Source organism: Selaginella moellendorffii, unplaced genomic scaffold (genome assembly GCF_000143415.4).
Source record: "Selaginella moellendorffii unplaced genomic scaffold, v1.0 SELMOscaffold_150, whole genome shotgun sequence".
Taxonomy (NCBI): Eukaryota; Viridiplantae; Streptophyta; class Lycopodiopsida; order Selaginellales; family Selaginellaceae; genus Selaginella; species Selaginella moellendorffii.
In genome coordinates, this window is record NW_003314411.1 from 187,759 (window position 1) to 257,956 (window position 70,198).

At 43.3% G+C, this 70,198-nt stretch overlaps 4 protein-coding genes, 1 long non-coding RNA gene and 1 pseudogene across 6 annotated transcripts; 3 read left to right on the top strand and 3 right to left on the bottom strand.

Moving 5' to 3' along the window:
- Positions 1–19,297: 19,297 nt before the first annotated feature.
- Positions 19,298–21,485, bottom strand: LOC9652876 (L-type lectin-domain containing receptor kinase IV.2). The gene has a single exon (XM_024666880.1). The coding sequence runs from the start codon at positions 21,399–21,401 to the stop codon at positions 19,398–19,400; it is 2,004 nt and encodes a 667-aa protein (XP_024522648.1). The 5' UTR covers positions 21,402–21,485; the 3' UTR covers positions 19,298–19,397.
- A 973-nt stretch (positions 21,486–22,458) lies between these two features.
- LOC112343439 lies at positions 22,459–22,906 on the bottom strand. Its single transcript, XR_002991274.1, has 2 exons — positions 22,824–22,906; positions 22,459–22,761 (listed from the first exon to the last, which is right to left on the bottom strand). It is a non-coding gene; the product is annotated as an uncharacterized LOC112343439 (long non-coding RNA).
- A 2,061-nt stretch (positions 22,907–24,967) lies between these two features.
- On the top strand, positions 24,968–27,662 carry LOC9652857 (DUF21 domain-containing protein At4g14240). The gene is made up of 14 exons (XM_002993162.2): positions 24,968–25,366; positions 25,427–25,503; positions 25,567–25,650; positions 25,703–25,816; positions 25,866–25,949; positions 26,028–26,099; positions 26,155–26,222; positions 26,278–26,365; positions 26,425–26,498; positions 26,548–26,890; positions 26,950–26,996; positions 27,047–27,122; positions 27,182–27,355; positions 27,414–27,662. Exons 1-13 carry the CDS (start codon positions 25,132–25,134, stop codon positions 27,350–27,352), a joined length of 1,533 nt encoding a protein of 510 aa, XP_002993208.2. The 5' UTR covers positions 24,968–25,131; the 3' UTR covers positions 27,353–27,355; positions 27,414–27,662.
- On the bottom strand, positions 27,405–28,597 carry LOC9652858 (clavaminate synthase-like protein At3g21360). Its single transcript, XM_024666924.1, has 3 exons — positions 28,229–28,597; positions 27,847–28,073; positions 27,405–27,766 (listed from the first exon to the last, which is right to left on the bottom strand). Exons 1-3 carry the CDS (start codon positions 28,595–28,597, stop codon positions 27,415–27,417), a joined length of 948 nt encoding a protein of 315 aa, XP_024522692.1. The 3' UTR covers positions 27,405–27,414.
- On the top strand, positions 28,377–31,044 carry LOC9652878 (protein HESO1). 2 transcript variants are annotated; one of them, XM_002993163.2, is made up of 10 exons: positions 28,377–28,969; positions 29,028–29,219; positions 29,324–29,485; positions 29,550–29,728; positions 29,778–29,873; positions 29,929–29,974; positions 30,133–30,257; positions 30,307–30,408; positions 30,469–30,766; positions 30,825–31,044. In XM_002993163.2, coding segments are annotated over exons 1-10 (1,257 nt in total). In that variant the 5' UTR covers positions 28,377–28,914; the 3' UTR covers positions 30,827–31,044. The 2 variants fall into 2 exon arrangements, with proteins under 2 accessions (XP_002993209.2, XP_024522649.1); XM_024666881.1 differs by having other exon boundaries at positions 28,377–29,219.
- An 11,921-nt stretch (positions 31,045–42,965) lies between these two features.
- Positions 42,966–57,940, top strand: LOC9652879 (annotated as a pseudogene).
- The last annotated feature ends 12,258 nt before the right edge of the window (positions 57,941–70,198 follow it).

Below are 70,198 nucleotides of genomic sequence, written 5' to 3' on the forward strand. Positions count from 1 at the left end.
TTGTTAATATTAGGTTTTGGAATCAATATGTAATGAGCATTCTTTCATTAGTTTGAGTGGAGTCTACTAAACATTTAGGCCATATACAAATGGGATAACAACATTGTTGGGATAATAACATTGCAACCCTTATCATCATCCAATTATGGAGTACAAAATGGATGATTTGATATTGGTTTATTTTCCTAATCCTACAGTATATAATTTGGTCCTTGCCTAGTTGAAGGGATTATATCAAATGTTGTGGCATATTAGATTGTAAATTTATGATATATACTTTTAGAGGCAATAACCTCTGGAGGAGGTGGTGGAATACGAGTGAAATCAAAATAAGTAAGAAACATAAAATATCAAAAGTAAGCCGATGAATAGAGGAAAATTGAGTCAATAAATAACCTCAAAGGCGTGAGAAAGCACAAAGAAACACTTAGATGTTGTTAATCTAACTTATTACAAGGGTGTATTGTCTTCTAATGACGACAAAGAAGACAAACCTTTGATCCAATTAAAAAAGAAGGATTACATTGATGAGAATAATTAGCAATATAGCAATAAAAATCTTAAGAATAAAAAAGGATGATGAACTTCCTCATAAAGAGAATCCTGTAATAAAAATTATAAAACTATATGTTATAAGAAATGAATATAACCAATGAGGATGAAAGCCATAATTAAAAACTTAAGAACTTAAGAAGAATAAAGACTGATGTATTGAAGAATGTTGAGAATTTATAAGCAAACTCAGTAAATGAAAAAAGATCAACTTAATCATCTTATTGATAGAAAATAAAGCATCAAAGATATTACTCAACAGTTTAAATAGTATGTTTTGATTATGCATTAGTTTAAAGAGAAGTTGACGATTTACTTTTGATGCAAAGAGAAAAAAAGAAACTAGTGCCAAATAGTAGAAAGAAACTACAGCCATTGATTATTAATAATATCATCCAAAATTCTTGAATATGGAAAGTCTTCTTGTAAACAAGCTTAATTAGCTACTCTTTATCAATTATTTTTTGATAAAGCAAAAAATGTGTCATTTTGAAAAAATAGTTAACCATAATAAAGTTTCTATCAAATCCTTGAAAAGGTGGAAGATTAGTAAAGAAACCATAGTGATAAAAAAAGTTTGATATTGGTCAAATACAAAATCTCTAAGTGAGGGTGTGAAATAATTGTGTTGAGTAAGAGCATTATATTTCCCATTTGCTTTCTTTGAGTGATATCATATATTTACTATATTTTTATATTTATTAAGGAGTAACTATTAGTCACAGTAAAAATCAAACCCTAAACCTCTACTAATAGGACTTAAACTTAAGATTTACTATGCACTATAGGATTAATAAGATTAAGTTTCTGGAAGTTTTTGGTAAAACTTTACTTATAAGTTTATTAAGTAGGGTTATAACTTTATCAAAGTCACAATTCCCAATTGATATTCAGTTCTATTGATCTTTGAAATATTAAGCTTCTAAATTTAGGTTTCAATTGGAAAAGGGGGTGCATGTAAGCCACAAATTTTTCCATTCCAATTTGCCAACTTACCTCGTCTACCTGTCCAACACTGCCTTGGCGTTTGCTAAGTTCCCTCACTAAGGTTCCCGCCTATGGTACCAGCTCCTACTTGGTCCTACTTGGTTTCAGCTACTCACTACACGAGCAACGGAGCGTTAGCCATCCATCCAATTTCCCAATCCCCCTCCCCGGGTTAGACTGGACTTAAAGTTCGGCTACACTCCCCGCAAGCACAAGCAGCCAAGCACACCAAGCCTCCAGGTTCTTAACACCTCTTGGTACCACAAGACTTGATCATGGGACCCTCTAAATCCTAAGTCTTGGGTGCAACACTTGCTTCGGGACGCCGGGGCGAAACACCGTGGCCTAACAACCCGGTATGGGTACCTCTACCCCCCCACTTCCATCCCAAAGGAAGGCCCAAGCCCCTAGGGAGGGCGAGGACCAATAAGCCGCATGGTACTCAAGTGGGGCACCACTCCACATGAGCTAGGAGCACCGCAATCAGTTTCCCTTTCGGGAGTGGGAGCTGCTCTTGAGCACTTCTTTGGATGGCCCCTCCGGCACCAACCAAGTCCATGCTCACTCCCACCCAAGGCCCCTCGGTCCTAGTCTCAACCTCAAGTCGGTTTGGAAGCCCCACTAAAGAGTCCCTTCAAAACTGGTTCCTGGACCTCACTATCCCTACTATACTTTTGGAACCCCCTGCAGCCCCCCCCCCCCGGGAGACGCACGCTTTAGGCTTTCACCCCTTGACCCGTATTAGTATTTGGACTTAGTCTCTGGCTCGACCTCATACTCGATTTCGGATCCGACTTCGGATTCGGTCTTGGACTCGATCTTGGACTCGATCTCGGACCCGATCTCGGACCCGACCTCGGACTTGACCTTGAACTCGGTCTCGGACCCGATTTCAGATCTCGGACTTCGTCTCGAACTCGGTCCCCGAGTCGGCCTCGGACTCGATTCCGGACTTTATCTCGAACTCGGTCTCCGAGTTGGTCTTGGACTCGATCTTCGACTTAGTCCCATCCGATGAACTCTTTGTCATTTTGGTCATGCTTTCGGGGTTCCTTTAGCCTACGACACCTCGGCGAGTTCGTTCCTTACAACTCCACCACCCATAAAAGAAGTTCGATGCCCAAATCAAATGTCTCTCTTTTTAATCCTACAACTTGTTGACCATGTCTCCGGGGGCATCCCCCCACTTAGCGGTGTGCTTAAGTTAGCCTCCCTGGCCAAGAGCCCATGACAACGGAATATAGGTGTCCCTATACTCCTCACCTCACCACGCCCTAGTATGGGGTCGGGACTTGAACCCAGCTTTGCTTTACTAGGGGGTTGGGACTCGAACCCAACCTTCGTAGAATACGTCTACGGATTTGACATCCCCGCAGGGAGTCGGGCGTAGCTCCCTACGCCTGGTCGACCTAGCTAACCCATGCTAATTAGCTTACCTTCGGCGCGCCATCGGGTCCCAACATATGCCATTGCTCAACTTCTCAAATTGATACTTTTAATTGAACTTTGCATAAGTATATAGAGTTCTGCCTTGCAGAAATTCCTCCACTAGATCTCGCGCGTTCACTAGGTTCTCCTCCGGTTCCCATATTGCTTCGCAGTGTGGAAATCTTTTCCACTTCACATGGAACTCTCTCACCTCGCATCCTTGTCGCTTGCTTTTGCGCGCATTGAGGATGGCTTCGACTTCGTATTCCTCTTCCCCTTGGATAACTTCAGGTAAAGGTTTTACTTAGTCTTTGCGAAGCGGATCCTCAAAATACGGCTTGAGTAAGTTCACGTGGAACACGGGATGCATCTTCCCCATCTCTCGAGGAAGTCGGAGTCGGTAAGCCACTTTACCGATTCGAGCCTCAATCTCATAAGGCCCTGCGCACCTGCTTAAGGAACTCAAGATCAATTCATTTACAGGAATACATGTATTTTTACCTTTGGGTCAACTTCTGGCTGATCCCACTTGGTAGCCTGAGGTTCTTGGTGTTCAGCCACACCTTCTCCCCAGCTTGGAACTCTACATCCCGGCGCTTCTGGTTCGTGTACTTAGTTTGCTTTTGTTGAGCTCGTTCCAAGGAATCCCTCACTAGATTCCAAATGTTGAGTCTTTCTGCCGTGAATGCCTCCACTGCAGGTAACTCTCCATGATACTCGGCCACGCCGAGTTCCATAGGACCTTCAATAGCTCGCCCATTGATGACTTCCCATGGACTCACCCCGATGCTCGAATGTGGTGAGTTGTTATAACACATTTCCACAAGTCCTAAATGACTTACCCAATCGGTCTGGTCTCCCGAGACATAGCATCGCAAATAATCCTCCAGCTGCCTATTCACCCTTTCCGTTTGTCCGTCTGTCAAGAAGTGTTAGTGCCACCAAACTTGACTTAATACCCCATACCTATCTGTGGGTGATAGGTTGTGCTGAATTTCAACTTAGTGCAATACTGTTCCAGGAGAGTCCTCCAGAACCTACTAGTGAAGATCTTATCTCGATCTGAGATGATCTCTTCCGGCCTTCCCCGCACTCGAACTAGTTGTTCAAAGAACAACTTCGCCACACCTTCCGCATCCACTTCCATTATGGTGGGTATAAAATGTGCCATTTTCGAAAATCGGTCCACCACCACGAATATCGCATCAAACCCCTCGCTTGGGGGGAGTCCCGTGATGAAGTCCATCGTAAGACATTTCCACGGACGATCTGGAATTGGGATGCTTTGCAACAAGCCCCCACTAGCCTTAGTCACGACTTTGACCTGTTGACATGTTAGACATGTCTTTACATAGTCTTTGACGTCCTTAGCCATATCTGGCCAATGGTACTTCCTCTTGAGTAAGCCCATCGTCTTGGGCACTTTGCCGTGTCCCGCAAGAGGTCCATCATGACACTCTTCTAAGGCTACCCTCCTTAGTTCCCCTTCTGGAACATACACCCCCGTTTGCTTATAATATATAAGTCCATTGTGTTTCGCATAGCCTGTTTTCTCTTCCGTTGGCAACTCACCTCTCTAGTGAGCTTCCTGTGCCTCTAGATTCCTCAGCAACACTTCTTGTGCTAGACCATCGTTCTCGTATGCGGTCCGCACATCATCCCAAAAGGTTGCTGTTGCGTTGGATATCGCCAACTTCAAGCTCGCTTTTCAACTTAGCGCATCTGCCACAATGTTGCTCTTCCCAGGCTTGTACAGAATCTCGCAATCAAACTCGGCCAAAGCATTGGCCCACCAACCTTGTTTTCCCCTCAGGTCGGGCTGTGACAAGAAGTGTTTCGTTGCCACATTGTCCGTGTAAACCTTGAAGTGTCTCCCAAGGTAGTGTCGCCACTCCTTGAGTGCCTTGACCATCGCAAACAATTCCTTCTCATGAGCAGGCCACTTCCGTTGAGCCTTGTCCAACTTCTTCGAGAAGAACACTACTGGATGGTTGTCTTGCTTCAAAACTGCGCCCAACGCAAAGTCTAAAACATCCATTTCTACCTCAAAGTCTTTACCAAAGTCTGGTAAAGCCAACACGGGAGCCTTCCTCAACTTCCCCTTGAGGTGGGCGAATGCCGCCTCATATTCTGCTGTTTATACCATCTTCCCTTTTCCTGTTTGGTCCGTTAAGGGCAGGGCTATTCTCGAATAGTGTCTGATAAACTTTCGATAGTAGTTGCATAGCCCCAAGACTGCCCTTAACTCGTGTACATTTGATGGTCGCTCCCAATCCTGGATCGCTTGGACCTTCTCAGGGTCCACCTTAAGCCCGTCCTTGCCCACCACATGCCTGAGAAACTTTACCTCTTGCTGAGCAAAGTCACATTTGCTCTCTTTAGCATACAGCTGGTGTTCCCTTAGTTTCTCAAACACCTTCGTCAAGTGTTTGGCATGCTCCTCTAGCATTTCGCTATAGATCAGGATGTCGTCAATATAGACGACCACAAAGTGATCCAAATAGGGTACAAAGATATGGTTCATCAACGCCGAAAACGTTGCCGGCGCATTGCATAGCCCGAAGGGCATCACTAGAAACTCGAAGCTCCCATACCTCGTTTGACAGGTGGTCTTCTCGACATCATCCTCTGCTACCCTGATCTGGTAGTATCCTAACCTTAGGTCAATCCTTAAGAAGTATTTTGCCTTTCCCAACGTATCAAACAGGTCCTCAATCCTTGGCAAAGGGTACTTGTTCTTCTTTGTATACTTGTTGAGCAACCGGTAGTCTATGCACATGCGCATAGATCTATCTTTCTTTTTCACAAATAGCACCAGCGCCCCATATGGCAACTTGCTCAACCTAACATACCCTTTGTCCACCAACTCCTCTAGTTGGCGCTTGAGCTCTGCGAGTTCTTTTTCGTTCAAACGATAGGGGATAGGGGGGGGGGGGCGGGGGGGCGAACCACTGCTTCAGCACCCTCGACCAGCTCAATCTTATGTTCTATCGGTCGTGCGGGGGGCACTTCCGTTCCAGTCTTTTTGTCACTTCTCACCGAGAGTAAGCACAAAAATGCAGCCTTGGTCCCTTTAGTGAGTTGTCCTCTTGTGGACACCAGGTTCAGGCACGAATCTTTGGCCTTGCATTGCCCTACCTTTAGATCCTGGGCCTCCACCCTAGATCTTCTCCCTTAGGCATTCGCCAGTACCACAAGGTTCCTACCTTGTCCATGTAGGGCTACCACGAATCGATTGAACCAGTCCATCCCGAAGATCACATCAAATCCCGCCATATCCAACACGGTGAAGTCCATGTCTACTTTCCAAGTCCCTACTTTGACTCTCGCTTGTCGAAGTACCTCATCGGTGCTTTGACTACCTTGAACAAACTCTATAGTCCTTGGTTCACCTAGCCGCTGCACCGTTAATCCAGCCTGCCGGACTATGTCTGTAGCCACAAAATTATCCGAATCACCCGTGTTAATAAGGATCTTAACAAAGCTACCTCCGAGCTTCCCTCGGAGGGTTAGTAGATGTCGCAAACAACTCTCTACCAAAGTTGCTCGTGTAATGAGTAACTTTGAGTTAGGGGCTGGATCACATACCTCTGTTTGGACTTCACCCGACTTGATGGCCATATTGGCTCTGGCCTTCTTCGGGTAGGGACATTCCCTCGAAAAGTGTCCCGCTTCACCGCAGTTGTAGCATATGTTATTTCCCACACTGCTATATGACTTGACCTTCTTATCCGTGGGTTTATCTCTTTTCGCTTGACTCCCCCATGTACTTGCTCGCTGGCCACCGGATTTGCCTTTCCGGAACCCCGAGAACTCATTCTTAGAGAAACTCTTCTTGAATTTCCCCCTGCTATACGTTCCCCTTGGTTTGGCCCCTTTGCTAAACGTGGATCCCGACCCCGTCGTGTTCCCCTTTCGCAGGTTATCGTTGAAATGCACCTTGATGGCCGCATCCAACGCTTCCTTGTAGTTGGTCGGGTTCCAACGCATCACCTCACCGCGAGCCCAGGTTTGCAAACCCGATATGAAGGCATGTCTGTGACAAGTATCCTCTTTGCCATGAACCCATTCACATATTCTTGGATGGTTCCAGTCTGCTTCAGCCTACTCAGCTCATCTCTCAGATGCAGAGTGGCATTCGGAGGAATGTATGTTGCGCGGATCCTCGCCTTCATCATGTCCCAAGTGGCCACTGGTCCTTCGTTGGCCTCCGTCGTTCTCCACCAAGACTTGGCATTATCTGCCAAGTATGGTTTTGCACATGGGACCTTCTCCGAGCTCGGTAACCGCAACGCTCGGAAGTAGTCCTCCATATCGTAAAACCAATCCTCCACCACCTTATAGTCGTTCACTTTCTTGAAGACTGGTGGAGGCTTTGGTTTGTACTTGGGAACTGCCTGAGGGACTTATTCCACTTCGGTTTGTTCGACCTTGTCTGGTTTTGCCTCAGTCCCTGCCGAAGGGTCCGCACCTTCTACACTGCCAGCATCCGCAGTCTTTCGCTTTTTCTTCCACTTCTCGTCACGCTTTAGTTTGCGTATGAGAGTCTCTAGCAAGGCATTGGTCTGCGCCAATTGTCCTTCTAAAACATCCAATCGAGCCTTGGACGACCGAACCTCGCCACCGGACTCCTGTTTGGAAGTTTCCTCACTAGAGTCCTCCTCATGCAAGGATTCCTCATCCATAGCCTCTTGTTCGACCGGAGGCTCTAGCTCTGGCGGAGGTTCCATTTCCACCTGGGTTTACACCCTACCTTTGCCATCTCCCAGCAATCCGCCTCTATCCTTCGCTAGAACTGAGGAAAAGGCTCCGATACCAAATTGTAAGCCACAATTTTTTCCATTCCAATTTGCCAACTTACCTTGTCTACCCGTCCAACACTGCCTTGGCGTTTGCTAAGTTCCCTCGCCAAGGTTCCCGCCTATGGTACAACCTCCTACTTGGTCCTACTTGGTTTCAGCTACTCACTACACGAGCAACGGAGCGTTAGCCATCCATCCACGGATTCCCAAATCTCTCCCAATCCCCCTCCCCGGGTTAGACTGGACTTAAGGTTCGGCTACACTCCCCGCAAGCACAAGCAGCCAAGCACACCAAGCCTCCAGATTCCTAACACCTCTTGGTACCACAAGACTTGATCATGGGACCCTCTAAATCCTAAGTCTTGGGTGCAACACTTGCTTCGGGACGCTGGGGCGAAACACCGTGGCCTAACGACCCGATATGGGTACCTCTACCCCCCCACTTCCATCCTAAAGGAAGGCCCAAGCCCTTAGGGAGGGCGAAGACCAATGAGCCGCATGGTACTCAAGTGGGGCACCACTCCACATGAGCTGGGAGCACCGCAATCATTTTCCCTTTCGGGAGTGGGAGCTGCTCTTATGTCGCGAATGTGACTTCGGGTATCGAAAGATACTTGTCGACCGGTCCTTACGGACACTCTCTCCTTACTGCCATGACGGCAGGAGGTCGGTGCTGTTGGTTCCCTTTATTGGCCCCTCTTGTCCAAGTGTTAGTTTACTAGGCTTAGCATCTGTACTTAGCCAGATGGACATAAGGTAGGAACTCCTATGTGTTTCTAGCTGAGCATTCTCGGCCTGGCTCTTAGTTCTCTTTTGCTCTGTCTTGCACTGGCTTGGCAAGAACCCTCACATATTGAGACTAGTCCCTCAATATCGCTGGATGATAGCTTACCGTGTCTGCCAAACACTCTCGCTATCACGCCCTTTGTGTTGGTCTCATTTCGGTCCCAAATGCTATTTATGGAAAGTGTCTAGATTAGCTCATTTGGCATATCTACGGAATGTAGAGATCGGCCTGAACACAATGGTGTTCGTCCCGTGTCCAAATTCGCAATCTAAGGACATTCCATATTTAGTAAGTTTCGGACTTGTCCCAGAGACTAACTCCTGGTACTAAGGGAGGCTTGGGGTGAAAGCCCAAAGCGTGTGTCCCTCAAGGGGGGGGGGGCTGTGGGGGGTTCCAAATGTATAGTAGGGATAGTGGTTGGAATGCATGTCCGACCACCTGAGACATTAGTTTGGCTCCCGCTGGGTTGTGTCGCTCCTTGTTCTGCGTCCGGCTTGGGTCTAAGCCCAAGCTCCACGCTGCTCTAGTCAGTGGAGTACCTTCCTCCTTGCGTTAGGCCACCAGTATGCCAAAATTGTGCAAGACTCCGTCTGACACCATTTTGCGTGCAGGTGCTGGATACGGGGAGCTGGTGCTCGTGGAATTGCACCGGACCCTCGTTTCGTAGCGCAACGGGCTTGGAGTTCGGCTCCAAATTCAGGTGCGCTACATTTGGTATCAGAGGATTGTCTCAGCGATTTCTATCCAACTTTTGTCGGATTTTCTGACTCAAGTTGCATACGCAGAGACTTTTCTAGTAGATCCGAAGTGACCTGTGTAGGATTAGTTGGATTGCACCATTCGGTAAGAACGTTGTATGCATGTTCAGTTACTGATAGAGGCATGCATGCAGCTAGCGGGATGGTGAAACAGAACCGTGCTGATGACGCTGAAACCTCTAGACGGGCGAATCGAGAGGAGGAAACTCCTGCTAGAGATGCTGCGGAAGAGGCAGAGGCTGAGTCGGAAGAGGAAGAGCCAAATGCTGCGGCGTTGTAGCGTACGGCTCAGGAAGTCAAGATTGAGAATTTGCGAAAGGAGATTCGCAAATTAAAGAAGGAGAACAAGAAGAGGAAGAAAGAAGCTGAGGCAGCTAAACCAGCAAAGCCTAAGCAACCGGACTCCTCTTCAAGTTCTGAGGACGATGAAGTTCTGCAGCCGCCCCCGGTTGCACGAGTTTCAAAGTTCAAGCCCCCAAAACCACCCAACTTCAGAGGCATGTGGGACTATCAGGTTTTGGAAGACTGGGTCTACGATATGGAGAACTACTTCATAGCGGCAGACGTCGATGATCGTACGAAAGTTGCGTGCGCGCAATCCTTTCTCACCGATCATGCCAAAACTTGGTGGCGCCAAGTGTGTGCTGAAAAAGGGCAGACTAGAAGTTGGACCAAGATGCGGTCTCGTATCCGTAAGGAATACTTGCCGGATGATCTTGGTCTAAGACTTCGCGCGGAGCTGCGGCGGTTAAAGCAGCGAGGGGATCTCATGCATTACGTTAATGCGTTTGCTCAGAAGCGCATTATGATTGCAAATATGAGTGACGAAGATGCTCGGAGTTATTTTCTGGAGGGTTTAAGTTCACTTTCTCGCAATGAGATTTTGAAGTTTAAGCCGAAGACTTATCTGGAGTGTAAGGAGGCAGCGCAGCAAGTTGCCTTTAGTCACTCGCTCATGGAACAATATCAGCAACCGTATGCTGGTAACTCGGACAAGAATAGGAATTCTGGGAATAAACAAGGTGATCGGAAACAGAGGGTGGAAAGTAGGTTCCGCCCTGGAGGCTCACAAGCAATGGTTAACAAAGGTGGTGGTGGTTGGAGACCACCAGCAGCTTCTTCTGGTCCTAGGCCCTCTGTTCCTCCTCCTGGTGGGTACAAGCAGCAGCAACCTGCAAAACCTACTCCTAGCGGAACGGGTAGTGTGGGTCATTGCTTCCATTGTGGAGAGTCAGGACATAGGTCCTCGGATTATCCCAACAAGCATAAGACAAGGTCTCGAGTTAATGTCATGAGGGAAGACGGTGGTGATGAAGCTGAAGGGGTTGACGAGTTGGTCAATGCAGACTATGAGGAAGAAGAGGTGAGTAACTTTCGTTGCTTTCCTCAAGCTTTTCTTGCAGTCAATGCAAACACTGATCTGTTGATGTATCTGGTAGGCTTTGTCTGTGGACACCGAATCCGAGTGATGATTGACACGGGAGCTACGCACAGCGTGATATCCGAAGACTTAGTTAAGTTGTTAGGATTGAATGCTGAGCAAATGTCGCCTATGCACTTCCGGTTTGCGGAAGGTGGGCAAGTAGCCAGAAAGTTTGTGAGTGATGTTCCAATAAAGATATCCAAGTGGAAAGAAAGAGTGGACTTGGTAGTGTTGAAGATACCAGATTTTCAGATGGTGTTTGGTATGGATTTCTTCAACAAGTATATAAAAGGGATTTATGGTGCTGGACAAAGTCGTATCACGTTGAAGTCCGAAGGACAACCCGATGTGTCCTTCCAGTTGCAAAAGCGTTCCTCAAAGGATTGGGATGGAAAGTTCCTGACTGCGAGGGCCGCTCAAAAAGCAGCTAAGAGGGGATGTCGGACCTTTTGGGTTCAAGTGATGGAAGCGGAGAGTGTGGGTGACTCTGTTCGAATTGGCGATGGGGTTGATCCTGTACCAAAGAAGATATTGGAGTTGTTGGCACAGAATCAGGATATCTTCCCGAAGGATTTGCCACCAGGGCTACCCCCTAGCCGTGAGGTTGATCATCGGATTGAGGTTATTCCGGGTTCTAAACCACCTACAAAAGCTCCATATCGGTTGAACATCAAGGAGATGGCTGAACTCAAGAAGCAACTCACGGAGCTTCTTGACAAAGGTCATATCCGACCCAGCAAGTCACCTTATGGAGCACCAATCCTTTTTGTTATGAAAAAGGATGGAACCATGAGGATGTGTATTGACTATCGGGCACTCAATAAGATCATGGTCAAGAACAGTTATCCTTTGCCTCGCATTGATGACTTGTTTGACCAACTCTTAAAGGCTAAGTATTTTACGCGACTTGATTTGTGGTCCGGGTATCATCAGATACGGGTGGCGGATCAGGATGTGGAGAAGACAGCCTTTAAGACTCGGTACGGATCTTATGAGTTCCTTGTCATGCCATTCGGGTTATGCAATGCTCTGGCAACGTTCAGCACTATGATGGATAGAATATTCGGAGATTATTTGGACGCATTTGTTGTCCTATACATCGACGATGTTCTAGTCTTCAGCGAAACGTTGGAGGATCATTTGAAACACTTGGAGCTGGTGTTTCAAAAGTTGCGCGAACACAAACTGTATGCTAAGGAAAGTAAATGTGCTTTTGGTCAATTGCGTGTAAACTTTCTCGGACATATAGTTGGTGGTGGCGTGATTGAAGTCGATCCAAAGAAAGTGGAAGCGGTGAAGTCTTGGGAAATCCCGACCACTGTATCAGATGTTCGTTCCTTTCTCGGTTTGGCGGGATACTATCGCAAGTTTGTCCGCAATTTTGCAAGGATTGCTCTTCCGTTAACTGAGTTGACGAAGAGTAGTATTCCGTTTCATTGGACACCAGCTTGTCAGCGTGCTTTTGTACGGTTGAAGGAGATCTTGACTACGGTTCCTGTTCTCAGGATCCCAGATCTTGATAAACCCTTTGAAGTGCATTGTGATGCGTCTGGCTATGCTATTGGTGCCGTGTTGCAGCAAGATTGTGACAAAGCGGTTGGTGTTACGCTAAGGCGACATAGTTGTCCCGTTGCGTTCTATTCCAAGAAATTGGATGAAACCCAACGAAGATGGCCAACGCATGAGAAAGAGATGTTTGCTATAGTGTCGGCCCTGGAACACTGGAGACACTACTTGGGTGGACACACCAAGGTTTATACAGATAGCAACACACTAAGCTACTTTGCTACGCAGCCTAAGCTTACGCCGAAGCAGGCTCGTTGGCAAGAGAAGCTTGCTAGATATGATATTGAAATCATATATAAACCTGGTAAAGACAATATTGTTCCGGATGCATTGAGTCGTCAAGCTCAATTCCGGGCAATATCGGCAATCAGTTCGGACTGGTTGGAAGACGTTCGGGCTTCATATGGAAGTGATCCATTGGCGAAGGCAATCTTATGCCGTGCGGGGTTGTTGAAGCAGAGCCCTGGTAGCGAAGCAGCAAAAGTTGCTAGTCGCACTAATGCAAAACTTCACTTCTCAGTTCGGGATGGGCTTATATTCTATAAGCAAGGAAGATTGTATCTTCCCTCTAAGGATCTTCAGCAGTTATTTCTGCGGGAACATCATGATGTTCCAGCAGCGGGACATGGTGGACAGCGAAAAACGCTAGCTTCGTTGAAAAAGGGATTTTTCTGGTCTAGTATGGAAGGTGATGTAGCGGACTATGTCCGTTCCTGCCCTATATGCCAGCAATGTAAGCGCAAAGCTGAGAAGCAGGCTGGAAAGTTGCAGTGCATTCCAGCACCGGCATGGCCATTTCAAAGTGTGACACTTGATTTCGTCACTTGCTTGCCGAAGTCTAAGGGTTATGATACTTTGATGGTGGTTGTGGATCGGTTGTCGAAGATTGCACATTTCATTCCAACTGTGGGAACAGTGAACGCGAAACAAGCAGCAAAGCTCTTTTTCCATGAAGTAGTGTGAGTTCGTGGTCTTCCTGAAGAGATGATCTCGGATAGGGATTCGAGGTTTACAGGGAATTTTTGGGGCAGACTGTTCCAGTTATTTGGTACCAAGTTAAAGTTTAGTACGGCTTATCATCCTCAGACTGATGGGCAGACCGAACGTGTGAATGCTCAAGTTGAGGATTATCTGCGATACTATGTCGCGGCGGACCAACGCGACTGGGTCGAGCATTTGGATACAGCAGAAATATGTTATAACAACACATTTCACAGCGCTATAGGCTGTTCTCCATGGGAGATGCTGCAAGGGAATGCTCGTGGGGTTCCTCAACAGATTGTTGTACCGAAACCAATGTCCGAGGTGTTGGTCCCGGCCGTTGAGACTTATGCGGAGCAGCTACGTCAAGGTTGGTCTAGAGCAACTGAGGCGATGAGCAAAGCTCAAGATAGGTATCGACGTGATAAGGATCAGCATCGTCGGGATGTATCCTATCAAGTGGGAGATCAGGTGTGGCTATCTTCCCGGAACTTGAACATTAAGGGATCTTTGTCTCGGAAGCTGTTACCGCGATATGTTGGACCTTATCGGGTGTTGAAACGCATTGGTGATATATCCTATAAGTTGGATCTTCCGGATGAGTTATCTCAGCTACATGATGTGTTTCATGTCAGTTTACTGGCACCATATCATGCTGCTGTGGAACGCTCTATGGATTTGCGTCCTCCGCCAGTAATCGTGGATGGTGAACCAGAGTATGAAGCTGAATCTATCTTAGATTCTCGATTTCGGAGACGGGCTCATGCGAAGGAATATCTCGTTAAGTGGAAAGGTTACCCGACTTGTGAATCAACTTGGGAACCTCTTGGGAATCTTACACATGCTCGTGAGCTTGTCACGGAGTATGAGAATCGTAATAAAAACTAGCTTTTGTAAATCTTGTAATAAATCTTGCAAATTAATAAAATACTATATTTTTATAATCAAAGTGTCGTTTCTCTCGTTCATTAGTACTTGGGTTAGTTTTGGCAGGCTGACTTCGGCACTTCGGTGCATGGGTCCAATCCATAACCATGGGGATAACTATTATAGACTGATCACAAGTCCCCGCCTCTCTCTCGATGTCTCATTTTCGAAAAGGGGCGTGGTCGTGTAAACAACTTAATCTGCCAGTTTATAGTAGTTATCTAAATCTTCCCGACGGGGTTGATTTCTTGCTCAGGGAAAGTTGGGCCTCTGGCCCTCTTCCTATGTCCCTGCGGGCAGGGATGTATCATTCCTTTGTAAGCCGAGTGGTACTCGGAGCAGCAAGGGTGGCTAACTTTGCTAGTCATTTCCTTGTTGGTGACGGCCGGAGGGTGTCTGAGTTTTAACGTCTTTGGACGTAGAGGAGAGGTCGTTCCATAACTCATTTAAGTCGGTGCGTTTCCCACATAGTGTGCTTTCCGTTAACTTTCGGAGTTGTTTCCTTGACGGTTTGCTAGACTCGGGTATGCATCGACGAGGACGTCGATCTTCCCCAAGGGGGGGAGAGTGTCACGAATGTGACTTCGGGTATCGAAAGATATTTGTCGACCGGTCCTTACGGACACTCTCTCCTTACTGCCATTACGGCAGGAGGTCGGTGCTGCTGGTTCCCTTTATTGGCCCCTCTTGTCCAAGTGTTAGTTTACTAGGCTTAGCATCTGTACTTAGCCAGATGGACATAAGGTAGGAACTCCTATGTGTTTCTAGCTGAGCATTCTCGGCCTGGCTCTTAGTTCTCTTTTGCTCTGTCTTGCACTGGCTTGGCAAGAACCCTCACATATTGAGACTAGTCCCTCAATATCGCTGGATGATAGCTTACCGTGTCTGCCAAACACTCTCGCTATCACGCCCTTTGTGTTGGTCTCATTTCGGTCCCAAATGCTATTTATGGAAAGTGTCTAGATTAGCTCATTTGGCATATCTACGGAATGTAGAGATCGGCCTGAACACAATGGTGTTCGTCCCGTGTCCAAATTCGCAATCTAAGGACATTCCATATTTAGTAAGTTTCGGACTTGTCCCAGAGACTAACTCCTGGTACTAAGGGAGGCTTGGGGTGAAAGCCCAAAGCGTGTGTCCCTCAAGGGGGGGGGGGCTGTGGGGGGTTCCAAATGTATAGTAGGGATAGTGGTTGGAATGCATGTCCGACCACCTGAGACATTAGTTTGGCTCCCGCTGGGTTGTGTCGCTCCTTGTTCTGCGTCCGGCTTGGGTCTAAGCCCAAGCTCCACGCTGCTCTAGTCAGTGGAGTACCTTCCTCCTTGCGTTAGGCCACCGGTATGCCAAAATTGTGCCAGACTCCGTCTGACACCATTTTGCGTGCAGGTGCTGGATACGGGGAGCTGGTGCTCGTGGAATTGCACCGGACCCTCGTTTCGTAGCGCAACAGGCTTGGAGTTCGGCTCCAAATTCAGGTGCGCTACATCTTGAGCACTTCTTTGGATGGCCCCTCCGGCACCAACCAAGTCCATGCTCACTCCCACCCAAGGCCCCTCGGTCCCAGTCTCAACCTCAAGTCGGTTTGGAAGCCCCACTGAAGAGTCCCTTCAAAACTGGTTCCTGGACCTCACTATCCCTACTATACTTTTGGAACCCCCCACAGCCCCCCCCCCCTTGAGGGACACACGCTTTGGGCTTTCACCCCAAGCCTCCCTTAGTACCCGTATTAGTATTTGGACTTAGTCTCTGGCTCAATCTCGGACTTGATTTCGGATTCGACTTTGGATTCGGTCTCAGACTCGATCTCGGACTCGATCTCGGACCTGATCTTGGACTTGATCTCGGACCCGATCTCGGACCCGACCTCGGACTCGACCTCGGACTCGGTCTCGGACCCGATTTCGGATCTCGGACTCCGTTTCGAACTCGGTCTCGAACTCGGTCCCCGAGTCAGCCTCGGACTCGATTCTGGACTCTATCTCGAACTCGGTCTCCTAGTTGGTCTTGGACTCGATCTTCGACTTGGTCCTATCCGATGAACTCTTTGTCATTTTGGTCATGCTTTCGGGGTTCTTTTAGCCTACGACACCTCGGCGAGTTCGTTCCTTACAGTGCACTCTTACCTTTCTCTCTATATTTGAGCCTTTATAGATCATCAATAGAGTCAGACTTGAGACCTTTTTAATACTAAATATAAACTCCTGAATTTGGACTTCCCGAGAGGTCACCCAACCCAATATTATTAAAATCCAAGGACGCTTAACCCTAAGTATCTTAAAACCTTTAACTAATTAAAAAAAGGGGTACACTTTTGTCCATAAGCCCTTTCCTTCTATATTTTGTCTTTCAAGTCATTCCTTTTGGTTACTTATAGGGATGACTTGAAATTTGAATTTATATAATGCTTCCAACCCTTTATGAAATTAAGGAATGTTCTATACTAGGTACGTTATTAATAAACTTGTAAGTTATCACAAGTTGAAAGTTGGAAGCACTATATAAGTATTGATACTTTAATTAAATTTTGTATAAATACATAAAGTTTTACCTTGTAAAAATTCCTTTATTAGATCTCATGTATTCACTAGGTTCTTTTTTGGTTCCTATATTACTTTATAAAATACACATGGAAGTCTTTCACTTCATATATTTTTTGCTTGTTCCTACATATATTGAGGATAACTTTAACTTCATATTCCTCTTCCCCTTGAATAACTTTACTTAGTTTTTGTGAAGTGGGTCCTCAAAGTATAGTTTAAGTAAGTTCACATGGAATATAGTGTGTATTTTCCTTATTTCTTGGAAAAGCTTAAAACAATAAACCACCTTACTAAATTACTTAAAGAACTTAAAATCATTTCATTTTACGAATATATGTACATTAACTTTGGGTCAATCTTAAGTTGATTCCATTTAGTAACCTTAAGTTTTTGGTGTTCAACCACACCTTCTCTCTAAGTTAGAACTTTATATCTTTATATTATTAGTTTGTATATTTAATTTACCTTTGTTAAACCTGTTTCAAATAATCCCTCACTAGATTCCAAATGTTTAGTCTTTATATCATGAATGCCTTCACCACATGTAACTCTCCATGATACTAGGCCATGCTGAGTTTCATAAGACATTCAATAGTTTACCCATCCTTGTAACCAAGCAAAAAAAAAAACTTAAGAGACAATTTATAAAGTTCAAATATAAAAGGATAGGGCCCATGAAAAAGAGTGTATCCCTTTTTCAAATTGGTTAAGGGTCTTGGGATATTTTGAGTTAAATGTTTTTCGGTTTGAATAATACTAGGATGGATGACCTCCCAAGAAGTTTAAATTTAAGAGCTTACATTCTTATAGATTCACCTTAATACTCGAATGTGGTGAGTTGTTTTAACACATTTTTACAAGTCATAAATGACTTACGCAATCCATATAATCTTTAGAGATCATACTCAATCCATATAATTTTTAGAGATTAAACTATAAGGAGTTTGTTGCCAAGAGATGGAAAAACAATAAAATTATTAATAAAATAATAAAATAATAAAAGACTCCCCTCCTAGTTAACTTAGAAACATAATCTTTGTATTAAATGCTTATCTATATACATATAATATGTTTTGAATTCAAATCCCATAAGTAATATGTGACAATATTCTCAATATTTACTCTAATATTTATTTATTCTTCTAATTAAAAACTAAGCTGGTAATATTATAGTCATGGGTTCAAGACTCATTGACCACATTGATAATTTTATGGAGCTTTCTTTTTCCATAGTGATGCTCTGTCAAAGTCCAAGAAGAAAGCTTGACACGAACACAAAGAATTTTACTTTGTGCACACTATTGTGAATATAAGTCATTACTTTTATAGCTAAATATACTATGTGTGTTGAGTTTAATAATACACACTCTTGAATGATGCAAAACTCAATCAACCACCATTCCCTTGAAAGTTTATTTGGTAAAAGGCTTTGTGAAGAAGTTACTTTGTTGATCAGTAGTAAAGCTTAAGAATTTATTCTTGGACTAATTCACATGCATAATGGTAATGCACTCCATTTGTGCACCATGATTCCATCTTTGTTTTCCATGTAGAGAGGCAAGAAAGGTTACCCAAGATTAAGGAGGAAATCATGAAGCTAAAGAATCTCCTTTCAGGTTAGAAATAGCATGTATTATAATCATTATGAGGCTAATATTATAGAATGGTGACAAATGAGATGCTATATGTTGCAACTCCTCCATGAGTTAAGTGAAATCTTTTGTCCTATAGGATAAATTTGGCTAATTACCAATGTAGTTTGCTTGGATTTGCTAAAAACTGGTTTAGAGGAATAGTAGAGAAAGCCCAAGTTGTGAGCACCATATCATACCATATCATACATAAGATTGCAATAAGGCTTCTAAATGACATGGAAGCTATTAAAGCTTAACTTCTTAGAGAGAATAGTGTTTAGTTGCATAAACACAGCAATTAACCATGTTAAATTACTCTAGAATGTCATGAAAATATTTTTTTCAAAAAATCTGAAGTCTTATCATGACAAATTTCCAAGCTAAAGCAATACCTAAATCCTCCACTCAAAATAGCTTAAAACAGTAAATAAACTAATAAGTTGCTAATCACTCAGCATATAATACTACAATGAGCATATAAGAGTTATGAGACTTGAGAAGGACATTATGATGAAACTAAACTCTAGAGGCTTGTTTAAGGCCATAAAATACTTTCTTTAATTTCCATACCTTCCAAACTAACATTAAGAAATGTTATTTTGATATTTGTGATACAAAGTGAGGAAATGCTAGCAAAATATAAAGGCTTGTCATCTTAACTACTAGAAATATGTGTCAAATACTTTTGGGAAGAATTTTGTGCTACTAAGTGAGCTTTCTAACAATTAAATATGCTACAAGCATTAAACTTAATTTTATATACCCAATGTGAACCAGTAAACTATGCAAGATCTGATTCTTCAAAAACATCCTTTTGATTAATAGACTGAAATTCCTTTTGCAGCAGGGCAATTCTTAATTTCTTTGTACTGTGGAAAATGAGTTTGAAAAGGCTACTTTACTACCTTGAAATTTTATGCATCATTAAACCATCTTTTCCATTTTGTGAAACCATACAAAAATTTGATGAGAAAAAAAAACTGAGCTTCTAAACTCCATAGAAATAGTCTGTTTAGGGTTGATTGGACGAGCTCGTGAACGTCGGGAAAGGGAAACTCCCGGAGCTAGCGCTCATTGAAACGCTACGATCAAACTCCAAAACCTCGCGCGATCGCCGCAGCTCCGGCAGCGCTGGCGCATTGCCCTTGAGCGAATTCACCACCTGGCGCATCGTGGGCCGGTTCCTGGGGCTTGGATCCGAGCACGCCAGCCCGATTGTGAGCACCGATTCCATCTCCCCACCATCGAAAACCCCTCCCAGCGCTGGATCCGCGGCCTCAACCAGGCTCCTCTTTCGATACAGCTCCCAGATCCACTCGCCCAAGACGGTGTAATCGTCAAAGAATGGCTTTTTTCCGCTGGCCACCTCGAGCAGCACGATCCCAAAGCTATAGACGTCCGAGGCGGTGGTGCACTGCCCGGTTATGTTAAGCTCCGGTGCGAGGTAGCCGAAGGTCCCCGCGATGGCGGTCGTCCTCGCCTCGCGCCTGCGATCGATGAGCCTGGCGAGGCCGAAATCGCCCAGTCGCGCGTTGAATCCCGCGTCGAGCATCACGTTGCTGGGCTTGATGTCGCGGTGGACGATCCTCTCCTCGCATTCCTCGTGGAGGTAGAGCAGCGCCGCCGCGAGGCCGCAGATGATCTCGTAGCGCTTGCTCCACTCGAGGGACGAGTTCGTGGCGATGGCCTTGTCGAGGCTGCCGTTTGGCATGAACTCGTAGACGAGGAGGAGCTCTCTGGATCGGCAGCACCAGCCGCGGAGGTGGACGAGGTTGCGGTGCGAGAGCTTGGTGATGATCTCCACCTCGGCCAGGAACTCGCGCTCGCCCTGCCGGGAGTTCTCGCCGATTCTCTTCACTGCCACTGGAGATCCATCGCCGGGGAGGAGCCCCGCATAGACGTTGCCAAAGCCGCCGCTGCCAAGGAGATTCTTGGGATCGAAGTTGGCGGTGGCGGACTTGAGGTCGCGGTACGAGAGTTCGGATGGCATCCCGATGTTTTGCTCCAGGTTCCGCCCTCTCAAGATCACATCGTCCGATGATCCATCACCGCCAGCCGAGAACAAACGCATTCTCTTGCAGATAAGAAAGATCCCGCCGAGCACCAGCAGCAGCAAGAGCGAGAAAACCACGCTGACGATCACCACGACCCTTGTTCTGGATCCATTCTTCTCTTGATCATGATCTCCTCCGCTTTCTCCTCCTCCTCCTCTAGGTGGTGGCGACGATGAGCCACTTAAGCCCGTGAAGTTCTCTCTACTAAAACGTAGATCCGGGGCGGAGAAATTCCAGGCGTGGACGATGTGCACGTCCCGGCTGAGATCCCCAGTGGCGGCAGAGAAGCCCACGAACACCGCCCCTTCGACCGCCGCCTCCTCGCACAGGTTCACGGGCTGTGGCGGCACCAGCGGCGCCGCCGGTCGCCGCCGCGAGTTCCTGGCGACGAACACGACCAGCGAGTGTTTGACCGCGTCATACTCGATCCACGCGCTCACGTTGGCGGACGAATCGTGCAAATCCACCCTGTTCCCAGCGTCCGATTCGAAAGTCGGGCTCACCTGGGACCGGATCTGGTTGATATCCACGCCGACGTGATCGTCATTTATGTCCTGGAGCTCGGGATTATGGACCGAATCGAATTCCACCGCTACCAATTTGTTGCTCCGCTCCCTGTCCATGGCGGGATCGAAGAGGCCGAGCCAGGAACCCGAGCTGCCGGGTGGCGCAGGCGAGAGATTCCCGGAGATGATAAAGGCGAGACCATCGCCGCGAGTGGCGGTGGAGTTTTGAATGGAGAAGACGAAGCTTGTCGAGAAGCCGGCGGTGGTGTTGCAGATCTGAATTGCTCGATTATGCATTGCTCGGCCCGTGCTTCTGGGAGATTGGTCCGAGGTGAGCCAGAGATCCCCGGATTGTGCGATTGTGGCGTCGTTTAGGAGGGCCAGGTGAGGCTGTGCTGAGATGATTGAGCAGTGGAGACTACTTACCAGCCAGAAGAACGCCACGGCCAGCTCCATCTTGATTCATCCTTCACGAAGGAGGACGTCGTCTTTTGTTTTGCTTGGTTGTTTTGCGTTGGCTTGGTAGGAAGTCTTTGTTGGTGGTAATGTTGCCGTGGGGCCTCGGTTGGAGTTTTCTCTGAGTGTACGCTTGTCACAGGCCCAGGTCCAAAAACACGTCAACATAAAAGCAAATCGCAAGCGGGAGCGGCCGTTCGCTTTGAGAGCGGCGTGGATTAAGCCCCAAGGTAAATAAGCTGGAGAAGTTACTACGAAAATTTTCTCTTCTGAGATCTTACTTTTAACTCTTTTCATTACAAGTTCTTCGCAGCCATCCAGAAAATTTGAAGCTTCGACAGCAAGGCGGGAGTGAGGTTCAGATCGCAATGGACAGAGAGAATCGAAGCGGCTGCTTCTAAGAACAGGTCTGAAATCTTTCATACCTAGTGGATCCTCTCTAGACCGCTCCGTGACAATTCGTCCAATCTGAAGATAATTGTCCGGACACGTTAAGGTCAAATATATGAAAAGTCAAGTATTTAAATCAGGGAGACAAACATGAAAGTCAAGTAGAATTACTTAAGTTGAAATACTCTTTTTCCATTGGATAGTGTAAAGTGTGAGTTTTTTTTCTGTCAAAATTGCCACGCCCTGGGCTATGGCGGATTGCTCTGGCGCCTGGAGCAACCTTGTTTCTGGCCTCGATCTGCCAGACGAAGGAGCACATAGAGGTCAGAATCTCTACCCGGCTTGGCAGCAGTCGATGATCCAGCGGCATGAGGTGAGATTGGGAGGTGAAGGAGGGGCGATGGGAGGAAATTCTTGTGGCGGAGCGGGATGCCCCAGGAGAAGTAAGCTCTTGCCGTGGCGATGACAAAGAGGAAGCGTGACGAGCTTTTGAAGACCAAGAGCGTGGCGTTCGGGGCTCCAGTTCTAAGGATAATTGGAGCACCACAGCCGAAAACGATGGTGGCAGAGATCCTCGCTCCTCGAGAGATTGCCATGAAGAGAATCGCGGCTGAGAACTTGCAGACGCGCGCTGAAGAAACAGAGAACCACATCTAGCAATCAGTCGGACCAAGATAAGTTGTGCCGAAGTTTGAGCCAAGAAGGAAGCACTCCGCGTGGAATGCAAGCAGTGCAAGACGTTTTACAACGCAGTGGAACTCCCAGGCGATGGCAACGGGGAATTCACTCTGTGAGCATCACAATCAAGTGTACCGTGTCAAAGGCATCTTCCTCCCTCAATGCCAGAAGGCAATTCTGGAACATAATTGGCTTCTCAGAGAACCGAGCGCCAAGGCTGGACTGATCTTGTACCAAGAAGAGGCTCCCTGGAGCTTGGCGAAGTTGACGAGTTGAGGAGGCACCGATGAAGCTGGAAAAACTATTTCTCTCGGAGCGCTGGTGCAGGACACTTGCTGTGAGAACGCTACTTACCAGCCAGAAGAACGCTAGTGCTACTTCCATCTTGATTCATCCTTCGCTTGTGACGGACGTCGGGAGGGCGTCTTCTCTCTTTCTTTTTTTCTTGCTGGGTTGTTTTGTTCGCGTTGAGTTGGCAGCTGGTAGAAAGTCTTTGTTGGTGTGAAGATGGATTGATGTTGCCGTGGGTCCGTGGTGACCCTACGTGCAAGTTGACAGAGTTGCACGGGATGTTCCGTTTGATAATGGAGTATCTTTCAGCGTTGCCGCGTGACTCTGGTTTCTGGGTTTTGAGATCTTGCCATTAAAACTCCAGGTATGGGAGAAATCGCTCTCTCTTTCTCATTACGACCTCCTCCTCCTCACAACAATGTGCTGCCTGTTCCTTTGCAGCTCCTCTAAAGAATTGGCGGATCCAGAGAATTTGGAGCTTCGGTCGCCATCGTCGAGCAAGGCGGGAGTCGGAGGTTTGCTAGGAAAGGTTTGGAGCTCCTTCGCAGCAGATCGCGGTGGCCAGAGAGGTACGCTCGCAGAGGTCGAGAATCGAAGCGGCAGGACGCTTCTCTTCTTCGAGAAGAACAGGGAGGTCTGGAAGAGGAACTTGTTTCGGCTGGATCCTCTCCAGACCATGCGCCTCTCGCCGGAGTGCCTGATCGATGGAGCCGAGACTTACACCCGGGTGGAAGTCTTGGTGCTGGATGATCGCTCCGGCAAGCCTATGACAACTCGTCCAATCTGGATCGAGCCTTTTGATTTCGTGATGTACAAGAAGATCATCGTCCAGGGCGCTGGAACAGCGCTGGAGATTCTCAAAGTGTGAGATGAAGAAGCAAGAAAAGTCAAGTACATCCGGAAGGAGCGAAGAACATCCGGGAGGTTTCGTGTTGACTTGAAAGTCAAGTCTTTCGTAATGTCATAAGCCAACACAGAGAAAAACGCGAGCCTTTCTAATAAGTTGTGAAGATTTCAGTGCTCATCATCCATTTAAAAGTTCTATGGAACTTATGGTTGAATTTACGCTTGAATGGAGGTTCCATGGCTGACAGTCAAGGAGTTCTAGAACCTGGAAGGTTTAAAAAATTTATTCACAAACTTACAAGGATCCAAAAGAATCCATCATGGAGTTTCGCAAACTCCACTGTGTTTTTTTTTTATCTCAGCGAAATAAAAAACCATGCAAGCAACCAAAGATAAATACATTGAAATTTTTCTTTAGTGCGTAAAAGGTAAAACCATAGAAGTTTTACTCGGTCAACGTCATCTGGGCGCTGGAAATTTCTGCAAGGAGAGACTGCCTCCATGCCCGCTAATCACAAACTCTCGATGCATGGGGAGCTCGTCCGAATCGATGCGCAGCGGCGGGATCACGGGCAATCCCTCGTCTCCCCACACCACCTCCATCCACACAAACGTCCCGGCCATGATATTCGGCTGGACGACCACGCTGCTCTCCGGATCGATCGAGAAGAGCAGCCGCCCCCACACCTCGCGGTGCTTCTCGTGGATTTTGATCTGCGCATCGCTGTTATTCACGATCCGCGTGATGCTCGATGCATTGGCCTTCTTCCTCCGCGAGATTATCGCCCAGTTGAGGCTGGCCAGATTGTCGCTGCGAAAGGGGGAGTGGAGAGGGGATTCGGGGGCGCCACTGCCGGGGCTGCTGGATTTGGAGTGGGAATTGGGGAGAGGGTCTTCCGGGATGGCGATTGAGAGCCCGCCTGAAGAGGAATTGGGCGCGAGTGGCTGTCGATTCACCTCGTGAGAGCTTCCAACCCTACCGCTAGTTTGCTTGGCGCACGACCAGAGGCAGCCCATAACGGCGATTCCAGGGGATTGGCGCTGCTCGTCCCAGTGGCGCTCTATAGCCTAGGTAAGCTTCCATCTCTCGCGGATGGACTTGGCGAGACCTCTTCCGCCGTTGGATTGGGTCAAGTCCATGGTCAAACGCGCGTCTGTCAACAGTTGATCGCTCCCTCGGACAACGTTTGAAAGAAAATGAAAATACTGTTTATTGATAATTATGTTGTTAATCGTGTTTAGCTGAGACGGTTGAAATTCCGCCACATGGAGAGAACGTGGCGGGAATCGACGGCCGGGACATATTCTCTCCTCCCTTGTTGTGGACGAGGGCTTTTATTACTCCTTGCAAGATTTGTGCTAGAGCCTTCCCAGGAGCTTGGATTTCCCCGAGCGATGCAAGCGCCTAGGGCGTCGCCGATCCGTCCATCCAAATGCGGCGGACTGGCAGCGCGCCACGCCGGTACGTGTTGATGCTGTAGCGCTGCGAGCGAGCAAGAAGGGTTTCGCGGATCGATCGATTGAGATGACGAAGCTGATGAGGATTCTTTCCGTGATGGTTTTGGCTACATCGACGAGATTACGTGCCGAGGATGTGCCATTTGGGACGGGATTGTGGTATATCTATGCCGGGATCTCGACCTTCCTGGTTGTGTTTGCTGGGCTCATGTCTGGTCTCACGCTGGGACTCATGAGCTTAGGCGTGGTGGACCTGGAAGTTCTACAAAGAAGTGGTACTCCCAAGGAGAAGCGTCAAGCGGGTGAGTTTCCTACTTCCACTTTACTTCCACTTTTGCTTCGTATAACATCTCTTTTTCCAGCGGCAATCTTTCCAGTGGTTCAAAAGCAGCACCAGCTCCTGGTGACTTTACTTCTCTGCAATTCAGCTGCCATGGAGGTGAGTGAGAAAAAATGGTTTTTTTCTTTGATGGTGAATGATTTCGATGCCAATTTCTTGCAGGCTCTGCCAATTTTCCTGGACAAGATGTTCGATCCTGTCACAGCAGTCATATTATCCGTTACATTTGTGCTTGCGTTTGGAGAGGTTTGTGTTTCACCGTATTCTTTGGTTGCGATTCCCAACGTGTGAACTCCAGGTTCTTCCTCAAGCCATTTGTGCTCGATATGGGCTCGCTATCGGTGCGAATCTCGTCTGGCTTGTCAAAGTATTGATGGTGGTCTGTTATCCAATTTCTTATCCCGTTGGGAAGGTATGCACGACGAGGCTCTTTTTCTTATCCGTTAACATTGATCATGCAGTTGCTGGATGCTGTACTCGGACCTCACGACTCCTTGTTTCGTCGCCCACAATTGAAGGCCCTTGTCTCCATTCATGCGATGGATGTAAGGCATTTCACGCGATTTTGTTGCCTTGGCTTAGCAACTGATGTCAGGATGTTAACATTTCTATGCAAAAGCTAGGCAGGCAGAGGCGGTGAGCTCACTCACGATGAAGCGACTATAATCAGCGGAGCTTTGGACTTAACTGAAAAGGTTTGAGCTTTTCTCGATGTTAACACTTGCTAATATGCCGATCGGCTTCGTCTAGACTGCAGAAGAAGCGATGACACCTGTTGAGTCTACATTCTCTCTTGAAGTTAACTCCAAACTTGATTGGTATTTTATTGCAATTGTCTTGTCATGAAGCTGATAATATGTCTGTCCTCTCCAGGGAAGCAATGGGACGGATACTTGCTCGGGGTCATAGTCGTGTGCCAGTTTTTGCTGGAAGCCCTCGTAACATCATCGGACTGTTGCTGGTAATCGACTTGATATATTTTTGTTCATATCACATCGATGTTTTTCCGCTTTCTTTTAGGTGAAAAGCCTATTGACAGTTCGGCCTGAAGCCGAAACGCCTGTCAGTGCTGTGTCCATACGAAAGATACCAAGGTACTTAGTTTTACTTTTGTATAAGGTACAATTGGGGGTTTCTGCTCAGAGTACCTGCGGACATGCCTTTGTACGATATCCTGAACGAGTTCCAGAAGGGAAACAGCCACATGGCAGCTGTGGTGAAAGCGAAGATGAAAAGGAAGCCAAGGCACACTGCACATCACACACATAATGTGAACCACGAGGAACGCTGGTCGGACGGTCCCAAGCAGCATGACGATGAAAATGGAAAGGCAGCCTTGGAGAAGAATGAAACGACGATTGATGTAGATGCAACTCAACCAAAGCCTCCAGATTCACGTGATGAAGATGATCCCGGAGATGATTTAGAAGACGGAGAAGTTATAGGTATTATCACTTTGGAAGACGTGATTGAAGAGCTGCTCCAGGTAAGAAGCCTAGCTGCGAATACCTTCGCCTTAACAGATTTCTTGTATCTGATTTCCAGGAGGAGATAGTCGATGAAACTGACGAATACGTAGATGTTCACAGGAGGTAAGCATCTTCTTGCGGCCTCATGTCTTAAATCTCGTTTTTCGTGCCAGAATTCGTGTTGCTGCTGGATCCGTCTCGAAAGTCGCCACTAGTGTCCGTCGAGTGGGGTCGTCGTATCGTGTTTTGGTAAGCTTCTTCTGCTGTTTCTTGTGGCTGTCTTTACTTTGTTTGCATTCGCTTGTCAGGGGCCTACTGGTGCGAAGTCCAACATAAACAGCCAAGTGTCCGGGGGTAGCCCGAATCGTTTTGTCCTAGAGGCAGATTGCAAGCAAAACGCTGAGAAGGCGACGCATAAGCCCACGTCGGAAGGCTTGACAGAGCCTCTTCTTGGAAATGGTGGCGTCGTGGTGGCATAAAAAGTCGGCTTTTTTTTTGTCGCCCAGAGTTTTATTCTCATACAATCTGGACTTTTTGCAGCTTAGGAAGTCTTGAGCATGGATACAAGCAGTCGACGAGGAGGCTTGGATGGATGCCTCGAATGGAGCACGGCGTGATTGTTCACAACCATGACATCTCCTGGCTTCCACTTGTGAGGTACTTGGTGGTCGTTCATAAATGCAAGGGAGGCTTTAAGAGCGTCTAGTGGAAGCGGTGTTCCATCGCCATATTCCAAATGCCGGAGGTTTGGAATGGTGGGATCGGAAGAGCCAATGTTGTTGAACCACGTCTTTGAGTTTTCCTTGAGCTGCTTGATCGCCGGGCGGGGTCCGTGGTAGACTTTCACTCGTCCGTCGTCTAACCATTGTAGTTTCTTTGACAACTTTGAAGCTCTGCAGGGAAGTCCCGGATAAGACACTTTGGTGCTCGAAGATCGAGAGCAAGAGAAGCAAAAAAAGAGATCGCTACTTACTTGAGCTCCGCCTGGGATCGATCATCCGTGCCAAACTTCTCCTTCCACTCGTCCTCGGCGAGAAAGTTGTAGTAGACGAGGCCTTTCTCCTCGAGGTTCCGTACGAACTCGGGGTACTCGCGGGCCATGGCGTCGTACACCGTACGGCCTTGTACGATCCCCGTCTCGCCTCCCTCCGGTGGAGCGATCTCGCAGAAGAACATCACCACGTCGGGATAATCCGGCAGCTGTGGAGAGAAACAAGACAAAGATCGCGAGTTGCGTGGGCGATTCATGAAGAGAAGCGGGAAATCTTCGCGATCGGGAGGACATCGTGAAGAGAAATCGTGAGAAATCGCGAAGAAATCGCGAAGATCCGTGAGGAGGGAGGGATACAACTCACATAGGCCATCTCGTTGTGGAATCCAATGCGAATTTCCAGCGGCAGCTCATTGGCAGTGAAGACAGGGCCGACGATATACGTCCTAGCCGCTGCGCCCGCCTCGTATCCCATGCTCTTGTATCCAAACGCCTCCACCACCGTCGCGAAATCCTCGGCATTCTTCACTGGGAAGCCCCGGAAGAGGATCGCGCCGCTGCTGTCGAGAAGGGATTCCAGACCGGGCTTGTTCTTCCGGATCGCCGCTGCCAGGGCTTCCAGCGAGGGATGATCGCTGCCGGGAACTAAAACCTGTGGAAATGGAGGATTGGAGTGATTTGCAGCAGGTGGATCAGCCACAAACTCCGCCACGGCCGCCAATAGATCCGCCATAGCTAAGCTCTAAGTCCTACTATCTTAGTCAATAATGTGTGATTATAATACTGACACGTCAGCCACAAGCAAATAGTTACAGGTGGCTTTCCACGTCAGCTAGCTATTGGTCTGGTTTGAACCTCCGACCTGTGGGGTTTATTGCGCTTATTCGCGGGAACATCACATTTCCTCGCGAGGCGCATCGATCGATCGGGGCGCGATGGCGAGGGCGCGATGATCCTTTGACGCCAAGACGGGGAAATCTCCCACGCGCGGCGCTGGAGCTCTGAAGCTGGGGCGTTCTTGCTGCCTGATCGGATTCTTGCTTTTAGGGAATGCTGGGCTCGTCGGGCGGGCACTGGCCTGGGAATGGCTTCTTCTCGTCGGGAGGTGCGAAATCTAGGCCCTTTTACGGGATTTCTTTGTTGTGATGTTTCCCTCTTTCCAGAGATTCGGAAGAAGGCGCAAGATGTTGAGGAACTCGTGAACGCGAGCTTTTCATGGACAGCGCAGAAGGAAATTCGCTTCTCCCGGGCGATTGAAGAGATTCTTGGCGACCTGGAGCCCTCCCAAGAAGATCGCGACGCCCGAGCAGCTATTGTCGCCTCGTTCGACAGCTTTGTCAAGCAGACTTTATCTGGTGAGTGTCTCTCATAAAAATGCGTGATTTTTCTCTCCAGCTGTTCTCTTCTCTCTCTTTTCGTTAGAAGATGATCTTTTTTCTTTTCTTTTTTCTCTCCCCAGGCTCGTCCGTCGTTGCTCCTTTTGGATCATATGTAACCAACACATTCACTTGTGACAGCGATCTCGATCTATCGCTTTACGTGAATCGTATGAACCCTCTTTCCCGAGAAGAAAAACTCTACTTTCTGAAAAGGGTCACGACCAGTTTGCAAGCAATGCATGGTAAGCGTAAAGCTAAGATTAAAGTCTTTCATTCATTCTTACTCGTTTTCTTGTTGGCTGGCAGCACGGTATGATCAAATACAGCCCATTTACAAGGCTACTGTTCCTGTGGTGAAGTTCGTGGACCGTAAAACTGGAATACAGTGTGATCTCTCTGTAGACAACAAAGATGGTGCATCAAAATCGTTGGTACTAGCTGCTCTATCTTCAATCGACAAGCGCTTTCGCCCACTCTGTCTACTGGTACCATAAGTGTTGAATGTCAGTCGTTTTCTGAGATGTTCCGTTCCAGCTGAAAAAATGGGCTAAATCTCACGAGATCAACGATGCTAGCGCTGGTACCTTGAGTTCGTATGTCATCACACTTTTGGCCATATTTCACCTTCAGGTCAGGTTGTCTAAGGAGTTGTTTTGGAGTGCTTTTTGACATGCGTACTTTGCAGACATGCTCCCCTCCAGTTCTCCCGCCATTGTCTATGATTATTGGAGGTTTTTGCCACTCTTTAACTTTTATATTATTGTTGAGTGCTCTTTAGCAAGGTTTTGTCCTCGTCACAGATCTCCGTCCTCGTTTTCTCTTCTCTCATATATTGTTGGTTTGATGAGATTCGTTAGTATTTTCTCATTACTCGGCTTGCTTTTTGCAGGACTGGACCTACGTGATGCTTCCTATTGCAGCGGGTTTATAAGTGCCCGCGCCAAAGCTTTTCAGGGCTTTGGTGCTCGCAACATGGACAGAATCTCCGAGCTCTTTAGGACCTTCTTTGTAAAGGTGTTGGACTCAGTTCTAATTTGTGTTCACTCAGTTTTCCAATGCGTAGATCACCGCTGTCAAGGCACTCTGGCAGGAAGGACTCTGTGCGAGTACTTACCATGCACAGTGGATCTCAAAGTGGCCAAGCTTTCACAATGGTTGCATTTGCGTAAGTTTAGCCTTCCGCAACATGATCATGCTCCTGATGACGTTCGCTTATGTTTTTCAGGTGGAGGATTTTTATGATCCGTCACGGAATGCTGCCAAAGCCGTGACACCCAAGGACTTCGAGTACATCTACCAGTGCCTGGAGAACTCGGTAGATGCGTTCCGAAGGCCAATCACGGATATGGAATCGTTCAAGAAGATGATCGTCGGCGATGGATGTATGCCGAAGGTTACTCCACCACCACGGCCTGAGCCACGATTCCCAGACCCGCGCGACATTCGTCCCAGCCTCGCAGTGCCTCTCCTCCTCCAAGGCCGACCTCACAGGCCTGCATTGGGACCTCCAAACCGCCGGTTCTGTGAGTAGTTGCTCTTCACTAGCTTCTAGTTGTTTGCTCACCATCCATGGATTTACAGAAAAACTGAGGAAACGCAATCAAACTAATTCGTCCGAGTGTCAAAGGCGAACTTTAAAGTTAAGGTAAATTATTGTTTCCATGGAACTCCTCGGAGCACAAAGTGCTCTGGAAGTTCTTCATTATAATTTATCTCTTCCATCTCATGTTTGATTGTTGGTCACTTGCAAAGAAAATAGCTTTCATTCATCTAGTATCACTGCATCAAAGAAATTCTATTACACCGCTCCAGCCATTCTTGCTGATAGTTCTTGGTCCATCATTTTGATGATAAACTGTTGCAGCTTAAACAGATCAAACTCGATATGGTAGTCACCCCTGACATCTCCAGTGAAGTGAGACATGGGAAACTTGATCACAAAGCCCTCGCTGGCCTTGCAAAACTCCGGCCCAAACATGATCTCCCTCATGTCACGGCTGCCTTCCTCCTTGGCGAGAAACGTGAATTGGCAGTCGCTCGTAACTTTGACACCGATCACCAACTTGTAACCAGACTGCTCCCACGTCTCCACCACCTCTCGCAATGTCTCGATCGTCTCGTTCCTGTACGCCACTTCGACCACGGCCCTCGCTCTCGCCATGTCCGAGTTGGAGAAATAGCACTGATCCGGTTCCTTGTCGCCCGTCACTGTTGGAAGGCGCGAAGCTCCGGCGGGCGTGATCACGTCTAAACACTCGTCCACACCAGGAAGAGTGCAAATCTGCGAGATGATGCGAGTGTTGAACCATTGCGAGACGGTCTCGTGAACGATGGAAGGATCCCCGTGCATCCACACATCGCCTTCCTTGTATTGCAATCTCCAGTGGCACTCCAAGCCATCCATCCAAGCATCATAAACTGCCCATGGTACCTGTTGGGCAACGAGGAATGGCCCCTCTTTGTCTCCCTCTTCATATGCAGCGATGGCCTCCCTCAACCCCGTGTCCAAGGACTCCATATGACAGAAAAGAATTCTTCCCTATTAGGGAACACAACAAAATAAAGGTTACTTTGGGCATGTCAATTTCATATTATCTCAGAATTTTCATGTTTCAAATTACGTTTCCTTGTCAACATATAACACCTAACTAATGCTATATTTGGAGCAACTAGAGTTTAATATAGCTTTCCCATCATTCCATAAAAAGAAAACATACACTCTTTCAATTTTAAAATATAGTAGTATTTCAAAGCTTAATAATTAAAAGATCTGTTTTTTTTATACTTTAATCATATTTTAATTTGTGTTGATGTAAAAGATTATTTCAATTGTATTGTAAAGTTATGAAAGATGGTTAAAATATAAGAGGGTTCTTTATTGTGGATAATACCACCAAATAAAAGTTGTTATTAATTATGTGTAATCTAAACTTTAGATTTGACAGAAAAAGTGCCAAAAAAGCTGTGGAGGGGATTGCAATATATTTTACAAATTATTTATCAATAAATATTAACTTTGAATTTAATTTATTTTCTTATAAATTTTAGTATTTTAAAATATATTGTAGATTGAACTCAAGTAGGCTTTTATAATTTTTATCATAATTAATTAAATTTAAAAATTATATTGCAATTTTCTCAGTTAAATTATCAATTCAGCTAACATATTATATAGTTTTATAGATTTACTTATTTATATTAAACTTCTATTTGCTTATATGTATAATATACTTATATATTTGTTAGAGATAAATTTAATCTTACATGCAATGAAAGAGTAATTTAAGTAAATATAAAGTATAAGATATATTTTTAAAGAAAAAGAAATTAATTAATAGCTCTAGTTACAAAATTATTTATAGTTAAAAAAGTTAATTTTGTAAATTTTCTATCTTTCATTAAACAATATTCTAAATAATAGTTATTAAAGTTAATATTGAGAAATTGTATTTAACAAAAAATTTACTAATATAATATAACATAAAATTATATTAATATTATAAATACTTGAAATATAAGAATAGGTATATTAATTGGGGTTTAGACCGTACTTATATACAAGAATGGATAAATCAAATTCAATCCCAAATAGATAGTCCATATGCTATTATAATTAGTGTATTACCTATACATACATACATATATATGTATATATATATATATGTATATATACATACATGTATATATATATGTAGGTCGGCGCCGGTCACAGATTAAAACCAGAGTTTTCACCTCAAGTTTTATTGGTGAAACTTAGACTTACAACCTTATTCCATCCTTCCCTTTGGAAGATGAAAAGGTAATGACAATAAGTCAAGTGGAATATATAAAACTTTTATTAGGTGATTATAAACTACCACAAGAATCTGAAGCTATTTTAAAACTATTAACAAAGTTGATGATAACCATGGCTTAAACAAAATCCAAAGCCATGGCACAAACATCAATAAATTATAGAGTCCCAATAAATTAATTCCAACTTTATATATATGCTCAAACCACCATTGTAGCAAATAATACATTTCATCTTTAAGTTTATCTATTGACAACCACCATTAATTCAAACTCACTACTATAAGCAAAAGTTGTTTTTATGTCTTCCTTTTGGTCAACATCTAAAATCTGTTTTAATTTAAACTTACAACCATTGTATTCATCTAACACTACATATTGGAAGTCAAACTCACTCTGTTCATTTTCCACATCTTTGTCATCCCCTTCTCGAAGGAAAATAAATTTTGAAGCACTAGATTTGTTTAGACTTGTTGCATTTGTCCCCACTTTTCTATCTATGTTTGGCCTCACTATATTAGGGTTACGTGTTCTATTTGGACTTGTTATATTTGTCTTTACTCCACAATTTATGACATTTGTTTTTGTTGCACTACCATATCCATTTGTCCTCACTCTATCATTGAGGCTGGACTCCCATTTATCCCCTCTACCCCCTCTTCCAAAGAAAAAAAAGTTTGAAGTGTTGAAGATAAAAAGAGAAAGTTAGAAAGAGGAAAAAATATTATGGAAGAAGAAAAAGTGGATAAAAAAGTATCAAAGAGGAATTTTTAGCAATTATTAAAGTACAAATTGGGAGAAAAGAAGGAAGCATATTCAAAGTTTAGAGAACAAAGGATCTGCTATGATAAAATGCTTTAACTACCACAAGATATATAAAAGATTTACACTGTTCAACCTTCTCAACACATAATTCAACACTTGAAACAGAAAAATCAATAGAAAAATTCACACTCTCAAAAGAACACATAAACCCCTTAGTAACAATGATAAATAAATGCTCTCAATGACACTTACAATTAGGAATATACATTTAACCCAAAACTCTAGCAAAAGTGACTTAACCTTTGGAATAAAAAAATACTCAATACTAGAATTGATCAAAGACTCCACCAAAGAAACAAAAGTAAAATTCTTAGCTTTACATATATACTTAACATCTAAATTAGTATGAAAAGGATAGAAAACACTCAACTTAACACCGGATTGAGAATGAGAAACATAAAAGTGTAAGAAACCATAGGAAACAACTCGAAAGATGATCCATACAAATTTAAATATAAAAGGAAAGGGCTTATAAACAAATATGCACTCTCTTTTATAATTAGATGCATTCTCTTTTCCAATTAGTTAAGAGTTTTGGGATACTTCCTTAGTATTGAATTGGGTGACCTCCTGAGAAGTCCAAATTAGAAATAACTAGAAAGGATAACAAAGAATATAAGAAGGTGGCTTAAGCTGAGAAATAAGAAAATATTGGGAAAGAGTAGAAGATAAATAGAAAGGATCAAATATCACATTAAAGGATTAACATTTACTCTGCAAAATCTTTAACTCATTTATAAACCTATCTGTAAGTTCTTAAATTTGGACTTCTCGGGAGGTCATATAGCTTGGTATTACTTAAATTTGAGGACATTTAACCATAAGTATTCAAAAACCTTTAATCTTCCCTTTATATTTGAACTTAATAGATTATTTCTCAAGTTGTTCTTTTTGGTTACTTACACTATCTCTATAATAATCAAGTTCCCCATCATAATCTGGAATCTATTTGAATTCATAAACATTATTTTCCCATAAACTTGATCTTTAAACATTCTCCAAGAACCAAACTGCATTGTCTATATCTCGCCAATTGATGTCACAATCACAAAACACCGAGAACAAAATAAACTATATAATCACATCCCATGGAAGTTAGAGGTGACAACACACTAAAGATTGGTATAGCACTAATATGATCACACCCCATAACACCACAACACCAAAAGTTCAATTTAACAAAGTAGTATTGATAGCCTTAAGTGATATACTCTTTAATTGATGATAGCATAGCATAATAAAAAAAGAGAATGCAATGAAGATTAGAAGAAAGAGCAAATCTATGCATAACAATAGCTAGAATTATAGATCTTGCAAAAAGTTAATATAAATCTAAATCTAAAAGAGAATGAAGAAATAAAAACAAAAGGCACAATCCCAAACATTAGAGTAAATCACCACTAAAAAAGTTTGTCTTTTATGGATAAATTTCAGTGCCTTTCATCTCCTCTAATGTGATATAGAAGTAGGTATATTAATTAGGGTTTAGACACTTGCTTTATACACACACACACATACATACATATACATATATTTATAAATCTTGCAATATCAAGAATCCTTATCTTAATTAAATATAGTTTATTACATATTGAAATATTAATACTTAATCTCTATATTACTAGCTTATGAATTCAATAATTTATACATTTGAATCTCATGGAATTTATGAAATTAATGACAAAATATGAGGTCCACACAAGATTTTAATATAATATTGTGAGGTTTAAATGTACAGCTATGATGTTGTATAATAATATTAGCATAATGCTGTTAGATTGGTTCAATCCAAACCACTTACTCCTGTATATAAGTTAGGATTTTTTGGGCTAATTAATATGCATATTCCCTTTCTATATTCCATACACTCACATTGGTGGAGTTGAGAGGCATTTTTAATTGTTCCTGAGGAGTGCTTAAATTTGGGATTTTGGTTTAAATTTAGTTTTTGCATTGTCTAGTCTAGCTTTTTCCATTTCCTTTCTTTTGTTCTTTCCTTTTAGGATTCTAGTTTAGATTTAGCTTTTTCATTGTCTAAATCTCCCTTTCCCTCTAGCTTTTTTCATTTCATTTCTTTTGCTTTTTTCTTTTCATTCATCTTCATGGCAGAGTAGCAGTCTCTTCTTCCTTTGACTCTGGAGCAATAGTTGCTACAATTGCTAGATGCTATGTGATTGCAATTAAACAATGGTACAACTCCTTTTGCTCTTGGTGCCAATCTTTGCATTTAGCTGGAATTCTTTTGTGGAAATCCTGGGGATGATGTGTACCATTGGTTTGATTATGTTATAGTGATTGCCACATATCATTCTTAGGATGATGTTTGACATTTGCATGAGCTTCCCATATGTCTCCAAAGGACGGTGCTGCAATGGTACAATGGTTTGAGTGTGGCCATTCGTAAGGATTGGAGTATTCTTCTGGATGTCTTCAAATGCACAATCGGATATGTTGATGATTATGATAGTGCATTCCAAAAATTGCATGGTCTTCATCAAGGGCCATTTGAGTCATCTCAGACTCCATCTTAAGTCCATCTTAAACTCCATCTCGGTCCATCTGATTTCCATATCAACACTTCCATATGTCATGTGTTAGTCCTCTTGTGTCCCTTTTCTAGAGACTCATTTATTGCTTATTTCGTGCTCGTTCCTTGAGCATGAGATACCTGGTGTGGCTCAACAAAACCTCGCTCTAAGCTCATGGCTAAAGCACCCAAAGGCAGAAGGCGGGGAGAGTACCCATGAGGCTTGCGTAAGACCACGGTATTCCAAATCAAAGTCCCAGACTGTGGAAAGGAAGAAGAGTAGTCCTTTGGTGTAGTGACTAAGGATATGGTTCATATGGTGAGAAAGTCCCAGAGGACCATGGGACTTAGTAGTCGGGCCTGTAGGCCTTGATCCTGTGGCAGTATTGGCAAACACGGCCATGGACAAAAAAAGACTTGGTAGGGACCAGAAAAGGGATATTAGGAAAGGCTATTCCCCATGTATGTAGGCATCCTAAGGATGCTAAGGAGTGGAGCTAAGATGATCACTCATGGATGGATGGCTCAGTCTTTGAGAGATGGGACTATGATGCAATTGGTGTTAGACCATCGGTGTAACCAAGGTGAAGGGGTATAGCCTTAACGTAACAGATTGATATATTGGTGGTACCTTGGGGTGTTAGTCATAGGATCAAACACGTGAAGCACTTGAACCAAGTGCAAAGGTTGAGTGGCATGGATGCCATTCTCGGGGATAATAAGCCCCAAGTACGAAATAGGACTTATGGAGGTTGTGAGTGAGACTCCTCCAAGTGGTCAGAGGTGCGGTTAAGTGACTAAAGTAGAATGGAAAATTTAGTCACTTACAATTTGGTATTAAAGATGTTCCTTAGTTCGACTTTTATTGGTGGCTAAGTATATCATCACTAATATTGGCATCAGAAAGTCCTAGGAGTGGGCCTATCCTTGAGGAGTATCAAGTCGGGAAGACATAACTCTTCACTACAATTCATGTGTAAAGTTGTAGGTGAGGTGGTGGATAGAAAAAGGCCAATAATGGAATGACTTTGTGATTTTGGGAACAATATAAAGTTTTCCTCAGAGAGTTGAGGATGTGATTTAAATGAGCATTTGATTAAGCAAACAGGAAAATTTAATTGTGGTAAACAACTATAGTTGGGATCACAGGAAAGATAAAGACTCCAAAACAATAAAAAGAGTCACAAGATTATCTTTATATAGTTGAGGCTTGTGCTCATGAATTTGAAACCAAAATTAATGACTGTGAGAGGTCAAATACGGATGAGGACACAAGTCCTTGAAATGGTAGCCGAGGTTACTTTTTATAAATGCTGGAACAAACCCAAGGAGTTAGGTTATACTTAGAGGATGAGTCAATATTCTTATCATAGGGGCGAATAGTCCTAGCCCATAAGGAATGGAAGATAATCAAATGTTGGAATAACACTTGCAAGATGGTCTTTATGAGTAGGATATGAATACACGAAGTTGTATTCCAATGAGCTGGCACCTCAAAAATAAGACCTTACAAGTCACTGGATTAGTAAAGTCCAAAAATGTTAAATGACTTAAGTAGAGTCAAGGAATGGTCCTAAGGAATTGGTAAAAAGCATTTGGACTGAGGTGTGTTATGCCTCACGAAGGATAGGGAGGATTATACAATCCAAGTATGAGAACAATAAGTATTTCATTGATGGCAGAATGTGCCATACTAAAGTTGTGGGAAAGGTGTTCCTAGAAGAAAACAACTTTGACATAAAGTGGTGTGTAGACTCTATGGTGCAGTGCTAATGGATAGTTAAAATGAGAAAGAATTGTATTGGTCTTAGCAAGGACCTAAACACGAGAAAGAAGTGTCATAAAGGTAGGCTCGTGGAGCCGATGGTGTGAAGACACCAAATGTGCCAAGGCGTGATACCTTGAGGTCATGAGAACCCTTTTCCAAAGAAATCCTAATAAAAATGGGAATGGTATAACCTAAGTTGGAATGCATGCAGTTAGAGTATAGTGACCCAAATAATGATAGAGGCATAGAAGCACTAGCAATGAGTTATAGGATTTGATAACTATGAGGCAACTAAGCAAAAAGTGTAAAATAATTGATTAAACTAGTAGAAGATAACTACCCAAGACTTTTTAATAGGATAAAGAAGTTAGATATACCCTTATGGGGGATAAATTGCTTATGTTGCAATATAATAAGTTAATGTCATAAAAGAAATGTTCATTGTCAAAGAGGCCATCATTAAGACACCCAATCCCAGTGTGTGGGATTATAAAATGTGCATACCCGGATTAAGGAACCACTCCCTAGGCTACCGGGTAGATTCATCCCTATAAATACTTGCTAAGGCATGGTAGAAAGTGCAAAGCAAGTAGAAGGGGGAAAGAATTGAATCATAAGAATCGAAAGGCATAACCAAGGTTGGTTATACAAGTTAGGAGTGGAGAATCAAGTGGGCGCTTGAATATGTTATTATTAGCAATTGTGATGCCATAGAGAGTTTAAAGCATGGAATTGTCCATGTTAGACCATATGGCAATTAAAAAGCTTGCGAAAAGAGAGGCTTTAGCAAGCTAAGGGACAGTCTTTTCAAGGTCCCCCAAAACAATTCTAGGTAGCTTAATACCTAGAAAGCCAAGTGTAAATGGTTCATAAAACACACGAAATTAAAGTGGCGTAGTTGAAGCATAGTCTTGAAACTTGCTATAAAGCAAGGCTATTAAGGTTGGGGAAGTAGTTCCCGAGTGTTCAAAGGAATGACTTTGAATGAAAGTTAATGGTCAAGGACTTTCACACGTATGTATGAAACCATGTTACATTGGTTGGATGACTTGCTAAGTGAGATCGGCAAGTCAGGGGAACAAACCCCCTAGTTGAAATTGCTAACTTCAAAAGGGGTGGCCCATGGGGCCGAGCATGGAGGAGTCCATGCATAATCACAGACTTGTCAAGTGAGAGGATGCATATACAAAGGTTAACTAAGTTCTTAAGCTGTGATCTATAGTGCACTTTAAATATAAATTGGTGCACCGGTGTGGGGGTCACGTCAGGCATTCTGGGTGATGCCATCCGTAAATGCATATACAGAGGTTGGATTTGAGTCTCAACTCTCTAGTGCTTGGGTTTGAGTCCCAACTCACTAGGGTGCAGTGATAGTTTGGAATATGAGGACACTCATTTTTCAGTGGTCATGGACTCTTAGTAAGGAGACTAGCTTGGGCACACTGTCAAGCGGGGGATGCCTCGAAGTTATGATGCACAGTTAGATTGCTTAGTGTGGCTCAACATATCTAACTTGAACACTTTGGTGCGAGTAGCACCAAAGATGTGGTGAATGAGATGGGGACACCTAGTTTTAGTTGCTATGGACCCTTGGCTAGAAGGGCTGGCTTGGGCGCACTGCCAAGTGTGAGGGATGCCCTCAGGGTCATGGTCAACAACTTAAAGGTCTAGAAAACCTAGTACCTATTAGCAAACCTATTAAGGTGCCAAGATGATATCATTAAGTGATCTTGTGGCTAAATAAAGACAAAGTCTTTGTTTGGGTAAGGAATAGGGTTCCTAGTTCAAAGTGGTGATTTGAATTGCTAGTAATGGTGTGACTTGGTCAAAGTGACCAAATGGGAAAGATATCAAAAAAGGAAATTAGTGGCAATGCAATGGTATAGTAAGTCCAAGGAAGTAGTCTTTAGGAAAGACCCATGAAATGGTCGCAAAATTGGGCTATGGATAAAACCCATAATAGAGAATGCTAAAGAGACTTACCAAGGGTGAACACCCTTTAGACTTGGTAAAGTGGAATCTATGCTATGAAACCGTAAAAATACCTCAAGGATAAAGGTAGTGAGCCTATGTTGATTGGTGCAAGAATTAATAAATAGGAGCAAAAGACTAAAGGAAATGTGACTTCAAGGATGGATTCCCAAGTGTTTCAATTGAAGTGAAAGCTCCAAGATAGAGAGCGGCAAAGTAGCCAAATGATAAGGCTGTATACAGCCCTAACAAAAATTATAATAATTGGAACTTAGTGTCAAATGCGGCAAGAAATAGAAAAGAGAATGATAGGTTCCTCAAGTAGAGAACCTCCTAGGAGGGGAAAGTGGCGTTTGCACAATATGTGCAATGCAAGGTGTCGGAGACACCCAAGAAATTAACTTTGAGAAGTCAAAATTAAAAGTTTCAAAGTGCAAAGGTTATATCAATGGAAATAAAGACTACTCGAGAATGAGTAGTGAGATTGAGAAAGAGAAGGTGTCTCTAACAAGTTTAGTGAGAACTAAACCAATAAAAGGGAGAGAACCACCACGGGTGGTCAAATCAATCTTTATGTTAGAGAGAATATGCTCATTAGAGGATGGATAAAGCATAAGGAGCCTTCGATGTCAAACTATTGATGAATATTGGCTAGGTGCCAAGGTTGGAAAGGGTAATACATGCTGGTATTACTTTATAAAATAGTTTATCATTCGATGAGCACATCGAACTTTGTCTATGGGTGGTGGAGTTGTGAGACACAAATCCCAAAGCCCCAAAGTGGAGTTGAAAGGGTGCCACGTGGTAGTGGCCGAAGCGAAAGGCAAATGAGTATAACACATTTGGACTAAAAGCTCCGACTTGAAAAGTCGAGAGCGGGAGTGGAACTCTCAATGAAGGAGTCCAAGATGGAGTCTAAGATGGAGTCTGAGATGGAGTTCAAGATGGATCCAAAATGGAGCTTAAGATAGAGTCCAAGATGGAGTCCGAAATGGACCCAAGATGGGGTCCAATCCGAGATGGAGTCTGAGGTGGACCCGAAATGGACCTGAGATGGAGTCCGAGATGGAGTCTGAGATGGACCCGAGATGGACCCAAGATGGAGTCTGAGATGGACCCTAGATGATGTCCAAAATGGAACCGAAACTGAGACCGAGACCGAGTCCGAGTCTGAATACTAATACAAACTGTTGGGTGAAAGCCCAAAGTGATCATCCCTCGGGGGGAAGGGGCTGCAGGGGGTTCCAAAAGTATAGTAGGGAGAGTGTGGGGGTTGGACCCCAGTGGAGCCAATTTGGCCAGGAAAGGCCAGTTTGGCCTAGGAAAGTTATACGCAGCTGTTGGGTGATGGGATGACTACTGGGAAGTCCAAGGCTAGAGTGAATACAGACTAACAAATGGGGTAGCTTGGTAGAGTGTTCAAGAGCCGGCTCTAGTTCCCCTGGGAGATTGAATGGTTGATGCTCCTAGTCCAAACATGGGTGGCACTACCTACTTGGATACCTAGCGTGGCTTAATGGAACCTCGCTCTAAGCCCATGGCTAAAGCACCCAAAAGCAAAAGGCGAAGAGAGTACTCGTGAGGCTTATGTAGAGCCATGGTGTTCCAAATTGTTGTCCCAAAGTCCCAGACTGTGGAAAGGAAGAGGAGCAATCCTCTGGTGTAGTGACCAAAGATATGGTTATGTGGTGAGGAAGTCCCAGAGGACTGTGGGACTTAGTGGTCGGGCCTGTGGGTCTTGATCTAGTGGCAGTGTTGGTGAACACGGCCATGGACAAAAAAGGACTTGGTGGGGACTTGAAAAGGGATATTGGGGAAGGCTATTCCCCATGTCTGCAGGCATCCTAAAGATGCTAAGGAGTGGATCTGGGATAATCACTCATGGATGGATGGCCTAGTTTTTGAGAGACAAGATTATGATGCAGGTGGTGTTAGACTACTAGTATAACCAAGATGAAGGGGCATGGCCTTAGCGTAACGGGTTGATATGTCGGTGGTACCTTGGGGTGTTGGTCATGGGATCGGACACATGAAGCACTTGGACCAAGTGCAAAAGTTGAGTGGCATGGATGCCATTCTCGGGGATAGCAAGCCCCAAGTCCAGAATAAGACTTATGGAGGTTATGAGTGAGATTCCTCTAAATGGTTGGAGGTGAGGTTAAGTGATTAAAGTAGAATGGAAAAACTAGTCACTTACAGTTGGGAGTTTCACTCCCACTCTCAACTTTTCAAGTCAAAGCTTTTAGTCCAAATGTGTTACACTCGTTTGGCTTCTGCTTTGGCCATTACCATGTGGCACTTTTTCAGCTCCACTTTGGGGCTCTAGGATTTGTGTCTCACCACCCATAGACGAAGTTAGATGTCCTTATTGAATGATAAACCATTTTTTAAAGTAACCCCATCATGAATTACCATGTTCATCTTTAGCATCAAATCAATATTCGTTAATGGTTTGACACCAAAGGCTCACCATGTTTTGCCCATCTTCTAAGGAGTATACTCTCTCCAACTTAGAAACTCATTTGATCACATGTGGTGGTTCTTCCCCTATGTTTGTTTAGTTCTCCAAAACTTGTTAGAAACATCTTCTTTATCTCAATCCCACTACTTATCGCCAAGTAGTTTTAGTTTCTATCAACATAACCATCACACTTTAGAATTTTAATTTTGACTTCTTAAGTCAATTTCCTAGATGTTTCTGACACTTTACATTGCACATATAGTGTAAGTTTGACTCCCCCATCCTAAAAAGTTCTTTACTTGAGGGCATTATCATCCTCTCTTCTATTTCATACCGAAGGCAAAGGATGCTACAAGTCACAGATGACAAAGTAAAAGGATGAATCTAGGCCTTGTGGCAATCAGCAACTCGGACAAAAGTGGCCGAGTCACCATGCTAGCTCAAAGGGGACAGACGTATAGTATGGTGGCGGAAAGAGCTCATAGAAGATCTGGACTGGGACCTAGCAGCGTGGAGAAGAGGAGTGCATGGCTTCTTTACATACAAGGTTAAGGACTTGTGGAATGGACTGATGGTGAACAGGGAATTCGAGAGAGAAGAAATTCCAAGGTTGTGGCAAAAGTGGATCACACATGGAGTGGAGGCGGACCAAATGATTGACAACATGGTGGTGTTTTCGAAGTTACCGATTCAGGAGAAATCAAAGGTGACCTCTTGGTTGGTAGTGACGAATGGCTTACCAGTAGGATAGCGGTTTCAAGTAGAGAATGCTCGCAGGTGCTCAGAATGCGGGGAACTGGAGATAGTCGCACATCTCCCCTAAGAGTGTGATATAGCTAGAGATGTGGAGGCAAGTAGCAAAGGCGTTGAGGGAACTAGGAGCAAGTAGGACTTTGAAATGCGTGAAGGGGATGTTACCCAATGGTTCCTAGAGGCAAGGGCGCCGTGTACGGGACCAGCCTGGCGAAAGAATGGATGCTAGGGACGTTCAGGATGGGGCATCCGAGTTAGGTGGGATGCTGTAGGAGCCAAAATTAGGACCCTAGTGTGGGAGGCCCTGGGATAGACAAGATGGGAGATATGGCAGGCTTCTAGGGTATAGGCACTCTTGGAAGTTCGGAACCACAACCACTTCGAAGGGTAGAAGGCTTGGATTTTAGCAATTATGGTGAATTGGTGGAGGCTTATACTAGCTGCTGTCAGGAATAGGGAAAAATGGGGAAGCGCTAGCAACTTGGCAAAAACTATGGACCCCGTGCTATGGAGCAGAGCATGAGGGAGAGGTCAAGTAGAAATGGAGACCACCGGACACGGTAATAAAGGAGGCTCAACATAGTGATTTGGCACTGGATGCACTGAGGAGGTGATGACCACAGCAGCCACGGTTGGAGGACAACAGGTGTTATTAGGTAAAGGACAACAAGACGGTTTAGTTGAGTGAACAGTGTTAAGAGTGACTCGTTTTTGTATTAGTCCCTAAGGGACTCAGAGTAATGTACATATATGTTGCATCTTCTATTTCATACCACACTTGGCACTAAGTTTCACTTATCCATAATTTGTGCTAGGGCTGTTAACAACCTTATTATTTGGTTATCTTGCTACTCCCTCTCTTGGAGCTTTCACCTTTGCCAACTTGGAGCATTTGGGAATTCATCTTTGAAAACATATTTCTTTTCCCATAACACATTAGCATTTAACACATGAGTATTCCTTAAATTTGTTGTTTAGATTTATTCCAATGATTCCCATGGCCTATTCTTGGCCACTAGTCTTTTGCTCCTATGCTTTGATTATTACAATAAGTAATGTAGGATCACTACCTCCATCCTCGAGGTATCTTTTTGGTTCCATAACAAAAGCTTTATTTTGCCAAATTTAAAGGGTGTTTATCTCTAGTAAGTCTCTTTAGCATTTTCTATTGTGGGCTTTATCTACAACCTAACTTTGTGACCTCCCATAGGTCTTTCTTAGAAACTACTTTCTTAAACTTACTATACCATCGCATTAGCATTCATTTCCCTTAAATGTTTTTCCCACTTGGTCACCTTGACCTTGTCCTTATTTACCCAAATATCACCTAGTGATCTTACCTTGAGACTATAAGCTCTTGAGTTTGGACTTCCCAGGAGGTCACCTAACCTAGTATTATTCAAACCCAAAGATGCTTAACCTTTGGCATTCATTTCCGAAGCCTCTTGCTTTGTGTGAAACTAAATATGTCAAAGTGGATCAAGCTAGAAATGTTATAACTGTTATGTTATGTTATGTTAAGTGAACAGAGTTGTTATAGGAAAACTCAACAAGGGGAAGGATATCAAACCAGTCATCCTGATGACAGTTGATGAAGCATCTCAAGAATTGTTCCAACATCTGAATCGTTCACTCGGATTGTCCATTAGTTTGAGGATGATACGCCGAAGAGAAGTTGGCCTTCACTCCAAGCAACTGCAAGAACTGTTGCCAAAAATGAAAGATGAACTGAGGTCCCCGATCTGAAACCACATCTACAGTAATCCCATGAAGTCGGAAAATTTCCCTGAATACTAGTTTTGCCATGTCCTTGCCTGAAAACTCTTTGGTACATGGCAAGAAGTGTGCCATCTTTGTGAAGCAATCCACCATGACTAAAATGTTGTTAAAGCCTCTAGAACTCGGAAGATCACTCAAGAAATCCATGGAGATGGATTCCCAAGGACCTGAAGGGACTGAGAGGGAACGAAGAAAACCTGAAGGAAGGTGGCGAGGTACCTTATTCTAGGCGCAAGTGTCACAGGAGGTAACAAAAACTTTGATGTAGTTGTCCATGTGAGGCCACCAGAAGTCCCATGCAACCAGCTCATAAGTTTTCACAATGCCAAAGTGACCAGCAATGGGGCTATCATGGCACGCCATCAGGACCAACCTTTGAGTGTCACCTTCAAGAACGTAAAGTTGCTCCCCACGGTACAACAAGCCATCTAAGAACTCAAACTCGTCAAATCACCGGCAGTCGGGAGTCACTAGGTGTCCAGCCTGGATGGGGGAAAATATTGCTAGCGAGGTTGTCGGATTGAAGATTGTTTTTGATTGCACCCATCAAGGAGGAGTCCTGAGGGGCCAGGGAAATTGCCATAACTTGAAGCCGATCAAGACCGAGGATAACCTGATCCTGATGATTGAAGGCAAGATTACCAAGCTTGAGACTGAGATAGGAGCGCCTTGAAAGAGCATCAGGAAGGCCCTAAAGCTTTCCAGGTCTATACTTGATAACAAAGTCAAACCGACTCAAGAATTGTGCTCACCTTGCCTGACGACGGCTCAAAACTTGGGAAGTGGCAAAGTATTCGAGATTTTTGTGATCCATCCAAACTATTGTTTGATGGCTCGCCCCTTCCAACAAAACGACGCCACTCTCCAAAGGAATCCACGATGGCAAGGAGTTCCTTGTCGTGGATTTCGTAATTGATCTCCGCAGGCTGGAATTTCTGAGAATGGAAAGCGACAAGATGAAATTTCTAATCCACTCCGAGTTGAGATAGCATAGCACCGATGGCAAAGTCCACCTCGATGAAAAAAGGTTGTGAGGGATCAGCATGGAGCAAGACGGGAGCAGAACTGAAGGCCGCCTTGAGTGTGTCGAAAGCATGTTGGGCAGCAGTAGACCAAGAGAAGGGACCATCCTTGTGAGTGAGATGCGTGAGAGGAAGGATAATATCAGAGTAGTGATCAATGAATTTGCAGTAGAAGTTGGCGAAGCCAAGGAAAACCTGAATGTCTGACATTGATTGTGGAGGCTCCCATTCGAGAATAGTCTTGACTTTGGCAGGATCCATCATGATACCCTCAGGAGTGACAATATACCCAAGGAACTCCACAGACTCCTAATCAAAGGAACATTTCTTAAGCTTCGCGTATAGGCCATGTTCCCGCAGCTTCGCCAGCACCTTGCGCACATGCTCGTCATGCTCCTCCTGAGTTTTTTAGTAGATGAGGATGTCATCGAGGTAGATGATCACCATCTGATCAAGAAACAATCAAAAGATGTCGTTCACCATGTGTTGAAAAATTGCTGGAGCATTTGTCAAGCCAAATGGCATGACAGTGTACTCGAAGTGGCCATAGCGGGTTTGGAACGTAGTCTTCCATTCATCGCCAGGTCGGATCCGAATCAGGTTGTATGCTCTACGGAGGTCGATTTTGGTGAAGAAGCAGGCACCACCGAGGCGTTTCAACAGATCCGAGATCAAGGGCAATGGATAATAGTTCCGAACAGTCACCTTGTTCAAACCTCAGTAGTCAATGGCTAGCCACAAACTCCCATCCTTCTTCTTGACAAAGAAGATAAGCGCTCTAGCTGGGGACTACGAATGCTGAATGTACCCCGAGGCAAGGTTCTTGTCCACATACTCTTTGAGGGCCTTAAGCTCGGACAGAGATAACCTATAGATAGGCCCCCACGGAGGTGACGCTTCTTTCTGTAAATCAATGGGATAGTCGTAAAGCCGATGAACAAGCAGTACACTAGCTTTTTTCTTGTCAAACACATCCCCAAAATCATGATACTTCTTAGGAAGACTAATAGGAGAAACATGCAAAGCAAAAAGGAAAATAGGTTCTTCATGAAGGAGTTCTTTCATAGTGATTGTGGAGATAAGAGGAGGCATACGACTGAATGAAATGATGGGACAAGGATATTGTCCAGTGTAAGATGGAAGAGAGGGAAAAGAAAAGGGTGAAAACTTCATAGAGTCAGGAATAGAACCCTAATTTGAGTTTAGGGAACTTTTCCTAATTCGGACTTGATGAATAGCAGAGGAAGACATGGGAAATGGTGATGTGGGAGAGATGAGTTGTAATTCCTTCCAATAGATATGAGGCTGGTGCAATTGGAACCAAGGAAGGCTGAGCACCACAGAGGAGGACTTGCTGTTGATGATGTTGAAGGCGATATCAGTGATAGTGGACCCGATGTGTAGTCGAGCGGGCAACGTTTCCCTAAGTCCAGAAGATGGAGACACAAAATGCCTGCTGATGCCTTCAACCCTCAGATCCCATATGGTAGGAGAAAGAGGAATATGATGTCGGGCAGCAAAGTTCGTATCCATGAAGCAATAAGCTGCACTCGAGTCTAGTAGTGCTAGAGCCTTGAGTCCAGATTGTCCGCTGAAAGAAAGGAGACATGGGATGTGGAAGTTGCAGGAATTGGTGGTGGCTTTGATGAAAGGGGGTGAGGAGCTTGATAAAGAAGAAAAGTGATTTTTATTCAGAGAGTCCAAACAGACAGCTCCTGTTTGGACAGGGTTGTTTCCCGATTGCAATAGAGGTGGACCTTGAGGCAGAGTGAACTTGAGCAGTTGGGGAGGCTTTTTGGGACACTTAGCTACTTTGTGATTAGGATTAGCACAATAGAGGCAAAGATTATGAGATACTCGACATTGCTTCTCAGCAGGACTCAACTTCCCTCTGATGAGTCGAAGAGTACCAAAAATATCCATCGAGACTGGAGCAATAGGTTCAGGAGTATGTCCTAAAGACTCAAGCTGGGATTTTTGAGTCTAGGACGGGAAAACGGCGGCATGGCGACTTTCCTGACGACATTCAAAGAGACGATTGTCGCATCGAACAGCTTTGTTGATGGTGTCTGACAAGTCTGTGGGATCCTCCATAGTGAGCAACAAATCCTTGACACCATTGTTGAGGCCGAAACGAAATTGATCAATCAGAGCCCGCTCATCCTATTGAGTGTCCAAGGCAAGGAGTTGGAACTCCGTAGCATAGATCGAGGCAAGAAGAGACCCTTAAGAGAGACGTCTCATCTTTGTTGTGGCAGCTTGAACCTGATCTATCTCACCAAAATATGCTTCAAGCTTCTCTTTGAACAACTAAAGATCCATCAACTCTGGAACCACGACCCCTTTCATGCTCTTCTCCAAGAGAGGAGAAAACCATGACAAAGCTGCACCTTTGAGCAACGTCTCGATCACACCAATTTGAGACTCGGGAGTGGGGTACTGCCAATGTTGAAGTGCGAAGATCAACTCCATCTAGTTCAGGAATTTGTGAAGCTTCAAACAATTGCCTGAGAACTTCACTAGGAAACTCACCTTTGGTTCAGGAACTTTGCTTGATCCTTGAGTCAAAAGTGAAGCAAGCTCTTATTGCATGTGAAGAAGGGTCACCTTCAGCTCGGTATTCTCAAACTGGATTTTTGCAAGGACTTCGGCAAAGAAATCAGGATGGCTTGGAGATTCCATCGGCAAATAAGAAAGAAAAGGGGGGAAAAAGGCAAAGGCAGTCAAACAATCAAAACGAGCTAAAGCAAAAGCAAAAAAACACAATCTAAATCAAACTGTCAAGACCCCCAATAAAATCAGGATTGGAAAATGCAAAAGACAAAAAGAAAAGCTAGTGGAAACGAAGAAAAGGCTTTAGACTAGTGTTGATTTAGATTGTGGAGAAATGGAACAAGGCTAACCTATATATACTATAGGTTGATGAAACTCCACCACTCTTGGATCGAGGACGGCCTAAATATAACTTAGGTCGAGGAGGTGTCACATCATCATCAGGAATATGGTTTGAGACTTAGGAATCATACGGGAAATCAAAGAGTCAGGAATAAGGAAGTGTCTCGAGAGTCAGGAATGTGGTTTACGGGTCAAAAATCCGGCAAGAGTTAGGAATGTGGCAAGAATTGGGGGATTCCTGACAACTATTAATTTCATTGATGATGTCTTGATTCACTCGGAGAGGATATGGGAGGAACATATCCGTGATGTTTGTAAAGTGTTGGATCAGTTATGGGATGTTGGTTTAAAGTTGAAGCGATCGAAGTCCAAGGACACAATTTATCTTGGGTACTGTATTTTTTTTAAGGGTTTACAAGTTGATCCTGACAAACTTGTGGATGTTCTAAAGTTCCTTACTCTGAAGTGTCTCAATAATGTGTAGTCCTTCCTGGGCAAAGTGCAGTATCTCAGTAGTTTTGTGGATCATCTTTCTTATCGCACTACACCATTGCAAATGTTGCTGAAGTCATCAACATCATCTTTCATCTGGTCTACAAATTGTGAGCAGGCGTTCATGGATCTCAAAGAGCTATTGACAACTCCTCTGGTTTTGACGTATCCTAATTACACTTAACATTTCATTTTGGGCATGGATGCTTTTAATATTGATCTTGGAGGTGTGTTGATGCAACAAAGCTTGAGTGTGCCTAATCAGTGCCATCCCATTACATATATAAGCTATACATTACAACTAGCAGAGGCAAACTACTCCATGATAGAGGAGTGTTTGGTAGCAGTCCGGGGTTTCGAGAAACTTCATACATATCTATATGGTTCTCAGACGTTATTAGGACATGATCATGGTGTTGTTACTTCATTATAAAAGTGAAAGAACTTGGTTGGTTATACTACTCTGTGGGTTTTAAAGCCTCAAATATATTATTTTGATGTTGCTCATCTCTCGGGGAGTTCTATGGTTGATGCTAATGCCTTTTCTCGAGCTCTTCTTCCTTCTTCACTCTCTTCTCATGTTTATAAGAAATTTGTTATTCTAGCATCTATAGATTTTTTGGATGAGAATTTTATGCTATTAGCAATTGTTGTACTTAACGTTCAGTGTCCACAAGGTGCAGAGCAAGATTTATCTTCTCTTGATAAGGTTTATGAAGCTTAAAAGATTGAGCCATGGATTTGAAGGCTTCAAGATGGGTTTGAGAATCTTGCATCACTTGCTGATGATTTGCTATTTCAGCATTTACATTCTCAATATCTCCTTGAAGACGGTCTTCTTTATTTTATAGGGACGGATCCGGATGATCATTTATAGCTGGTGGTGCCTTCAATCTTTATTCCACATTTTCTCCATGTCTACCATAATTCTCTTGTTCTAGGCAAGCATATTGGATATTGTTGTGTGACTGAGAAGTTGCGTAGTTCTTTTTATTGGTCAAAGATATAATGTGATATTATCCGATATGTGCATAGCTGCATTTAGTGCCAAGCTTATAATATTCCCCCTCGTGTTGTTGGAGTCAATTGCAATTTCTCGTCTATTTGAGTTGGTAGCATTTGTTTTATAGGACCTTTTCCACGATCGACTGCTGACAATAAGTATATTATTATTCCTTCTGACTACTTAATTCACTGAGTGGAAGTTGGTGCTCTTGCTAGCACCTCTACAATTGCTATTAAATACTTTCTCAATCGAGTGGTATTCCAAGATTCTTGTCCGAAGCAAATTCTTTCAAATAATGGTCCTGTATTTATGGCTGAGGCATTTTATGTTTTGATGTCTCGATTGGGGAAATGCCAAACTTTCACGAGTGCTTATCATCCACAGTCAAATGGTTTAGTGAAACGGCTCATTTTAAAATTTAAAGGAATGATCGCAAAATACATGAACTTTCAGCATTTGCATTGGGATAATTATTTGCCGTCTCTTTGGTATGCATATATCATAGAGGTGCAAAATTCTGTTAGTCCTTCACCATATAAACTCTTATATAGTCATAATCTAATAATACCAATAGAGTTGGGTTTACCTTCACAATTGCCACAAGCTGCCGATGCTAAATCATAGGATCAATATGTAATGAGCATTCTTCCATTTGTTCGAGCAGAGTCTACTGAACACCTAGGCCGCGTACAAGTGGGATAACAATGGCATTATAACTCCCATCATCGTCCACTTGCGGAGTACAAAGTGGATGACTTGGTGTTAATCCGTTTTCCCTATTTTATAGTACGTGGTTTATCTAAAAGGTCCTTGCTTAGTGGAAAGGACCATATTAGGTGTTGCGGCAAGTTAGATCACAAGTTTATAAGGTTTGACATGACATCTAGCAAGCCGATCCTTTAAAAATTTTGCACTTACAACAAGTTTGACTGCAAGTTTATGAGGTTTGATATAACATTCAATATGCTGATCCTCCAAAAATTATGCATATACAACAGCTAAAATGCTTTATACAAAGGGATCAAAAAAAATTAACACTATCTATAGTACCTCTATATATATCTAGAAAATGTGAAGATTTAAAGAAAAATATATTAAATAAGCACTAAATAAATTATATTTATGAGGTTGAAGTGTATGGCTATAATGTCATATACTAATATTAGCATTGTGGGATTTTTGTAGCCATCAGATTGGTTTCAATCCGGACCACTTGCTCTTGTATATAATTTAGAGTTTTTGGGCTAATTGATATGCATATTTCTTATATTCTCTTTCCATATTTTGATAGTGGAAAGGGGCAGCTTTGATTGTCCTTAAGGAGTGCTTGGATTTAGGATTTTGGTTTAAATCTAGCTTTTATATTATCTAAATCTCTCTTTCCTTATAGCTTTTTCCTTTTGGTTTAAATTTAATTTTGCATTGTTTAGATCTCCTTTTCTTTATAGGTTTTTCCATTTCTTTTCTTTTTTTCATTCATCTTTATGGTAGAGCAACAATTTCCTCTTCCTTTGATTCTGGAGCAGCAGTTGGTGCAATTGTTATACAATTGCGATTTGAACAACCAAACTCAATTGATGGCAATATTCATAGTGTGTGGTATTCTATTGCTTTTGTTGCCAATCCTCACATTTGGCCAAAGTTCTTCTATGGGAGTCTTGGGATGATGTGTACTATTGGTTTGATCACTTCATGGTGATTGCCACATATCATTCTTGGGATGATACTTAGCATTTGTGTAAGTTTCCTATTTGTCTATAAGGGATAGCATTGTAGTGGTATAATGGTTTGAGTGTAGCCACTCATAAGAATTGGAGTATTCTCCCAAATGTCTTCAAATATGCATTTGGACATGCCAGCAATTGTAATAATGCTTTATAACAATTGCATCATTTTTGTCAAGGGCCATTTGAGTTGCTGATGCAATTTAGCATTTATTTCTAAAGACTTTTGCTTTATGCAAAGCCAACTATGTTAGAGCGGATCAATCTAGGAATGTTGTGGCTAGCATTTCGTCAAGATCTTGTAAGACTTGTGCATGCATTTGCTCTAGCCACCCTTGACAATACTCTTCACTTGGCGCAACATTATGAGACGTTACCTCTTCCACTTTTCATTGCATGTCCCTCAGCTCCACTTTTTGTGGGAGATGGTCTTATTCCAATAGAGGTTGATGCTGCTGCTACTTGAGTTCAAGGACAAGGGTGAGGATGTGGTCGTGGGTGTGATATTTGCTATCAAGTGTATGATGAAGTTAGTCACACTTACCAGCATTGTCCACATTTTTTGAATTGGCAACCTCTATTTTCTGGGTGGAGACTTTGGCGTCAACAATGTCTTGTTGGTGCTACTACAATAGAATGTTTGGACACTTAAATGCATCTAGGAAACAAGGAGTCACACAAGTAATAAAGGGACCTTGCACGAATAAGTAAGTGACCCCTCCATCTTTCTTTCAAGAGTATCATCAAGGGGTTCACTCGGCATCAGTTCATCTAGTGTTTACTTTCCAAGCTCTTTTTTATAGTAAAAGGTCTCCTATTATTCTCTCCGTATTGGTTGATATAAGTTTGAGTTTATCCTTTATTGCTCGACTTTTTGCCACACATTGCTATTTATATTTGCATTGTGCGGTAGAGCCAGTTTTTATTTTTAATGGCAATGGCCGTATACATGCATATGCACAGGATGAGGCAGACTTAATTGTGCATATGGGCGATCTCAAGCTTGAGTTCCAATCATTGTAAATGGTGTTGAGTCATGTTTTTTACCTCATCTTTGGTATAGATTGGTTGTAGTGCAATCATGTCAAGTGTGATTTTGAGGCTTCTTCCCCTTATTTCATACTTTTTTATATTTCTTTTATTCCACTTACTTCTGTACTTCTTTTGTACATTTCTTTGTTTCTACCTTTGCTTCTATCACTTTTGTCTCTCCATTACTTCCTCTTATATTTTCATTTTATTCCTCTCTTCCTTCTTCTGATCCCTCCGACAGTCTTTATATTATAGTAATTGACTAACTCATGATGATTCACCAAGTTAGATGTTGCTTCTGGGTATTGGCAAGTGCCGATGGCCAAAGAAGATATTCATAAGACTACTTTTCATATACTATTTGGTTTGTACGAGTTCTTGATGATGCCATTTGGTTTGAACAATGCTTTAACAACTTTTTAGCGAATGATGGACGAGGTTCTTTATAATATGCCAGAGGTGACTACTGACTTTATCGATGATGTTTTGATTTATCCAGAGGGGACGTAGGAAGAATATATCAAGATATTTGGGGTACCATATTTCTCATAAGGGTTTGCAAGTTGATACTAACAAACTTATGGCTATTATAAAGTTCCCTACTCCAAAGTGTGTGAACAATGTTCAATGCTTCCTAGGCAAAATGTAGTATCTTGGTCATTTTGTTGATCATCTTTTTGATTGCACTACACCGTTGCGAGTGTTGCTAAAGTTATCAACGTTATCTTTCATTTGGTTTGTGGACTGTGAGCAAACATTTATGGATCTCAAAGAGTTATTGATAACCCCTCCGGTTTTGGCATATCCTAACTACACTTGACCTTTCATTTTATGCGTAGATGAAGGAACTCTCTAGTGGTGCTTTCAAACTAACTTAATGTTGAGATTGGGGCTTAGGGGCCTTGGGTGGGAGTGAACATGCACTCGAGTGGTGCCAGAAGGGCCACCTAAGGAAGTGCTCAAAAGCAACTCCCACTTCAAAAAGGGAAACCGATTGCAATGCTCATAACTCATATAGAGTGGTATCCACTTGAGTACCTTGCAGCTCATTGGTCCTCATCCCTTCCTAGGGTCTTGGGCCTTACTTCGGGATGAAAGTGGGAGAGTAGAAGTACCCATGCCGGGCTGTTAGGCCACGGTGTTTCCCCCTGGTGCCCTGAAGCAAGTGTTGCATTTAAGGTTTAAGATTTAAAGAGTTCCATGATTAAGTCTTGTTATACCAAGAGATGTTAGGAACTTGAAAGCTTGGTGTGCTTGGTTGCTTATGATTGTAGAGAGTGTAGCTGAACTTTAAGTTCAATCTAACCTAGGAAGGGGGATTAGAGATTTAGGAATCCGTGGATGGATGGCTAATGCTCCATTACTCATGCAATAAGTTGCTGAAACCAATTAGAACCAAGTAAGAGTTAGTACAATAAGTAGGAACTTTGGCGAGGGAACTTAACTAAGGCTAAGGTGTTGGTTGGATAGACAAGGTAAATTGGCAAATTGGAAAGGAAAAAATTGTGGCTTACATTGACTTGCTAAGTGGAAGTTGGTGCTCTTGCTAATGCATCTGCAACTGTTATTGGATACTTCCTCCTCAATTGAGTGATGTTTTAGCATTCTTGTCTAGAGTAGATTCTTTCGGATAATGGTCTTGCATTTATAATTGAGGCATTTCACATTTTTTACGTCTCAGTTATGGATACGCCACATTTTCATGAGTGTTTATCATCCATAGTCAAACGGTTTGGTGGAATGGCTTATTTGGGCCTTCAAAGAGATGATCACAAAATACGTGAATTTTTAGCATTCAGATTGGGATGGTTATTTGTCGTCTCTTTAGTATATGTATGTCATAAGGGTGTAGAATTCTATTGGTACTTCACTATATAAACTTCTATATGTTGGTCATGATCCAATACTACCAACGGAGTTGGGTTTACCTTTGCGATTGTTGTGGGATACCGATACTAAGTTATGGGATCAATATTTGATAAGCATTCTTCCACTTGTTTGAGTAGAGTTTGCTGAACACTTAGGCAGCATACAAGTGGGACAACAACAATGTTACAACTCTTATCATTGTCCACTTATGGAATACAAAGTGGATGATTTGGTGTTAGTTTATTTTCCCCATTTTACAGTATATAATTTATCTAAAGGGTCCTTGCTTAGTGGAAAGGACCATATTGAGTGTGTTAGCAAGTTGGATCACAAGTTTATGAGGTTTGACATGACATCCAGCAAACCAATCTTCCAGAAATTATGCAGTTGCGGCAAATTGAACCACAAATTTATGAAGTTTGACATGACATCCAACATGCCGATCCTCCAAAAATTATGCATGTGCAGCAATTGAAATGCTTTGTACAAAGGGATTATGAACAATTAGCACTATTTATAGATCCACTAATACCTCCTCTTAATGTTCCTCTAGATCCCAACCCATCCACAAGAGAACCCTAATGGTCTTTCATCATTTTGAGAGGAGGGGATGATGTAAAGTCCAAGTATATAGCTATAATGTTGTATACTAATATTAGCGTAGTGAGATTTTAGTAGTTGTTAAATTAGTTTCAATATAGACCACTCACTCCTATATATAAGCTAGGGCTTTTATGGTAATTGATATGCACATTTTTTATTATTCCATGCACACACAAATTATTTTAAGCATAATCTTAAAACACTAACTTTTTTTTAAGATATCTTGAAGATACTGTTTTTTGTTTGTCTCATGCACAAAGAGACTAAGTAACTTCAATTACATCTACCAATGTTTAGAGAATGGTCAATACATTTGAAAAGGCCATAGACATTGTTGATATTAATAAAATGTTAATCCCAGGGACCACAATAAAATAGATGCAAATTAATTTCCTTTATCACTCTTCTCCCTAAAACATTTTGCAATCCAAGAAGTTCTCTAACACTAATTTACCTTTTCTCTTAAGTTCTATTGGGAGAACTTCTGCATGTTGAAGCATTAAGTTCCTCCAGTATTTTAAACTCTCTACAAATTCATAGATGCAAGTTGGCTATAGAGGAGAGGCAATGTCAAATCTTGTGTGGTAGCTGTGGTGGTGGCTGTTTAATTGTTTCTCCAAGTCTCTCAGAATTGGATGGGCCACTTAAAAAGGATGTGCCATTTGGGACGGGACTGTGGTTTATCTATGCTGGGATCTCGACCTTCCTGGTTGTGTTTGCTGGGCTCATGTCTGGTCTCACGCTGGGACTCATGAGCTTAGGCGTGGTGGACCTGGAAATTCTACAAAGAAGTGGTACTCCCAAGGAGAAGCATCAAGCGAGTTTCCTACTTCCACTTTTGCTTCGTATAACACCTCTTTTTCCAGCGGCAATCTTTCCAGTGGTTCAAAAGCAGCACTAGCTCCTGGTGACTTTACTTCTCTGCAATTCATCTGCCATGGAGGGGAGTGAGAAAAAATGGTTTTTTTTTTTTTGGTGAATGATTTCGATGCCAATTTCTTGCAGGCTCTGCCGATTTTCCTGGACAAGATGTTTGATCCTGTCACAGCAGTCACATTGTCCATTACATTTGTGCTTGCGTTTGGAGAGGTTTGTGTTTCACCGTATTCTTTGGTTGCGATTCCCAACGTGTGAACTCCAGGTTCTTCCTCAAGCCATTTGTGCTCGATATGGGCTCGCTATCGGTGCGAATCTCGTCTGGCTTGTCAAAGTAGTGATGGTGGTCTGTTATCCAATGTCTTATCCAGTTGGGAAGGTATGACACCTGTTGGGTCTACATTCTCTCTTGAAGTTAACTCCAAACGTGATTGATATTTTATTGCAATTGTCTTGTCATGAAGCTGATAATATATCTGTCCTCTCCAGGGAAGCAATGGGACGGATACTTGCTCGGGGTCATAGTCGTGTGCCAGTTTTTGCTGGAAGCCCTCGTAACATCATCGGACTGTTGCTGGTAATCAGCTTGATATATTTGTGTTCACATCACATCGATGTTTTTCCACTTTCTTTTAGGTGAAAAGCCTATTGACAGTTCGGCCTGAAGCCGAAACGCCTGTCAATGCTGTGTCCATACGAAAGATACCAAGGTACTTAGTGTTACTTTTGTATGAGGTACAATTGGGGTTTCTGCTCAGAGTACCTGCAGACATGCCTTTGTACGATATCCTGAACGAGTTCCAGAAAGGAAACAGCCACATGGCAGCTGTGGTGAAAGCGAAGATGAAAAGGAAGCCAAGGCACACTACACATCACACACATAATGTGAACCACGAGGAACGCTGGTCGTACGGTCCCAAGCAACATGACGATGAAAATGGAAAGGCAGATGATTTAGAAGACAGAGAAGTTATAGGTATTATCACTTTGGAAGACGTGATTGAAGAGCTGCTCCAGATAAGAAGCCTAGCTGCGAATACCTTCACCTTAACAGATTTCTTGTATCTGATTTCCAGGAGGAGATAGTCGATGAAACTGACGAATACGTAGATGTTCATAGGAGGTAAGCATCTCCTTGCGGCCTCATGTCTTAAATCTCGTTTGTCGTGCCAGAATTCTGTAGATAGCCAGCCTGGAGTCTAATCCAAGGTGGCAAGAGATTCATGTGGACGCTGAAATGAGCGGACACAAGACTTGTATATATTTACATGGAGAAAATGACAAAGTGGTAGTTAGGGGAAACAAAGTATGTCGTTTAACTAGAAAACTAACATGGTATCGGAGCACACGATGATCTCATAGGCAAAACAAGACCACGCAGCGGGCAGCAAGGCTACACAACTCTAGATCGCGTGACCGCTCGACTGCAGCAGAAGAAGAGGAAGGGAAAAATCCGTGCTGTAGAAAAGTTCATTCAAGATCAGGGTTGGAGCGTGCTACAGGCAGAGATTTTGAGAATTGGGCCAAAGAGATTTCGTTCCTCTTTCTCTGGGACAACTGTCAGTGGCAAGCAACGAAAAGGTCAGAAATGATAAGGCACTCTCCACCATGGGGATTGGCTTGGGCAAATTGCACCACCACCACCTGGATATCACGAAGACCACATAAGAGAATTGGAAAGCCTTTTATCAATGAAGAAGAACCAGCCGAAGACCAGACACCTGCAGATACAACACAACCACAGCTTTGTTTGTCAACTCAAAGCAAACAAAGAATTCTCCAGGTAAAGGAGGCAGTGCTAGCAGTTTCAAGGCTGGTACAAGCAACACTGCGAGCAGTTTCAAGGCTAGCGATGTTGGAGATAGCAACTCACGTGAGTGTAAAGGTGAGTGAAATTATTGTAAGCAGGTTGGACACTACGCCAGAGAATGCCGAGACAGGTTAGCAGGGCATCCTTGAGGATTGGGGAGAAAGAATGCCAAGACTGGCTATACAAACCAGCCAAGAGCTCTCATGGTAAGAGCTATTCCAGAACATGTGTTTGTTCAGCAGCAGGATCAAGACGTAATCTGGCTGGACACGGTAGCAAATATGCACATGACAGGCAGGCGAGAAGCTTTCCTGAACCTCAGGAAACTTTCTACAGATAGGCAGGTTGGTTTAGGAGACAAGAGTCTTCTTTCAGCTGTAGCAGTGGGCACAGTTCAAGTAAAGCTGGCCTCAGGAGAGCTACGACATATCAGGAACATATAGGCTTGGCATATCATCTTTTCTCAATCGGTGCAGCTTCTAACAACGGTTTCTATTTTATTTTTAATGCCAAGCAGGCTATTATGCAAGACGAGAAGACATATCAAGCAATGGCTTATGGACAACACTATTCTGGACTTTATAAACTTGACGCCACCATGGTTGTTCTAGACAAGCAGCCAGATCGAGCGCTCTCAACTCGAGGGAGTAATCTCCAGTTGTGGCATGAGCGTCTAGGCCATGTACATGAAGACGCCCTCAAAGCAGTGTCCAGAGATCAATCACATGCACAAGAATTCGAGTTTACAAGCAAGCTTGAATTTTGTGAGGCTTGTGTGCTAGGAAAACAAGCATGCACATCTTTTCCAAAGTTTTCAGAATCCAAGAGCAATCAGCCTCTTGAGCTTGTTCACACAGATGTGTGTGGGCCTCTCCATGTCCAAAGTCATTGTAGAATGAGGTATTTTTTGACATTCATTGATGACTACTGATGCTATACAGTCCTGAGACTTTTGGCCAAGAAATCTGAAGTTCTTGATCACTTTAAAGTTTACAAGGCTTCAATTGAAAATCTTCTTGGTTAAGCAGATCGACTAGGCCATTTTCGGTACATTCGTCTAAGGCATAGGATCATCCGCCCGGTAACCCGGTACCAACCACGACCAAAACGATTTCCCTAAGCAATTCCTATGTCACCTCCTATGGTTTGGGTGTCCGGGGGGTACCTGTATCATGGAAGATGAGGATTAGTAATGCAATCTCTGTTAGTTCTATCTCTCATTTTGTGAAAGTACGAAGCTAGGTTTCAAGAATGAACTAAGATTTGCACGACTGATGCTCGCGAGCCAATGTACTCAGGTACATGCCCGGGCCGCACATCAGAAGTGACTTCCAAAGACTAGAACTAAGGAGCATGCTCAACCTGATTGCTATCCATTGACTCATGGATCTCGCTGTCTGGACCAGTTGCTGTCATCTCGTCTTTTTTCTAAGTAGATGATTAGAAGCTGGAACAATTGATATCACAAGCACTACCTGGGCAGAGCCCCTTGTGTCGCCGTGGCGTTTAGTTCCGGCGCTCTGGCCGAGAGAACAAGCCAAGGGTAAAGATACACAAAAAACCGAATCATTTGTACCTGTTTTTGCATGGCTAGGAATGCGGTAGTGAGATTCCTCGTGACCTTAGTGGTGGGTGTAAGCTCGTTTCGAGCTATTCCCAAACAAACACTTCATTGGCACTGCTCATTCTTGCGGTGCACAACGAAGCGGCTGTTGATCCTAGAGTGGGCGGGAAGTGTGCGTGGTTGTGCTAGTGCACAGCCTTGGCTTGCTCTACTTGTGGATGCACTCCTGGAGAATGCGGCGGTGGCGGATGCAAGCGAGAAACCCTAACATTAGGGTTTTTCCCGTCACTTCATACATTTCAGTGTGAGAAAAGCAGCCATAAAGTTGAATAGCTATAGCTTGTAATTAGGTTTGCCTATCCGTATAGCGTGTTTCTTCATGTGAGATTCTGTGAGGAATCCAAGGTTTTGTTTTTACCATGCCAGGTCTACTCATGTGTCCCATTAGTTTATCCATGGGGAAAACAGAGTTTTTTGTAAGCAAGATTTCCTTTAAAAAAATTCTTTTTTAAAGAAGACCTTTTTGTGATAAAGCGTGGGATCTGTCTCAGAATGAGAGAGCAGAACTTGTGTTGTATTTTCATTTACTAATCAAAACACAATTGTAGTCAATGTTACACCTACACATTTTAGTTCAGTGCGTAACCAAGGACTACATGGTAAGTTTGGAGGAACTAGTTCTTTTGTTGTTCACAGTCTAAAAGGGCATAAATATCGAATCTATTATGTTTCGATATGATGCAGAGTGATGGATAGTGTTGCCTAGAAGACAGAACCCCTGGTGCTCAGCTTGAGTTTGCTGAGTCGTCGAGTTGTGGTGGGCGATTGGCCAGCTCTCTCCAAATATCAAAGAGAATGTCCAGGACTGCTTGCACCGGTGTTAAGGGGCTGGTAAGAATGATACGATCCAGACCACTAAGGATGAGTCGTCTTAATGCATAGCAATGGAATCCTTTTTCCACGAAGCAGATTATCAATCTCAAGGACAACACTACCAGTGGTGTTAATCAGATAGAAAAGTGCAAAGACTTGTGTCAGGATTACTTTGGATGAGTTTGCCACAGGTCAGTTTGAATCTCGATGAATGTACAGTGAGACTTTGAATGGAAGTGATCAGTGTTTATCATACTTTGTGGTTAAGAAAGTACCATCATCTGGATCTGAAGGCTCAAGAAGTGAGCAGACAGATTCACGAGCGAGCCATCCGTGCCGATGAATGGATTGTCCATCTCATTTTGCATGGCAAGGAATCGTAATGGATATATCCAGAACGGATTTCCTTCAGACTCAACTTGATCAGGGTCAAGGAAGCAGAGGATCATGGGGTTATTCATTGACACCAGATCGTCCATATACCGGAAAGTGTGTTTGAATAGGCACAACAGATCGTACCAGCCTAGACGAGCAAGTCGAGTGATAAAGTTATACTCGAAATAGAATAGGTACAGGTTACACCACAAAGGTGAGCACGAGAAGCCCATAGGAATTCCTCGGACTTGTCTCCATACTCTATTACCCAGCTGGACATATGTGTTCCGAATGATAAAGTTATTTAGCTCGATAACTTTTGTTGTATCCATTTTGGTAGCCTTTACTGATGAGTGGCATAGAGGTTTGCATTCAGCCTCAAGCTTGCTGTTCTTCTTTTGAATCAGAAAAAGGTCTTTATAGAGGTAGTTTTGGTGCGCAAATGCCAAATTGACAAGGTTTGTCATGGCTGTCGTGAGGCCTTGATCTCCCTCAAGGGGGATGGCCTCATAGCACTTTGTGATATCTCCCATGTAGATCGTGGTGATCCTGTCAGGAAGATTAATCGCGAACTCCTGTGTGGGTCCAAGGATCTAGCACGCGTTCATTTTTCCTCCAAAGAATTTTGCCCGTGCATAGAAATCATCAGCCATGTTTTGTAGCACCTCCTATGTCCCTTTTATGATAGCTGTTAGGCAGATTGTGATTTCAGAGAAAACACATCCGTCCGCATTGGTTAACCAGTGCATTTTATTCTTGTGTGCTTTATAGATTCCCATGAGGTAAGGGAGATCTGGTTGCTGTGGCGGGAATTCCTGTAAGAGTGGTTCACCAAGCAGTTGTTTTACAACTTGCTTGGGTGTCTCAAGGACATTATTGTCCGAGACTATGAGTGAAAAGCAGCTCAAGACTTTATGCAGTGACAGAGGTGGCAAGTACAAGTCACAAAATTTTATGAAGCTGTGCAATGAGAGCGGTATCTAGCAGCAGTTTACAGCTCCAGATAGTCCTGCTCAAAATGGAGTTGCTGAAAAAATGAACTGGACCCTTATGGAGAGTGCACGTAGCATGCTTATTCACGCAGGAATGCCACTATCATTCTGGGCCGAGGCAATTAATACAGCCACATATACTAGTAATTGAGTGCCTACCCAGCCACTTGCAGATATTTCTTATTGTCTTTGGACCAGGAAGCCAGTCAGCTTGAGACATCTATAAGTTTTTGGATGCATGGCTTATGCGAAAGTTTCTAACAATCATTGCAGAAAATTGGAGCCGGAAGAGCATTCCTTGTGTCTCGAGACGAAAGCGTATTGTCTTTACAACATGGCCACCAGATCAATTCTTATGAGCAGAGATGTCAAGTTTGATGAGAATTCTCTTTACGAGCATTGTTATAAAAATCCTGAGACTTCATCTTACATGACGAAGAAGATGTTTCTAGGGCATCTTGGCCACAGCCGCAAGTGCACGGCCAGCAGCAGCTGCAAGTTCAGCAGCCTCAGCCTCAGCAGCAGGTCAAAGCAGAGCAGCAGCCTCCACTCGAGCTCAGTCTTGTCACACCCGAGCAAGAAGATGAAGCAGTTAAGCCATTTGATGATTGGCTTCATTTTTCCAGGTTTGTTTGATGAACCAGAGGAGGAGGAGTCGAAAGAAATGCATAATACAGCACCCCTCACTCTTACGTGGTTGCCCCTTTGCCACGCTCACTCCTCGCTTCCTCCATGGCGCGCTTAGTCACGCCCAGAGCTTGTTTAACGACTAACTCTAAATTAGTAACGTTAAACTTTAATTAGTAGATGTTGTTAACGGATATGTTAACGACTATAATTTTATAATTAGCCAGTGAATGAACGGCTATAATTTATAAGTATATAACCTACGATTGGTTTAGGTCTTTCCTCATTGTGTTTTATGTTTGTGCTCCTTATATTTTATTTCTTATTTTATTCATTCTCTTTAGTATTATGGCTAGATTGGAATATGTAGATTATGCTCAAGATAGTATTCTTTCTTTTTCTGATCTTATTGAGAGAACTAATAGTAAGGTAAATTCTTTTAGTTTTTGTATTACGATTGGTCTTCTTCCACAAGAGAGAGAATGTGAAAGATGCCATCAACCAATGAGATATCGATCTGATAATCGAGGTTGTAAAGATGGTTTAAAGTGGAATTGTAAAAATTGCAATACCACAAGATCTCTTAGAACTAATACATGGTTTGCAAATAGTAATCTCACATTTGCTCAAATGCTTAGAGTGATATATTGTTGGTGCATTAAAATGCCACAAGATCAAGCTTGCATTGAGTGTAGTATTAAAAGTGAGCATACGACAACAAATTGGTACAACTTTTGTCGTGATATTTGTGTTATCACATTACAACGAGGTAGTCAAAAAATTGGTGGTCCAGGAAGAATTGTAGAAATTGATGAAAGCAAGTTTGGTAAGTGGAAATATAATCATGGTAGAAGAGTAGAAGGTCAATGGGTCTTTGGAAGAATTGAACGTGATTCAGATCGAATGTTTATGGTTCCGGTAGCCGATCGTACTGCACAAACTTTAACTGATATATTATATACATATGTTGAACCAGGTAAGTTTTATTTCTATTATTATTCTTAACTAATAATTATAATTAATTTGTTAGGAACAATTATATATAGTGATTGTTGGGCTGGTTATGATTCAGAGTGGTTGAATCAATTGAACTTCACTCATTATACAGTCAACCACTCCCAAAATTTTGTTGATCCCGTGACTGGAGTTCATACAAATCGTATTGAATCAACATGGAATGCAGTGAAAAGATCCCTTCCTCGCTATGGTACAACAAAAGGATTATACAGCTCTTACTTTCAAGAATATATTTGGCGAAAAATATATATTGAAAGAAAGGAAGCTGCATTTAATATTCTATGCAGTCATATTAAGCTATACAATCAAGATAATGCTGTTATAGTAGAATAAATAATATATTTGATTTTGTACTTTTAAATACTTAAAAATAGTTGAAAATAATATACTAGAACAATCTTTAATTTATAGTGATGAGGTGGCATGCGCATGTAAGCAATGAGTTGGCGTGCAAATCCAAATAAGCAAATGGGGCCCACCCTAAATAAGGGGGTTGCTGTATTGTGCATTCTACCCGAGGAGTCTCCACCAGGGCAGCTGCAAGCGGAGCCTAGTACTCCCATGGCTGCAAGATCTCAGCAAGAAGCCGATCCAATTATTCCTAGCAAACCTTATCAGACTGTCACATGCAGTGGGAGTGTTAGCTATTTATCACAAGCAGCTCGTGATGCTCAAGACTCCGGTCTCAAATTGCTGTCGGTGATGGAGCAGCTTCTTCCTGAACCATGCACAGTTTGTGCAGCTCTCCAATCACCAGAAGCAGGACAGTAGAAGGCTGCTATGCAGGAGGAGTACAACTCTTTCATACTTAACAATGTTTGGGAGCTTATTTCTCTTCCACCAGCCAGGAAAATCAGCAGTAACAAGTGGATATTCAAGCGCAAATTGGATGCCACTGGAGTGGTGACTCGACATCAAGCTCACTTTGTAGCGAGAGGATTTAGTGAAGTACATGGCATGGATTTTTCTGAGACTTTTTTGCCAGTGGCTAAAATGTCTTCTATACGAATTATTCTCCGTCTTGCAGCATATTGGGATCTGGAAGTCCATCAGCTTGATATCAAGACAGCGTTTTTATATGGCAAGCTTAAGGAGGAAGTCTATATTTCTCAGCCAGATGGATTCATTATCCCAGGACATAAGCAGAAGGTATGTCGATGTAAGCGCGCACTATATGGCTTGAAGCAGTCTCCTAGAGCATGGTATGAGCACATGGACAGGTTTCTTTCCTCCATTGGCTTTAAGAAGATTTTTAAATGGATAGCAATTGTATATTTTTAGCTCTGGAGATTCTAGCTCTATATGTCGACAATAATATACAATCTTCGGCTATTTTGAGTGACAGTTTACATACCAGTTCGAGATTTCAGCAACTCAGCGTCTTTCTTATTTGGGATTCAGGTGCTTCGAGACAGAGAAGCAGCAGTCATCGAGCTCTCTCAAGACATTATGTTGAAGAAATCTTGCACACAAAGTTCAACATGCAAGATTGCAAGCCTGTGGCGACGCCAATGGATCCAGGTCTTGTGCTGTCTATTGAGCAAAGTCCCAACTCTGAGGAGGAGAAAGCAGTGATGGCGAGAGTTCCATATGGACAAGCAGTTGGATGCCTTATTTATCTAGCCATCAGTACCAGACCAGACTTAGGATTTGCAGTTGGAGCAATCTCAAGATTTCTTGAGAATCCAGGAGAAGTTCATTGGAGCGCTGTTACACGATTTTTCAGGTATTTGCAAGGTACAGCAGGATATTGACTAAGCTCACTGTTGGTCCCGACTGCATTCGGCCAGGATCCTGACTGCAGCCAAACACGGTCAGACAGCTTTGTTTGGTGATTCCAATGGCAATTGCATTCCCAGGGGCTAGATTTCCGATGCTGCTGTGGCAATTTCCATTGCCATTGCATCTCCACTGCTTTGCTGGTTCTCTTGCTGCTATAGAGCGATCCATCCACAAATGCCCAACAAGCCTACATTGAATCCGACCAAGAGGGCTATAGGAGCTGCATCAGTAACTCCACTTCCTGCTAGGCCTATGCAGCATACCAAGCTCTCCAGGGTGACACTCTCCAGAGTCGGCCTCCACTTTCAATTGAGCGTGGAGCAGCTTGCTAAGGCCTTGATGCTCGTCCCTCATCTTTTTGAACTGTAATTTGTGCCCTGAAATGGAAATTATGATTCCAGTGATTCCAGCTATTTGATTCTAGCAATTCTGGCACAGTTGAGTAATGTTGCCAAGGTCACTACTAATGCTTCTAGAAAAGGAGTTGGGAGTTGAAAATGTACTTATTGTGGAAAAATGTATAACTCTAAGCTCAGGAAGTTAGCATTTCATGTGTTGAGCCAAAGAGTGTGCTTTTCTTCATTGGAGTAGTTGGAACTTGATCCAAGTCAAACGACATAATTGCTTGCTTCCAGAGAATTTTAAAAAGTTGGTTTATGTGCACAATAACACCAAAGTGGTGGATTATGTTAAAAGTGAAAGAATGAAGTTTCTAGAGATTGATCTTGACACAATTGCAATCAAGATTGTAAAGATGCAAATTAGGCTTGAATCTCATGGTATAAAGGATTTAGTTGAAGAAGATCTTCCAAATGAAGATGTGATTGTTGAAGAAAATGCCAGAGATGTCAAAGAAGTTGCCAAGGATGTTGAAGAAGATGAATAATAGTTGATTTATAATGCTTTACTTTTATTAGTTTGGTTTTAATAAAAATGTTTTTTTTTAATCAAAAATAATTTATGAATCATCCAGCTATTCAGCACTTTCATGGCTGGTCAATAGCCATGGTCAGCTGGTTGGCCAGTCGCTGTTTAGAATGGTTGGGACCAAACTTGACTAACTACAGAAGTAGCAACAGTGTGTCTAGCAGTAATGGAAGCTCCCGAAGTATGCAACTTGTTAGCTTTATAGACTTAGATTGGGCTAGCGAAAGGATACAAGAAGATCAATGTGAGACACAAATCCAAGAGCTCCAAAGTGGACCCAAAAGGGTGCCATATGGTAATGGCCAAAGTAGAAGTTAAACAAGCGTAACATGTTTAGACTAAAAGTTCCAACTTAAAAAGTCAAGAGCAAGAATGGAATTCCCAATGAAGTGCTCAAGAAATGAGCACGAAGCAATAAGTGAGTCTCAAGAAAAAGGACATAAAAGGACCAACTAATGACACATGGAAGTGTTGAGATGGAGTCCGAGATTGACCCGAGATGGAGTCCGAGATGCAATCCGAAATGGACCCGAGATGGATCTAAGATGTAGTCCAAGATGGACTCGAGATGGATCAGAGATGAAGTCTGAGATGGAGTCTGAGATGGACTTGAGATAGACCCAAGATAGAGTCCGAGATGGAGTTTGAGATGGACCCGAGATGGAGTCTGAGATGGACCCAAGATGGAGTCTTAGATGGAGTCCGAGATGGACCTGAGATGGAATCCGAGATGAGATCGAGACTGAGATCGAGATGGACCCGAGATGGAATTTGAGATAAGACTGAAACTGAGACCGAGATTGAGACTGAGTTTGAGTTCAAGATGAAGTCTGAGTCCAAGTTTGAGTCCGAAAACTAATACAGGTTATAACATGAAAGCTCAAAGCAATCATCCCCTAAAGAGGGGTTCCAAAAGTATAGTAGGGAGAATGTGGGGGTTGGACTCCAATGGAATCAATTTAGCTAGGAAAGGTCAGTGTGACCCAAGAAGGTTATGCCCATGTGTTGGGTGATGATATATCCACTGAGGAGTCCAAGACTAAAGTGAATACAAACTAACAAATGTGGTAGCTTGGTGAAGTGTTCAAGAGCGGGCTCTAGTTCCCTCGGGAGATCGAATGGTTGATGCTCCTAGTCCAAGTGTGGGTGGCACTACCTACTTGGATACTTAGTGTGTCTTAACGGAACCTTGCTTTAGCCCCATGACTAGGGCACCCAAAGGTAGAAGGTGGGGAGAATACCCATGAAGCTCATGTAGGGCCACAATGTTCCGAAATATCATCCCAAAGTCTGGATTGTGGAAAGGAAGAAGAGCAATCTTCTGGTGTAGTGACCAAAGATACAATCACATGGTGAGGAAGTCCTAGAGGTTAGTGAGACTTAATGGTCAAACCTTTGGGCCTTGACCAAGTGGCAGTGTTAGGGAGCATAGTCATGGATGAAGAGGGATTTGGTGGGGACTAAAGCAAGGACATTAGGGAAGGGTGTTCCCCATGTCTTTGGGCATCCTAAGGGTGCTAAGGTGTGGTCAAGGGATGACCACTCATGGACAAATGGCCCAATCTTTAAGAGATGGGACTGTGAAGTAAGTGGTTTTGAACTACCGATGTGACAGGGGTGAATGAGTATAGCCTTAGTGTAACAAGTTGATATATTGGCACCTCTGGGTGTCAGTCATGGGATCAAATATATAGAGCACTTGGACCAAGTGCAAAAATTGAGTGGCATAGATGCCATTCATGGGGCTAGCATGTCCTTAATAAGGCTTATGGAGTGAGTGAGTGATCAAGTGATCAAAGGTGTGGTTAAGTGGCTAAAGTAAAATGGAAAATTTAATCGCTTACAACTTGGTATCGGAGCTATTCCTTAGTCTAACTCTTATTAGCGGTCAAATATATCACCATTTGATAATGATATTGGAAGGTCTTAGGAGTGGGGCTATATTTAAGGAGTAGTAGGTCAAGAAGACATAGTTCTCCACTATAGTTCATGTGTGAATTAATAGATAATGTGGTGGATAGATAGGATAGGGGCTAATAAAGATCAATTTTGGGATCTTGGGAACAATACAAGGTTTTCCTCAGAGAGTTGAGGATGTGATTTATAAAAGCGTTGACTTAGTAAACTGGATAATGTGGTTGCAGTAAAGAATTATAGTTGGGATCATAGGAATGATGGAAACTCTTGAACGATAAAGGAGTCATAAAATTATCCTCATATAATTGAGAATGGTGCTCAAGAATTTAAGATTGGAGTTAGTGACCGTAAAAGGTCAAATATATATAAAGATACAAGTCTTTGAAATGGTAATCGGGGCTACCTTTAGTACATGTTGGAACAACCCAAAAAGTTGGAGATATACTTAGAGGATGAATCAATATTCTCATTATATAGATAAATAGTCTTAAGGGGTAGAAGTAGCTTATATGGAACAAAGAATAATCAAATGTTGGTGTAACACTTGCAAAGATAGCATTTGTGAGTAGGACATGAATACAAAAAGTTCTATTCTAGTGAGTTGACACCTCAAAAGTAGGATCTTACGGGTCATTGGATTAGTAAAGTCCAAAAGGTAGATAACTCAAGTAAAGTTAAGGAATAGTCATAAATGATTGGTGGAAGCATTTGGACTAATGTATACTGTAACTTATGAAGGATAAAAAGGAAGATAAATTGTTTATATTGCAATATAATGAGTTAAAGTCTTAAAAGGAAATGTTTATTGTCAAGAAAGTCCATCATTGAGACATCTAAGTATTCTTAAATACTTAAAAAGTGGTGTTTGGTATCATGAGGGCATTAAATAAAGCCCTAGGGACTAAGATGCTATCCACTATCCAAAGTTGGGGAAAGCTAAAGATGGAAGAAGACTGTGTATCCAAAATTGGACAAAGCCAAAAAATATTTTAATTAGTATATTCGAATTGAGGAACCACTCCCTATGCCATCAGGTATATTCATCCTTAAGAATACGTGTTAAGGCATGGTAGATAATGCAAAGCTATTTGTAAGTGATTAAATTTTCCATTCTACTTTAGTCATTTAACCACACCTCCAACCACTTGAAAGAGTTTCACTCACACCCTTCATAAATCCGATTCCGAACTTGGGGACTTACTAGCCTCAAGAATGGCATCCATGCCACTCTACTTTTGCACTTGGTCCAAATGCTTCACGTGTCTGATCCCATGACCGACACCCAAATGTACCACCGATATACTAGCCCATTACGCTAATGATACTTTTTGAACCCCACGATCACTTTGGGGACGATCACTTTGGGCTTTTACCTAACAGCCTGTATTAGTATTCGGACTCAGACTCAAACTTGGACTCGGTCTCGATCTCAATTTTGGACTCAGACTTGGTCTTGGTCTCAGTCTCGGTCTCGATCTCAGTTCCATCTGGGACTCCATTTTGGACTCCATCTTAGGTCTATCTTAGACTCCATCTCAGGTCCATCTCAGACTCCATCTTGCGTCCATCTCAGACTCCATCTAGGGTCCATCTCGAGTCCATCTTAGACTCCATCTCGGGTTCATCTTGGACTCCATCTCGGCCTCTATCTCGGACTCCATCTCGGCCTCCATCTC

What these genes read in the sequence shown, in the direction of transcription:
- LOC9652876 (XM_024666880.1), bottom strand. Translation starts at nt 21,401, where the DNA reads ATGGAGCTGGCCGTGGCGTTCTTCTGGCTGGTAAGTAGTCTCCACTGC.
- LOC9652857 (XM_002993162.2), top strand. Translation starts at nt 25,132, where the DNA reads ATGACGAAGCTGATGAGGATTCTTTCCGTGATGGTTTTGGCTACATCG. An exon ending in TTGTGCTTGCGTTTGGAGAG is followed by an intron (nt 25,651 to 25,702) that starts GTTTGTGTTTCA and finishes TGTGAACTCCAG; the next exon opens with GTTCTTCCTCAAGCCATTTG. An exon ending in GGTCGTCGTATCGTGTTTTG is followed by an intron (nt 27,123 to 27,181) that starts GTAAGCTTCTTC and finishes TTCGCTTGTCAG; the next exon opens with GGGCCTACTGGTGCGAAGTC.
- LOC9652858 (XM_024666924.1), bottom strand. Translation starts at nt 28,597, where the DNA reads ATGGCGGATCTATTGGCGGCCGTGGCGGAGTTTGTGGCTGATCCACCT. An exon ending in TCCACAACGAGATGGCCTAT is followed by an intron (nt 28,074 to 28,228) that starts GTGAGTTGTATC and finishes TTCTCTCCACAG; the next exon opens with CTGCCGGATTATCCCGACGT. An exon ending in CGATCCCAGGCGGAGCTCAA is followed by an intron (nt 27,767 to 27,846) that starts GTAAGTAGCGAT and finishes ACTTCCCTGCAG; the next exon opens with AGCTTCAAAGTTGTCAAAGA.
- LOC9652878 (XM_024666881.1), top strand. Translation starts at nt 28,949, where the DNA reads ATGGCTTCTTCTCGTCGGGAGGTGCGAAATCTAGGCCCTTTTACGGGA. An exon ending in TGTCAAGCAGACTTTATCTG is followed by an intron (nt 29,220 to 29,323) that starts GTGAGTGTCTCT and finishes TTCTCTCCCCAG; the next exon opens with GCTCGTCCGTCGTTGCTCCT. An exon ending in ATTGTCTATGATTATTGGAG is followed by an intron (nt 29,975 to 30,132) that starts GTTTTTGCCACT and finishes TGCTTTTTGCAG; the next exon opens with GACTGGACCTACGTGATGCT.